This window comes from Oryzias latipes, chromosome 11, assembly GCF_053564925.1.
Source record: "Oryzias latipes strain Hd-rR chromosome 11, Olatipes_Hd-rR_3.1".
Lineage (NCBI taxonomy): Eukaryota > Metazoa > Chordata > Actinopteri > Beloniformes > Adrianichthyidae > Oryzias > Oryzias latipes.
The window spans coordinates 6923889-6993850 of record NC_136247.1 but is presented as its reverse complement, the minus strand read 5'-3'; the positions used below and the strand labels follow the sequence as shown (position 1 = coordinate 6993850).

The 69962-nt window shown below is 40.2% G+C and overlaps 5 protein-coding genes across 20 annotated transcripts; 3 read left to right on the top strand and 2 right to left on the bottom strand.

Annotated features, from left to right (window-relative positions):
- Nucleotides 1–3087: 3087 nt before the first annotated feature.
- On the top strand, nucleotides 3088–18815 carry LOC101159450 (zinc finger protein 385D). 6 transcript variants are annotated; one of them, XM_011481239.4, is made up of 8 exons: nucleotides 3088–3225; nucleotides 5214–5329; nucleotides 10713–10778; nucleotides 11247–11391; nucleotides 14078–14308; nucleotides 14385–14566; nucleotides 16771–16872; nucleotides 17128–18815. In XM_011481239.4, the coding sequence occupies exons 1-8, from the start codon at nucleotides 3216–3218 to the stop codon at nucleotides 17362–17364; spliced, it is 1089 nt and encodes a 362-aa protein (XP_011479541.1). In that variant the 5' UTR covers nucleotides 3088–3215; the 3' UTR covers nucleotides 17365–18815. The 6 variants fall into 6 exon arrangements, with proteins under 6 accessions (XP_011479541.1, XP_004074415.1, XP_011479543.1 ...); XM_004074367.5 differs by having other exon boundaries at nucleotides 10713–10820; XM_011481241.4 differs by lacking the exon at nucleotides 5214–5329 and having other exon boundaries at nucleotides 3090–3225.
- A 10863-nt stretch (nucleotides 18816–29678) lies between these two features.
- Nucleotides 29679–34904, top strand: sgo1 (shugoshin 1). Of its 5 annotated transcripts, none has more exons than XM_011480967.3 (9): nucleotides 29679–30229; nucleotides 30301–30509; nucleotides 30598–30650; nucleotides 30721–30785; nucleotides 31697–32548; nucleotides 32667–32798; nucleotides 33116–33283; nucleotides 33506–33626; nucleotides 34561–34904. In XM_011480967.3, the coding sequence occupies exons 1-9, from the start codon at nucleotides 30094–30096 to the stop codon at nucleotides 34718–34720; spliced, it is 1896 nt and encodes a 631-aa protein (XP_011479269.1). In that variant the 5' UTR covers nucleotides 29679–30093; the 3' UTR covers nucleotides 34721–34904.
- Nucleotides 34905–34957: 53 nt separating this feature from the next.
- On the bottom strand, nucleotides 34958–45435 carry kat2b (K(lysine) acetyltransferase 2B). 2 transcript variants are annotated; one of them, XM_011481242.3, is made up of 18 exons: nucleotides 45108–45435; nucleotides 42823–42949; nucleotides 42602–42747; nucleotides 42436–42522; nucleotides 42169–42350; nucleotides 41322–41513; nucleotides 40841–40944; nucleotides 40617–40742; nucleotides 40351–40490; nucleotides 40072–40280; nucleotides 39854–39980; nucleotides 39670–39780; nucleotides 39310–39453; nucleotides 39115–39229; nucleotides 39006–39036; nucleotides 38845–38908; nucleotides 38686–38770; nucleotides 34958–36722 (listed from the first exon to the last, which is right to left on the bottom strand). In XM_011481242.3, exons 1-18 carry the CDS (start codon nucleotides 45306–45308, stop codon nucleotides 36529–36531), a joined length of 2385 nt encoding a protein of 794 aa, XP_011479544.2. In that variant the 5' UTR covers nucleotides 45309–45435; the 3' UTR covers nucleotides 34958–36528. The 2 variants fall into 2 exon arrangements, with proteins under 2 accessions (XP_011479544.2, XP_023815920.1); XM_023960152.2 differs by lacking the exon at nucleotides 45108–45435 and adding an exon at nucleotides 43024–44238.
- Nucleotides 45436–45655: 220 nt separating this feature from the next.
- Nucleotides 45656–55827, bottom strand: rab5aa (RAB5A, member RAS oncogene family, a). Of its 5 annotated transcripts, none has more exons than XM_011481244.3 (6): nucleotides 55688–55827; nucleotides 49066–49287; nucleotides 48765–48916; nucleotides 48272–48394; nucleotides 48059–48152; nucleotides 45656–47713 (listed from the first exon to the last, which is right to left on the bottom strand). In XM_011481244.3, the coding sequence occupies exons 2-6, from the start codon at nucleotides 49229–49231 to the stop codon at nucleotides 47598–47600; spliced, it is 651 nt and encodes a 216-aa protein (XP_011479546.1). In that variant the 5' UTR covers nucleotides 49232–49287; nucleotides 55688–55827; the 3' UTR covers nucleotides 45656–47597. The 5 variants fall into 5 exon arrangements, with proteins under 5 accessions (XP_011479546.1, XP_020562983.1, XP_020562984.1 ...); XM_020707324.2 differs by lacking the exon at nucleotides 55688–55827 and adding an exon at nucleotides 53330–53589; XM_020707325.3 differs by lacking the exon at nucleotides 55688–55827 and adding an exon at nucleotides 53334–53584.
- A 48-nt stretch (nucleotides 55828–55875) lies between these two features.
- Nucleotides 55876–59295, top strand: otud6b (OTU deubiquitinase 6B). 2 transcript variants are annotated; one of them, XM_004074200.3, is made up of 8 exons: nucleotides 55876–56016; nucleotides 57186–57334; nucleotides 57618–57716; nucleotides 57902–58102; nucleotides 58192–58312; nucleotides 58403–58464; nucleotides 58547–58653; nucleotides 58756–59295. In XM_004074200.3, the coding sequence occupies exons 1-8, from the start codon at nucleotides 55947–55949 to the stop codon at nucleotides 58838–58840; spliced, it is 894 nt and encodes a 297-aa protein (XP_004074248.1). In that variant the 5' UTR covers nucleotides 55876–55946; the 3' UTR covers nucleotides 58841–59295. The 2 variants fall into 2 exon arrangements, with proteins under 2 accessions (XP_004074248.1, XP_078810725.1); XM_078954599.1 differs by having other exon boundaries at nucleotides 57575–57716.
- The last annotated feature ends 10667 nt before the right edge of the window (nucleotides 59296–69962 follow it).

The following is a 69962-nucleotide window of genomic DNA, read 5'->3' as shown; positions in this document are numbered from 1 at the left end:
AGTGATTCAAAAAAGGACGTATGAAAAGAAAAAAAAGGTTTTAAACTAAAGGTAAAGCAAATTATTCAACAATAAGACATAATTTGATGATCAACTGTGCTTTATATCATAAATAATAGATCATGTCATTGTTCAAAATAGATTGTTTTAACATATTTTTATGCAAGAACCATTAACTTTTAATGCAGAATGTCAGAAAAAGACAGAGAAAGATTTAAAAGTCCTGTATTTGTAAGATTGTGAAGATGAATGGTGGAAAAAAAGTCTTTTTTTTGTTACTGAAACCCTGTTTTGAGAATCCTTAAGTGACTCATTTGGGGAAAAAAAGAACAAGTTAAAGTTTTTATCCCCAGAGCCCTTGAGGACATACCGGTTGCTCGAGTGGGTCCTGTTGCGCACAGGTGAGGCTGAGATTGTGCGCCCCGACACAAGAGTCAGAGCCACTGCAGAGCAGCAGCCATCTGTCAGTGCATGACAGCAAAGAACAGATTTGAAATTTCCATGTCAGCGCAGAGTCATGAATAGAATCCAAGTCAAAGCTCTCTGATTGCCATGGTGATGTTGCTATAGTGACCAATCAAAGGAGAGGTGAGCTGATGGGTATCTGCGTTGTTACTTTATATTAGAAAAAAAAAGCATACAAGGAAAAGAGCAAAAAAACAAAACAAAACATGACAAGTGGAGTTTAGACTAAAAAGTGTTTTTGAAGCTGAGGCGTATTCCAGCTTGACTTAATATTCACTTTGTTGAAGTAATAGCCAGATTCCTCCTAACAAAGTGAAGTCTATTAACTCTGATGAAACCGTCTAACTTTACAGTGCAGAACGGCACTCGGCTGTTCATGCACAGAACCGCCGCCGGGTCACGGGGCTCTCAGTTGGTTTATAATCACACAGGTCAAAGGATTTTGGGATCACCTTGCTTAGCATGAAATTACATACCTGTGTTGCCATGACAGCGGCAGCAGTAGCTTCCAAGTAACCTAAACGCTGCAGGTGTTAAGTGATGCATTTAACTGTTTTTGGAAAAAATGTGACTTCCAGCTGCAACCTGCAGCAACATTTTAAAATGACAGGAACGTTTTGGGACAGAAATAATTTATGGACTGAAAGAACGAGATCACAAATTTAAAAAGATGACCACTTTTTAAGGCTTTTAGGAACAACTTTTTATTTCTAAAACATGAAATGACTAAAGTTGAGTTTCTTTATTGGCTGCCAACTGGGGATGCCGCAATTATAGGTTTAAAACCAAGCCAATAAGCTAAATTGTGGGGAATGTGAATCGTTCCATCCTTACTGTCAATCGGTATACAACATAAAAGGAATAAAAATAGGGAGAAAAGCATTGACAAATAAGATTTTTAAGACATTTCAGGTAGACACTCAGGTAGGCTGTGGTGTTGTAACCATACTCAGTTGGTACTAGCCCAAAGTGCGCCAAGAAAATATCCCCTAAACCATTACACCACCAGCAGCCTGAACCGTTAAAACAAGGCAGGATGAATCCATGCTTTCATGTTGTTGATGCCAAATTCTGACCCGACCATCAGAATGTTGTGGCAGAAATGAAGATTCATCAGACCAGACAACGTGATTTCCATGTTCTGTTGTCTAGTTTTGGTGAGTTTTGGTGAGTTTTTGTGAATCGTAGCCTCAGTTTCCTGTTCTTAGCTGACAGGAGTGGCACCCGGTGTGGTCTTCTGCTGCATTAGTCCATCTGCCTCAGGTTGGACGTGTTGTGCATTCAGAGATGCTCTTTGGTTGGAACCAGTGCTTATTTGAGATACTGTTGTCTTTCTATCAGCTGGAACCAGTCTGGCCATTCTCCTCTGACCTCTGGCTTCAGCAAGGCGTTTCTATCCACAGAACTGCCACTCACCGCATACTTTCTCTTTTTCGGACCATTCTCTGTAAACCCTAGAGAGGGTTGTGGGTGAAAATCCCAGTAGATCAGCAGTTTCAGAAATCCTCAGACCAGCCCGTCAGGTACCAACAGCCATCCCATGTTCAATCACCTTTCTTCCCCATTCTGAGGCTCGGATTGAACTGCAGCAGATTGTCTTCTCTGTGTCTACATGCGTGAATACATTGGGTTGCTGCCACGTGATTGGCTGATAAGAACTTTGCGCTAATGAGAACTGGATGTGCCTAATGAAGTGTGTATTTCTCTCTGGAACACCTTGTTTCACCTGCAGCACAGAGATAGAAATGGCTCTACAGAATCTCCCAGCTGTGTGTCCCCATACCCACCCATGAAGCTGAGGAGGAAACCCTTCAGCTTCCAGAGGAAGGAAAATACCACGCAGCCATGACGCCGCGCTCTGCTTTGCTTCAACAAAAAAACGTCTGGAAACACATGAAGTGACAAAAGAGCAAACCAAACGCATGAGCAAACATTTCCACGTGTTTCAGCTTTTGAGGTTCAATAACAAATGATTGTGCAGCAGATAACTGCCCAAAACATTTGCAGTCGCTCTAAATCAGCAAGTCGGCTGTGTGGAAACAGCAGCTGTTTCATTCGACAGCCTCCCGAGAGTTTTAGACTGTGGGAAAACACACCATTGGTCACTTTTTCCCACAGAAAGGAATTCTGTTTGGGCTACAGCAGACCTGAAAGTTGAAGTGAGGTCACTGCCACCTCAAAACACGGCATTGTGCGTTGATTGAGACTGCAGAGATGGCAGCACACACGTGTCGCTGTGGAGTTTCCTCTCTGCATCAGGATGCTTCTATTAATACAGTGGATCCCAGAGGAAAGAAAGAAAAAAAGGAGGATGGGAAAGCGTTTAGTGAGCGGACGGTTTCACTGATTTCCAAATAAAGCCGCCCAGGAGGGAAGCCAGCAAACTCACATGTCCTCCCACTTTGTTTTATGCAGCTAATTTGACTTTTACAGCTTCTTTTAGCACATGTTCTGCTGTGAAACCCACATGCTCTTTCTTGGTGGTAGTGCACACTCATTAAGGATCATTTCCGTCTTTTTAAGCTGAATTCGGACCAGATTTTAAAGAAGATGGAGCGAGGAAGAGCTGTGCGGTAAAGCAAGAGGAGGAGGAGGAGGAGGGTGCTCATAGAGGAGAAGGAGGTCCAGATTGGAAGGAGCAGGCTCCGCTGCAGAGAGGAGGAGGACCACGAGAGAGAAAGGGCAGCCTTGTGTGTGCGATGAAAAACGCAGAGTAATGGGATTTTTTTTTCCTCTACGCCGGTGCAGTCATGTATTTTGGTACGTAAACGCAGCATGTTGCATTTGGTGTCATCGTTTGTTTCTGTTTTTCCCTGTTAAATTCACTGGAGTCACCTGTTGCTGTTATAGCACTTTGAAACTTTGTGATACGAGTCAACTGCATGCTGGAAATTTGGATTAAGGAGCACAACGGTTTTTATTTACTCTAACATAAAAGATTAGATGCAGATTTACTGCCAAAAAAAACAAAACAAAAACTAGGAAATGTTGGCAGAAACACAGATTTCTCCCAGGACTTTGAATTCAGGGGGGAAAAAAAGATTTTCTAAAGGCAATCAGCCCCTAATTGCGAAGCGGATGGGCGTGATGAAATTATCTGATGAAATTTAAACTGTGACAAGGCTGCACACTCTACATAAACCCATTCTAAGAGTCATGAAACATTGGTTTTGGAGAATGTTCCTTTGAGATGACTCACCTGAAGAAATGGGCTGTTTTCATGTAAACAGGTCAATCATAATGTGACACAGGTCTGAGAGTTGTATTTTACACATTTAACAGAGAGTAACTTTTAGGATTTGACTGTCTGCTGTGTATTAATTAGAAATATTGATTAATAGCAGAGATGGTCAGGATATCAAAACATTTCACGAGTTAGAGTACTCTTCAAGAGGTACTACTACAGTTTATTTTATTAAATACACTTGAGCACAAATATAGCAAGAATACTATACACCACATGCGCGTAGTGTAGGAAGTATAATAACTACTCCAGATGAAATTAGAATATTTTAGGTTTACAATGTTTACAATTTTTATTTATAGATTTTTAACATGATGTAATTGTATTACAAAGAATTAATTATAAAAAAAACCTTCTTTCAATACAGCAGGCAGTCATTTTAAAATGTATAAAAATAGATGAGTTAATCACATGTTATAGTTTAAAAAAATTAGCTAAACCTTTTGCCGCCAAAGGTGTTTTTGAGATTTCACGGAGGCAGCCATTTTGAAATGAGCAGAAAAAGCCCTTCTACTGCCCCTAGTGGAATGATGATGAACTACAGGGCAGAAAACATGAACAAAGTTCCATTCAATGGATTTTTAAGGAACGTTTTAAATATGCTAATGAGATGGAGGTCTTAGAAATGCGTGTATCAAATATAATACAAATATAGGGTTAAATATGTAAATTTGTAAGTTAGTAATAGTAGATTGTTATTTTGATTTGTTTAATTTTATACTACAGTTACAGCCACAATTAAATAGCATCAACATACAACAGATGTATGGTGGCTTATTAATAGCTCCCACTTCATTACACAAAAGATAGAACATTTCTAAGGATACACAATAGGTATAATGCTACGTACACACCAGAAATGTGACGTGCGTTCAAGAACACGCTACGCTGACATACTTGAACGCTCTGTTAAGATGTGCTGTTCTCACAGGTTGTTGCTCCCCAATACGAGCTCATGTACTCACAGTTGGAAGAGGCTTATTGTGAAGTGTCGAAGCGGTGCAAATCTCACAAATCTTGCTCCAGGCTTTTTCTTTCACAGCTCGATTCTGATATTTGGAAGACGATTCCAGCTGTTTTCAAACGGTCAATCCTTCCATGTTTTGACCCATTCGTCACCACCGAATCCAAGTCCACGAGTTTTAAACGAAAAAGCCCATAGTGTTAATAAACGCAAGTTTACATAGACCTTCATTGGAAATGACCACTTGAACGTGCTTTTCTTAACGTACATCAGGGATGGGCAACTTCAAGCCTTGAAGGACGCATTCCTGCATACCCTGCTCTGGCATGTTCTATTTGGCTGGATAAACCTGAATAAAGCAATCAGTCGTGAGAAGGGCTTGGATATCTAGAAAACATGCAAACACGCCAACCTTTGAGGCCTGGAGTTAAAGTAACCTCTGAATCTTGTCACTGTGGCTCATTAATAACTCCTTTCAAAACACCTCCTTCCTGTCAGTTCCATTCGTTCATCTGCCTGTCTGCTTGTCTTGTCTCTCAGGTCACATGTGTCACGGTTCCCTGCCAGCACCGGCTCGTCCCGTGCCGGGCAGGACCCAGCCCTCCCCAGAGCTGAAAGCCCTCCTCCCCTTCCACCTGCTGCCTGGTTTCCATGATGTGAGCTCTGCCACACATCATAGCTGCCATAGCAACTGAGATTTCTCTATTTTCCTATTTATCAAAACTCATATTATTTATTTTATCACACTTTTTTTATAGCAGTCAATTTTGCTGGACTGCATCCATGCCCAGATTAGACGTTCAATACCCAGCTGGGTGTATGAGCCCTCTGCCTACACCTTTCCAAATATATCACCTGTGATGCAGGAAGCAGTGACATTTCCACACATCCTGGGGGGTAGAGCTGATTCCTTGGTGCTCTTCATGCAGATGGAGCTTTTCTTAGACGTTCCCGCCCTTTGTGAGAGGTGATGATAGACGGAGCCAAGTGCTGGCCAACTCCAGGCACAGAGAAGACACGTGTGAGGCAGGCAGGGCTGAGTGCTGATGAGTTGCTTCCTGAGCAACCCCACCTTATCTTCAGCACAATCTTTCATCTATAATGTATGGAGTATTTTTTACAGCGTAAATTCCACGGACACACTTTGGCAAAAGTGTTCCAAGTCTTTACACATAACACATATTTCATTTACAACGTTTTTCTCTAAACGAGAAGTTAAATCTCATCAATTTATCTAAACTTTGATTTTACGGTCCTCTTTCCCTTTTTCTGTTGTCCTCTTTGCCTAAAAAGGCTTGTTAATCTGTTTTAAGGCTTTCCAATCTAATGCACACCCGCAATTTTTGTGATGCTTCAGAGACCCACTCCGATCAGTTTTTGATCCCAGTGGTCTTTTGATTATGATTATGCCGTTTTTAGACCTGTGTTGTATTCTGGGACATAGTCTCTGTAGAGCATTAGTAGTTCATTGTTAGTTGAGGGCAGGATCACTGGCATGGAGCAACCCCACCCCCCTTTCCCCTCCCTGTTGCTGAGAGCTTGGAACAGAGAGCTTGTGGCCCGCCGTATTTTCGATGTCAGAAATGTGCTCTTTATCAAACTGAATTTTTTCATCTGCTCCTGATTCACAATGATTTGAATAAAGAATTACTCAGCAATGTAATGTAATGTAAGCTTAATTTTCTTTTTATATGTCGTCCATCATCAGAAAAAGGCCACAAGAAGATGTTAAAAACACCAAAAACACAATTTTCATCAGAGTGGCTCTTTAAGTAACTAATCTTACTATCCAAAAACTATCTTTACTAAGGTCAGGTGCGTTGTGATTAAATATCCTGACTAATAAAACTAACCTTGTTACCACACAAAAAAGTAATTTTTTGTAAGATTACTACTCAAAGGTGTCCTAAATGTCCTATGAACACAGAAACACTGATGGGCGTGGGGTAAATTGTGAACAGACAGAACTACAAGGGCTACTAATTGTTCAGAAGTTTAAAAAGATAACATTCGTTATGCATATTCGTTCCCTACATCATGTTTTCCCTACATGCTATTTGTTGTTAATTCAGATCATGCTGACGACTTTTCTTCCAGCAAATTTAAAACATTTTAAGAATTGTGGAAAACTCAGCTATAGCACAACAGCACAGATCATCATAAATCTTCACAGATGCATCATTGTCTATAAAAAACAAACTGCATCCACTGCTGCATAGGAAAAATGTTCCTGGGGGGGGGGGGGGGGGGGACTTCACCAGTCCTTCCCAGCTAAGAACAAACTTGATGGTCAACTTAATAAAAGCTTAAGGTTGTTATTTTACATTTTCCAATCAACGTATTGTGGAGGGGATGTGACAACGAAACCTGCTGTGTTTTGAAGTATCACCCACTAAAGTTGACTTATCACAGTCAGAACATTGACCAAGAGGGAGATCCAAACATTCAAATGTTGTAATGGCAAATTCAGAAACCCAAGCAAACAGTTGTTTTTTTGCAAATAAACAGCTCCGTAGCAGAAATATCTAATAAAAAGCAGAACCAAATAGTTTTCTTTAATGACTCTATGACTTTATTTCAATCTTGCATTTTGTTTTTTCCCCTTTTTTGAAGACATTCCAACTTGCTTTTTTTTCACTCCATTATTCATCTTCAAACATCAGAATCAAAACAAAACTTTTTCAAAAATGTTGGCGTGTTTCACCTTAAGGCTTTTCCCCCTCTCTTCTCTCCCTGGATGACCTTAACGTGCACTGAAATACTGCTTAAAATAAAACAAATACATAAAAATCACATCTCTCTCTACTGTGTAAAATCATTTCCAAGCTTTCCTTTTTTTATTTTATTTTATTACATCTCCAACAATTCTCTCATTCTGGAGCCACAGGAATATTGGCAGAACTATAAAACGCCTTTGAAGTGTTTGCTTTTGCTTTGTGCATGCATTTTTTGGAGACCAACAATATTAACTCTTTTTTATCAAACTGTTTGCATGTGCTCCTTCTTTTTAAAACCTCTTTTTTTAATCATAACTGTGACATCAACAATACCAGGACAGTAATTTACTTACAAATGAGATCTCACAAACATTTAAAAAAATCCTCTCAGTATCACAAAGTTAAACTAAAACATTTAGCTAAAGAAAGAAATCAATAGTTACTTGAAGAATAAAGTAAGAAGTTTGCATGCTGTTCTTGGTGGGTCTCTCCGTCATGCCGGCTTTAAACTGTCAGAGGCTGACAGACTTGAACTTGTGGGTGTGAAGGAAGTGGGCCCACAGATGAACTCTGACAGTTTGTTGTGTGTGTCTCTGCTGTTTTAAAACCTGCTGTCTCCTTTTCACTGCAGATAGATTGTGCGTTGGCCCTTGGACAGAGTTTGTTTTTCATGCCCACGTGTGTTGTCATGGTTACGTGCCCACCAACGTGTGCGGTGATGTTTATCGTGATTGGTGTTCTTTTTTTAAAAGTATACTAATGGATACAAGGAGGTGAAATTTTTTTTGTAATAAAGCAGCAGCAGTCCATGAATCAGAAAAATGACTTGGCTCCTGAATTCATGCAGGTACATTCTGATGTCTTTGGTTGTTTTCCAGCCAAAGGTCTGCTTAGCTTCACTAGTCGCGTGTTTCAGCCATAACGCCACTGAAGCGGATCATATCTGACGTGTCTCCACCCCGTCTGTGTTGAAGTTTCCAAAAGAACTGATGCTTTGTGGTGGACGTGATGTCTATATTATATAAAGCGGGGATTTTACTTCTTTTTCCTGCAGCTGACACAGTTTCTGTGTGTCTCAAAGGGAAGGAAATGAGTGGAATAACGGGGGGCTGCTTTTTGGCACAGGTGCTTGTGGATTGTAAAGTGGGAGAAAAGTGAGTCTGTGGGGAATCAGGAAGGTGACTTTGATCATTCAGAGACTAAGGGAGAGGCTGAAAGTTCAGAAACGAGCAGATGGAGGGCTGGAGTGGAGAAGGTCAAAAGAGGCTCAGTAGGGTGGAGGAGGAAGGATGGAAGGAAACAAAAGGCATCCATCTCTTCACATCTAGCAAGCCGAAAAGCTTATAAATTTGTATGTTCTGCTGTACGTCCTGTTTGTTATTCATGCCAGAAACGCTGCTGAGAGTGTTTGTTGGGGTTTCATTTGCACAAATATCTACTGGGAGGAAACACATTCTAGTGCAGCCGTCTGGCAGGATCCCACATATACATTCAGGATTGGTTGTTTGGGGAGGAATTCACTCAAGAAACAGGCAAAGTCTTCAACCCCTGTAAAAGGACCTGCTCACCCATGAATAAACATTTCTCACAGTTTGCTGAGTCTTAGGAAGCCTGCATTGTTGTGCCGCTGCACCTTTTTGGCCTACAGCTCATTCAAGATGCAGAAATGTCCCATATTTGTTTGACATAACCGACCTTCTGTAAGATACTTACTTTCTGTCTTCATTTCTTTAGCACCTTTACATTTTTTTTAATACTGTCCAGACTTTTACTGTCATCGTAATGCACTTTGAGTTCCCTTCTACGTTCAAAACGGTTATGTTTCACAGATGTTTTGGGGTGTATCGTGCTTTAAAAAAAAGAATTTACCGTACTCTATTCTGTGTCCTGATTGGCTGTTGAGTGTGTCAACCAATCTCCTCCATGTTGTTACTCCCATACAAACGTGCAGTTTGCCAGAGTTACATGAATCTTTGATCTCGATCAGAGCTTTGTTTTATTTTCTATAATACTGGATTTATTTTCTACAGAAGTTTGAACTTTGAGAGTTTAAACAAGAGAGAATACAGTGTGGAAATGTTTGCAGATTTTCACCCATCGTGGGCTATTTTTCGAACAAAACTCTTGTGATAACCGAGGGAACACTGTTTGAGAGCTGGACCGAGCCATGGAAATATGCTAACTTCTGGCTGAAACAAGATGAAGTAAATTTAGTTGCCATTTTTTCACGCCACGTTGGAACCAGAAATCATCAGTAATCAGTATGTGGTCCGAGTTGGTCTGAGCCAACATTTGTATGGCAACCACTCTCGCCAATCGGGAGTGAGCTTGTTAGAAGGCCACACCCCTTTCATTTGAAAGCAGTTACACGAAATCTGCCAATCAAATGTACGACGTGAGACCACATACTTTAATTAATGAGAAAAAAATTAGAATAGAATAGAATAATTCATTCTAATCATCCACTTCTGAGGATTAGTTTGGAAGTGAAGCTAGCTGCCAATCATCAAGGTAAACTTTTAAAAGACAAGGGGAAAAGCTAGTCATCAAAAATAGAAAAGCACTCAAATATCAAATTCAAAAGTTCATATGAGAAAATAAAAAAGAATGATTCTATCTTCTTGACTATTATAATTTTTCCTAATCATAAATCGACATGTGGGAACTTATCCATTCATTACACACACATATGTCACACTGAATCCAGTAAACATAATAATTGTCAAAGAGTTTGATTGAAAATAAGTGGGAAAAAGTGAATTTCTACAATCTAACTGCTATTATGATTTACTAAACTTTTTCATTTAGTTGTTGTTGTTTTTTTTTGTTTTTTTTACATTTGTAACACCCAGAGCTTTAATTAAAAAACATGTTTAATTTAAAAACAAAAGCAAAAAATAGATAAAATAAAAGTTTTTCAAAGAGAAAAAATATTGCGAAGATTAGAATCGACTTGCTAAATAATGAGGATTCTAATTCCCAACCAAAGAATCACATTTTCTGTCAAACAGCATTGCATTTTTATCCTGTTTTATTGGAAAAAACCTCTGCGATCTTCCGCAATCATTCTCCCTTGCAGGGGTTTTCCCAGCAGGATTTAAACATGGCTGTAAAAAGTTAGTTGTTTGGTAATGATGGTTACCAGAAGCTGTGGTCAAGCGCAGCTTCACGGTGGTCCAAACCCTGAGATATTGTAAAGTTGTGAAACTGCACGCATCACGATGCTCTCGTGGTGTAGATGTTCAAGACATTTTTGCACGGCTTCTGTCAAACAATCCAGAGCATTCAGTGGTCAAAGCTTTGCATTTTTCCTCCACTGCAGATGGATCGCATCAACAAATCCTTGAGTAGCTCAGGCCTGGGGCTAAGTTCACCTCTGAGGAGGAAGGTCAGTTCCTGCAGTGCCTGCCGACTGAGATTCAACTCTGTGGTGGGTTGTGTTTTGTGGAAAACTCACACTGTGGGTTCTCTTCTCCACACATTTTCTGACCCAGTATTTGACTTGCTGAGAATGAATTTCTGTGTCTTTCAGAGGCGTTTTTGCCAATGTTGTCTGCATGAAATGCAAAGATGTCCCTTTATTCTTGTCTTGATTGGTTTGTTGCAAAGCTCTACCTTTTCTCCAGTCAGTAAAAAAACATTTAACAAGTTTACACATTAAACTGATGTTATCATGCATTTACATAAAAAACTCCAAATGTGACCCATTTAAAGCCCAGTGGCTGCTGGAGAAAAACAACATCCTGCTTATGTGCTTCATGTGTAGCGGGAAAACATATTCATATTTATCTGCAGCTGCTCTGGACTATTTTATTTATTTATTCATTTTTCTGTTTGTTTTCCACTGGGCACCCAGGCTCAAGCGTCTGCCCATTATAGCGGCACCAGGCATGCAAAGAGGATGAAAGCTCTGGATGCCCCAGATTCTAAGATCAGGACCTCTGAACCAGTCACCAAGGAAACCGCATCGCAACACCCCAGCTCTGACGCCACATCAGAAGGTGTGTGTCTCTGCGGGCATGCAGACCTTCCCCTCTGTGTTTCTTGTGTGTGTGTGTTAGACATATGAACATTCGGCTCAAACCCTCTCCTCCTAGTCACGACTTTAACTCTTTGATGTGCTGGCCCTCCTCCTGCCGCTTTGGGTTTCACAGAGAGGAGATTAAAGGTTATGCATTATCTTCTGCTCCTTCACTGTGTCTACATTTTCTGACTTCATTCAGAGTCTCCCCCAGGATCAAAAATGCTTTGAAAATGATCTTTGGGTGACTGTGTTTAAGCACCTGCAGCATCTGTGACTGTAGGCATGTCTGCATTAGAGTGAAAACGGGTCAAAGCACAGGCTTCTTTGCAGCATGTGTGCATGAGTTCATCCGTTAATGATGTGTGGGTATTCAAAAGTTTAAAAAATAAGAACGAAGACTTGCATTTTACCAGAGTTTGTTTACTTCAGGGAAAGACGGGCTGACCGTGTTGAGCTTGGAGTTTCTTTCGGAGGAAGATGAGAGCTCTCTGAAGATCACTTCAAAGCACAAACGGGGAATCGGCGGAAACAAACAGACACCCACTCAGCTTTGCAGAACTAATCACTCTTATTAGCAAAGAGTGAATCCTGAAATCTGCATGTATTCCTCCAGGAGTTCGTCCGCCTCACGAAAGATAACAGGCCCCCAAATCGTCTTTACACAAAACTGCCAGTCAAAGTTCCAGTGGGAAGATCTCCGGGGAAATTACTGATTACTAGTGTGTTAAATAAGTTGATAAAGCTTATAATCAGCCACAGCTTTGCTATGTTTTGTTTTTTCCTCAGGAAAATCTGGTAAGGTTGGGTTTTCTCTCAGCTGGAGGAGCTGAGGTATTTTATAGAGCAGTGGAAAAATGTTTCCCTTAAATCTGAGGAGCTTTTGGATGGATTTGTGAGTGATGGACTCCCTACGTCAGCAACCCTGTTCATAAATATATCTGCAGTTTGTTAGTAAAGCCAAGACGGGGAGGCAGTAACGTTTGCCGTCTTTAGATGACATTTTTGGTTCTTTGCAGATTTTGTTCTGTTTGTCCTACAGTCCCATTGCTAATTATTTGTGACAAACTGACCGCTTCTAACTAGTTAAAATGATAAATTACTCATAGCTTGTCAAGAAAAAATGTGTTGTTGTGAATTATAGAGTTTATTGTGGCCTATCTTCATAGGTTTTTGTACTAACGTCTGCTGAATAACCCCTTGGTTTTCCTATAAACAATCAATTTTAATTACAAACCACGACAAGGCAGTAAATGGATGGATTCAGGATTGATTCCTGTCCTAGAATTGAGATTTTTTCTTTTTAGTTTTAGCTCTAACAGAATAGCAGTGTGTAGTTTAGAGGAGTATTTTGCCATGCAAAGCTCATAGCAGAAAAAAGGCTAAAGTCAAAAGTTTCATTGTCATTATCTAGGGTCAAACACGAACTGTAATGCTTGGAAGGTGGCTGAACTGTTTTGCTGAGGATGCCTGCTGGATGGCCTGAGGCACAGACCTGCATGCGCTCACTAAACAGTTTTTGCTCCTTCTGGAGTTATGACTCCATTGAGCAGAGCTTACAAGATCCCAAATCTACTCAGAATGCTAAGTGCCATACTGAGGGGGACCTGGCTGCAGACAAGAGGGCGGACATCATTAGCCAGAAGCAGAGGTTCTACAAGATTTCAGAATTGTAGCACCTTTTATCAAAACTTTTTAATGTGAATAAACTGTGCGCAAGATGTGCTTAAAATGGGGCAAAAAAAAGGTAATAATTTTATTCTTTTCAGAATTCAAAAAGAGTTCAAAATTGCAAAACTGTGAACCCCTTTTCACTGACTATTTAGCTCCAGTGTTTGCATTCCTTCCATTGCTGTAACTTTTCAGCGTTTAATGCGATCAACGTGAATCAGCTTGTTATGTTGTGGAAAAAAGCGACTTTGTGCCGGTATGCAACACTTTATGTTAGTAATGCAATGCATATCGGTGAAAAGCAACTTTAAAGTGTTGCATACCGCTTTTCTCTGTAGATCAGCTGATTCCCGTTGATAGCGTAAGGAGTTACACTAAATCAAAGGGCACGGTAGGTTTGACTGAGAAATCTCTGTTAAAGATTTAAAGCTTAAAACAGAAAAAAACACAACTGTCAGAGTCGTCAGTTAAATCAGGCATTTACAACCCAAAAACAAAAAGTATTTTACAACCATACTGGGTGGGGGAGGAACGGGACATGAACCTCAGATTCTGGACATCCGGTTCTGGCTAAAGACGTCCGGGCGCCGTTCGTCCTCTTTTTATTTTGAAACGTTGGCAAATTTGACCCACCCAAAAAATACCCTCTTTCTTTTCCCTTTTCTGGGAAAACTTCCTGTCGACTTGATTCTGCTGATGTACACTGATGGAATTTTAGCTGCTTCAAAATAAAAGCCACCTTTATCACAACCACACAGTGCTGCTTCGGAGATGCTTCGCAAATGTGAAGATACAAAAAGGAGTGTATATTGACTCAAATGGGTTCGATTTACAGCTGCTTAATTTCGGCCCAAGAACTTACACATAAGATAAACTGTGCGTTCTTATAAACTAACTTAAATACTTCCTATTTTTGTTCTAGCATTTTATTGTCATTTTTTTTCTATAGTATAATCTCTTCCTCCTTTATTTTGACATCTTGTTGGATCCCTTAGGTCCAAATCCTTCTTCACAGTCAACACCCTTGAGCAGCTGTCCCTTTGAAGGGACCTCTGACCAATCGCTGCCCCTCAGCCCGAGCACCTCAGAAAATCACGGGCACAAAGACGCAGAGGCAGACGCTCCAGACGGAGAGACAGAAGAAGAGAAAGCGTTGCGGCTTCTCTACTGCTCGCTCTGCAAAGTGGCTGTCAACTCAGCCTCCCAGCTCCAGGCCCACAAAAGTGGTGAGAAACAGTCGGCGTTTGATCAAAGCGAGCTGCGATTGATTCGCTTTTAAAGAGCCCTTTTGGTTGTGTTCAGGTACCAAGCACAAGACAATGATGGAAGCCAGAAATGGCGACGGAGCCATCAAGTCATTCCCGAGGAGCGGCGTTAAAGCCAAGATGTCTGCTCCGCCAGAGTCATCAACCGGCCTGCAGAACAAAACCTTCCATTGTGAGATCTGTGATGTGCATGTCAACTCAGAGACTCAGCTCAAACAGGTCAGCACAGACAGAGACCAATCCAAAAAAAGGATCAGATTTTCTTTTTTTTTAAATAATCTTTCCCCCCCCCCACTGTTTTTGTTAAAAACTCATAACAGTGACTAAATGTTCTTCTTTTGGGGTCTTTTCCTGTACCTATTTTTAAACTTTGAACATAAAAGCAACAGGTCAACAGTTCTGCCATTAAAACCCTGAACACAGCCATCATCATCTTTTATAAACGAGCTGTGCGTATTTTATTTCCAAACTGAACTTGCACCCATCGCAGCAGGTGAGCTAACATCACAGATCCCTCAGATGATGAGCCAAAAGCTCTACAGCCCCCTTTTTTATGTCTCAGTGAGCTTTTGGATTTGCTGTCAGCCTCTCATGTTCGTGATATGAATGCATAGCGTTGGTCCTCATACCTGACTGTTTAAAGTTAACTGTATCCAGGTGCTCATGCATATTCAGCAGATCACCGCAGATCGCCGGCCGCAGCCATCTGTTGATGCCCGGTCAGTCAAATCACAAAGCTGCCGCTCCTGAATGTTTGTGCCCAAACATCTGCAAGCTTTCAACCTTTTTCCATTCCCGATTAAGCTTGCTTGTAGCGGCTACACGTCTGTTCCTTTTAAACCTGTTCTGCTGTGACCAAACATGGGATATTTGCCATTGATGATGTACATGAGTAACACTAGGTTTTGATGATGACTTATTTAAAGACCTAATCAAAGGAAAATTATGTTTTTAACATGTTCTTGTGGTATTTTTCTCATGTTGGAGTACATATGTAAAAAGAAATACAATTAAAGTTGTATTGCTTTATGAAAATCATTGTGAATCAGGAGCAGATGAAAAAAATGCATATGGAAAAACAATCAAAAGCTAAATAGCATATACTTATTCAGCGCTTCACTACCTCCTTAAAAGGCCCAAAGCATTTTACAGTCACAGTCCCATGCAAACACACATTCACACACTGATGGCTCTGTCGCCGAACACTGGCGCCAACCTATAACCATCAGGAGTAATGTGGGGTTGGGTGTCTTGCCCAAGGACACTTTGAGACATAGGCGTGCAGAGCGGGAACCTGCGCCTGGAAGTGACTTATTATTACGCTATTGAAGCCTCCTGAGGAGCTGATGGGTTCAGTTTAATGTCTGACACGCTTCGCTCTTATAAAATGTGCCACAGTCCATTCCATTGTTTATGTTCATATACTGAAATAAATCAGAGGGAGAAATTAAGTTGACTTTGTAAGAATCGAGAAACATTATTAATCATCGGGGGAAATAGGAACTCTGAGGTGCAAATATAAGGAAAAAAATAGCAGTTAGCATAAAATAAAAAGCCCAAGCTCTCCTCTCCTCTCCTCCTCCATCCAGAGTATAGGTGAGCGAGTGCTTCTCTACCTTTCACCCAGGTGTCGCCAATTAAAAAATAAAAAAAGGCGAAAATTGCAAAACTACAAAGTAAACAAAGAAATGTTGGAAGAAACCTTATCTTGGCTTTTGCACAGCTATCTTCTAATCAGAGGTCGGCCTCTCTACCTCTGCACCGTGGCCACCTCAGCTTGTAGCTGGGATTCAGGTGCTTCAGTCGACAGGCCACAAGCTCCCTGCTCCACTCCATTCTTATGCATCCACTTGTAGACAAATATATCAACGTACGTCTTTGCTTTCCCCATCTGAGCTGGCAAAACTGTGCGGCTGGATAGCTCCAATATTGTTCGCCATTTTTGTTGAACCAGTAATGTTACGTTGGGGTTAGAGGAGGGGCTGTAAGCTAGAAGGAGAGCGTGTAAACAAGGGGATGATGGGAAATGGGGGTGGGTTTACCCTGCGCCAACAATTCTGACCACAACGGCATAATTATAATAAAAAAGAACACTGGGAACGCTACTACAATAGATCAAAAGATGAACAGACTGGAACTTTAAGTGCATTTGTTATGCTCATTTGTTTTCATTGACATTAGTATTGATGCAAAAGTCTATTAGAAAGCATTGTTGATAGTGGTAAACAAAAGCTGTGCATCCCTGGCCCACTGCACAAAACAAAGTGACACGCCCATTGCAGTAGTGTAAAAAGGAAATCACTTGCCTTTAAAAGAGCTGACATTTACAGTTTTGGCACCCACATTGCAAACCACGCCGTCTTACTCGTTTGAGCTGCTACCCGTGTTTTCCTGGATTACGTTTGTTTTTCTGTGTGTTTCAGCACATTAGCAGCAGGCGACACAAAGACCGAGCAGCGGGCAAACCAGCCAAGCCCAAGTTCAGCCCTTACTCTTCCACCCAACGTCACCAGAGTCTTCAGGCAGTAAGTTCTCTGCCCTCATCATTGCATTTGTGTACACAAGTGGATTCTCAGGAGCCCCTTCCAGGAAACTCCCTACTGGCAGGGAGACAAACTGTTGGTGATAAGGGCTCAAGAATAATGTTTTTGTTGCTTTACTTGATGATGATCTACAGGGCAAAGGCACATAATGGATGAAACCTAATTACTTTGTAATAAATTCCAAAACTTGTGCAGGTCTCCAGAAAAAGTCTACTTCTGTTTGTCTTTGATCTTCAGATAAGGCTGGCTCTTGGAAAACACCACGACGTGAGCAAACCCCTGGCGCCTTGTCTTCTGCAGAGACAAATCTCCGTTGCTGCTGCAATGGCATCATTGCCCACATTTCCCCTCCAGCCTGCCACAAACTCCAGCCCCGCTCTGTTTCCCAGCCAGGCCCTTCCCCAGGCTCTACTTCACCCGGCCTCTGGGCCCATTTGTCCAACACACACTTCAGTGCTGTTTTCCCCCTTCTGACTCCAACAGTGATGAACCTCAGCGAGAAAGAGACCTACAAATGTGATAGAAAACAGCACACGGCAAGGATGTTTGCCAGGATTGAGAGAACAAACTGAAACACAACAACAAAAAACAACTAATTAGTATTTTCAGATGAAAGTGTGCAGTGCAAACACAGATGCAGCCGTCACACACGCTCAGTAATCTCTGTTTAGATGTAGTTTGAACAGAGATGCAGAATGGTGCTCTGCAATGATGGCTATACCTGTGTGAGTGTTTTTCCAGACTTGTATGCACAGTGACAGAAAAAGGGTTTGGACACGCTTGTATGCAGTTTTACTTAGGCAATCCTTCTATACTGCAAAGGACCCTCTTCTTTCTCTTTTGACAGATTTAAAATACATTTTAAAAAGTAGTTTGAACGCTTAACTCGTGTGCCAGTTGCACTTTAGTGCTACAGATCGAGTAGCGACAGACAACAAGATGGCACCCGAATATTATTAGCCGGAACTGGAAATTCAAGTTCTTCCCCCCATTTCGGTCGGGAAAAATAAAAAGACAAATTTAACCGGCAGTTTGGCGACCCTAACAGCCACGTCTTTTTTTCTATTTTAAGCTTCAAACCTTTAACACCGTAGTTGTCTCTGCCAAAACGTTGACAAAACTCCTTATGCGATGAACGGGAAAAGAGAAAAAAGTGGCTTTGCAGCGATAAGTAACACTTTAAAGCGACTTTTCCGTGATATGCAACACATTACTAATATAAAGTTTTGCATATCGGCGCAAAGCAACAGAATAAACTGATTCACACTGATCGCATTAAGGGTTGAATGTTATGCTATTTGAAGGAATGCAAACACTGGAGCTTAAACTCCGACTTATTAGGGTTTACAAATCTGAACACATTTTTTTATATCAATTTTAAAAGAAAGAAAACAATTGCCATTTTTGCAACATTTTGAGCTCTTCTTGCGCGCTAAAACTTTATTTTGTACTGAAAAGCGGCTAAAGTTGTGGAATTTCCGCTTCAGGCTAATGATGGGCGCCATCTTTTCTGCAGCCAGGTCCTCCTCATAATTTGTTTTACATGTTCATGATTCAATTCATTTTACCATTTGTTATTATTCACCCAAAACTAAAGATTTTCATGTAATTTATGGTTTAAAGTAAACAAAAATGAAATTATTTTGTAAAATTATAAATTCTCATGTCAAATATGTAACAGAAACTTGATGCAAGCACTATGGAGGGGAGGAATAAATTGATTAATTACTTTTATTTTTTATCTTTTAACCCAGCTCTAACAAAAGAGGTTTGTGTTGAGGATGTCCAAGCATTTGTACTGTACATTGGAATGAAAGTTGAAGCATGCTTGATTATTTTTATAGTAAAAAATTCACTGTGGACACTTATTGTGATCAAAAACAGTTCCTTTGTGTTTTATATAATAAAGTTTTCTTATAAGATCACCTCATGCATTGGATCCTCCAAAAAAAGCATTTTTTGAACAAACTTGATTGCTGTTGAGCTGAATTGATTCTCTTTATAAAAAGACTTATGGCAGAACGTTACTTTTCTTTTGTCATCTGATATTTGTTTAACTAACCATCCGAACAGCAAATGCAAAAGTTGTAGTCAGACATCACCTCCCCCTGAAACATCTAAATCATTGCATTCTGACTGACTTATACCCAGTTTATCCCCTTTCATTACAAACCGGCACGCAAAAGTCTCCTGCCCTTGGTCATCGTTCAGGTATGTTCCTTCAAAATAAAATCAAAATGATACATCCAAAGCTGGGAGACTTTGAAGGCTCCCCTACACACCCTTAAGACTTAATTCCTCGCCGTGAATCAATACAGGAATGTTCTTACTGACGTTATTGCCTTTTTCTCTGATGAAATTTACAACAATGTAGCCCCGAGCAGCATGGTCAAAGTGGGGAACTTGTGTTTTTTAGAAAGGTAACACTCACAGATGTGTGCCACGAGTGGGTCGTGCGCACATGCAAACGTAACCTTGTGAAAGGTGTGCAAAAAAGCCTGATGAATGCATTCCTTTGCTGAATATAATAATTTGAAAGAGGTCATACTCGGTTTAGTTTTCGCGACCTGTTCCTGGGCAAAGAAATGGTCAGGTGAAGATGTCTGGATCTGCCGCCCCGAAACCTTTCTGCTCATTCTTAAATTCTGACATAGACTAACAATATCTTTATATAGGGTTCAGTTTCTCAACAGTACTGAGATGGTGTTTATTTTTAAATGCACGAAAATAAAATAGTCTGTTTCAACTCTAGGCCTAAACAACCTTCATTATGGTTGCTTCCAACCACTCCTGGGTTTGCAGCTTTTGACTGCTAAACACACCTGAGTCGGGTAACCAGCAGTGACTAGAGCAAGGATATGTGAAAAAAAGGAGGAGTTATTTATCCCTGATGGTATTAAGTATGGAACAGAAGGACAAGGCAGTTTGTTTGCCTATTTTGTGTTATAGAAGGACTGGCTTTGGTCCTGACCAGGACTCTGTGGAGGTCTAAGTGGAGGAGGATGCCCTTTTATGAGGTTTGGGTAGTTTTTGGGCTAGACTCTAAAGATGGCCATAGAAAGGCATTGTCACACAGCGACTATGTACATTTTGAACATTTTTAACATGTATTTTCAGTCTTTCATGATACATGTGTGATATATGTAATTCTTAAGTGTTTCTTGTGTTCGTCCTTCATCGATGTGCGCAGATAGTTTTTGGCCCACAGGTCTTTACATGAATCCGGTTTTGAGCTGTTCCAAATTTTTGGTCTGTTGAGAATTACGCATTATATGCGTATTTTACATAGTTTATACGCAATTATTAGGTAAATCTTAGGCAACTGTGCGTGATTTTTGTGAGATGCTGTCAGAAGTCAAAACTCGGTCTCCCCAGAGTTCTAACCACACTACATCTCCCAGCAACCCTAGCGCACACTTCCTGGATGCCACACACCTCACTCAATCAACCTCAGCATACTTAACCCTTGTGCCATCCTAGGCACTTTAACGTTGTGAGTTGGGTCATCTAGACCCACCAGATAATGTGCTGAACCTTTTTTCTTCAATGTTTTGTGATCTTCACTGGTGTCCATGGATTACATGAAATCTTTCCACCTTTATCCGCCTTTGTCATGTTAGACATAACACGTCAATGTATGGGTGGGGTCATCTAGGGTAGCACAAGGGTTAAACACTGCACTGAGTTGGGCTCAATGCGAAGTAATGTTTGTGCCACTCTGCATTCCTTACTGAGGTTTGTATTTGGACCTGATCTTCTGATTCCATTTGCCTGGCGCCTGCCCTGACTCTCACCAGGATCCCGACTACCCCGTCTCTTCTCTGATGCTCTCATGCCTGTTATTGACCCCTGTCTGCCTGACCCTGATTTAGCAATGTGGACTTTTAGCTGAGGTACTATACAGCAAGGGGAACCAACTTTCTGCCTGTTCTTGTGACAGATGCATACGCTAATTTGAGGCTTTCCACGTATGTTAAACAGACTTTGCACACATGAATCACCAATGTATAACTTTTAGATCCCACTTATCCTGTTAAAACTACGTACCTCACGTATGAATCACTAATGCATATAAACAGCGCACTGTTAATGTTTCATGTTGATTAATTTGTTCTTTGCGTGGTTAATCATCTTTCGTACTTCTTCTGTGGTCTTAATGTGGTTCATCTGTGATACATCTTTGAAGATTCCACAAAAAGACCACCATTTATCTAACTTGTTCCATGTATATTCACGTTTGACCAGTTTTCCTCTCTGCAATATGCACAACAATGCACATTGTGGCTGTGCGACATGACCTTAAAGGAAAGGGCACCAAGTGAGCCTCCACAAGATCAAGGCAAAAATTGTTGACCTGACTTGTGTTTCCAAACCCTGTCCATCTCAATTTAGTCTTTGTAGCTACATGCTGAAGTGAAATTGGAATAATTATCCTGATATTTACTGTTCCTGACTTCTGTGTCATTCCAAATGAAATAACTCCAGTTCAAAACTAAAGTCACTCACAGCTCTCTTATTCTGCCAGTTGTCAGAGAGATCATTATCATTATGATTATTAACTGTTTGTGTTGATGATTGTGAACATCTGTGGACTCAACTCTCTACAGGCTCCAGGAATCCAGACCTCCTCTGGCCCCTCCAACTCCCCTGGCTCCTTCACGCGCCAGCTTTCACTCCCTTTCTTCTTTCCCTTACTTTTTTTAAATATATATATATATATTTTTTTTCCACAAAAAGTTTTACTTTCTCTACTATATGCACACATAAACATGCAGCAGCATGGCAAAACTTGGAATGGGGGAGTTCTTCAACCAGCAGAAACCTAAAAGGTAAACCTGAGCTGCTTTGAGGGCAGCTTTGCAGGATGATGCCACATTTGGACGTTTTGTGAGTCCATGCTCTGTAAAAAAAAATTAAAGGAAAACTTAACGTAAGGGCAAAAGCAAAACTTTCCATTTTTAAAGTCTGCATCATAATAAAAGCATTACTTCAAATTTACAAAAAAAAAAAAAATTATAGATGCTTTTATTGAAGCAATAAATCTATCAAATTAGCCAAAGAAGGAATATACACATGTATTTGCTGGCTAAGGCTGTGTAGTAAATGAGAAACTCGTCTCGGTTGAGATATTTTATTCTCAGGGGAAATAAATATTCTGGCGTGCAATCATTTGGGCACCCCTGGTCAAAATTTCTGTTATTAGCCACATTTCAGTGAATAAACTTATTACAGCAAGAAAAAAAGATAACAGAAACTAATATCTTTTATATTTTACTTATTCTGTTTTATTTTATTTCATATCAGTAATAGAAAAAACTTCGGGCACCCGGTGACCCACTTAGTTGTGATAGTTTTGGAAAAGTTTGGGATCTATTTACAGACTATTGGGTTGTGGGATTGTGAAGGGAATGGCACGACAAGTGTGTAGTACTGTGCTGTAACTGCAGAAGTATTATACTGTTGCAGGAGCAATTCTTTTGGAACCTAAAAGGATTAATTTCATTCTCTTCCAGCGTTTTATCTAGAATCTGCTATGGTCGTATTTTGATTAAATTGTGATGTTTTTGTCATTTTTTTAAATAAATGTCTTTGCTTAACCTTTACAAGCAGAACATTGTATGTTTTCCATTGGAAATGAGTGAATGAATAATGGACACAATGTAAGCACTTTGAGTGACTTGAAAAGCGCAGATAAATCCAATCCATAACAATTATTACTATTATTAAAATAAAGATAGTGAGTGACATGTTTTTGAGTTGGGGTTGTAGTAATGTCAGAAAGGAACATATCCTAATGCCATTATTCAGAACAAACTGTAATAGTAACATATTAAAATTGGGCCCCGTAAATTCTGTGCTAAAAACTATTTATGCTAATCTACATCTGCACTTTATTTAATAAAAAGGGATGTAAGGCTTTTTTCTTTTGGTGAATCAATTTTGTCTGTTGCCAGGTGCAAAGCGGCTGAAAGTCTTTCAAAAGCTTTGGACCTTTCCTGCATGTACGCTCCTTCTCCAGCTTTTGGAAAGAGCAGTGTCACGATCACCATCTGTGCCGGTCAGCTCGCTTCCAGATCTGTCCAAGTTAATTCAATATGCAACTGACAAATGCACTTTTTGGGCAAAGCTGCATTTTGTTGCTTTTGCAGCACAACAAGGATTAGCCAATTTTCTGGTCCTGTGGGAGGTGGTGCGCTGAGAGTAGCTTGGAGCCAAAGAGCAGTGGATGAAGAGGAAGTTAGCTGGGAAGTGGAGCAGCCAGCAGGGCAGTCAGGAAGGTGTAATGACCCAGCTGCAGGCCACCGAAATACATCTATAGTGCTGCTGTCAGTCGGCCTGCAACAGATTTGTCAGCAAAGCAGCACAACCGTAAGATGTCATATTTGGAATAAATGTAAACTCACGGTTTTTTTACTTAGACACATGCATCAAAAAAGCAATGTTTTTTTTTTTTTTTTTTTGCTGAACCCAAAGTCTTATGCTACTTGACACGTTTTAAACACTGGACGGTCGCTACCCGATGCTAGTGCGTGCATCTACAAACAGTTGGAAGAGGCTTCGTGTGAAATGTCAAAGCGGTGCAAATCTTGTGTATCTTACTCCAGGCTTTTTATATATATAAAAAAACGCCCCTCCCACCCTCCGCGGATGGTTTCTCCTCCAAGCTCGGGTCCTCTACCAGAGGCTTGGGAGCTTGAGGGTCCTGCGCAGTATCTTAGCTGTTCCTAGCACTGCCCTTTTCTGGACTGAGAGGTCTGAGGTCTTTCCAGGTATCTGTTGTAGCCACTCCTCCAGCTTGGGGGTTACTGCCCCGAGTGCTCCAATTACCACAGGCACCACTGTCACCTTCACTTTCCATGCTTTCTCCAGTTCTTCTCTGAGTCCCTGGTATTTCTCCAGTTTCTCGTGTTCCTTCTTCCTGATGTTCCCATCGCTTGGCACTGCCACATCCACCACAACAGCTTTCCTCTGTTTTTTATCCACCACTACAATGTCTGGTTGGTTCGTCATTACCATCCTATCAGTCTGGATCTGGAAGTCCCACAGGATCTTTGCCCTCTCATTCTCTACCCCCTTCGGAGGTGTTTCCCATTTTGACCTTGGGGTTTCCAGTTCATATTCTGCACACATGTTCCTGTATATTATTCCAGCTACTTGATTGTGGCGCTCCATGTATGCTTTACCTGCCAGCATCTTACATCCTGCAGTTATGTGCTGGATTGTTTCAGGCGCCTCTTTGCACAGCCTACACCTTGGGTCTTGTCTGGTGTGGTAGATCTGAGCCTCTATCGCTCTGGTGCTCAGGGCTTGTTCCTGAGCTATATTATATATATATATATATATATATATATATATATATATATATATATATATATATATATATATATATATATATATATATATATATATATATATATATATATATATATATATATATATACATATACATATATATATATATATATATATATATATATATATATATATATATATATATATATATATATATATATATATATACATTTTGGCCTGTCTCTTATTGACCCAGGTCTCCAATAGCAGCCATGTCTAACAGGTGATTGTTACTGTTAGACGCTGGCCCCTGATAGTGGCCGGGCTCCTTTAAGATCAGCCCATCTTCCCCAGGTCATGCACAGATGTGCAGACGCCGGGTGTCTGTGGCATTTGTGTTGTGAGACAGTGTGGCGATGGCCAAGAAACGCTCATTCCATTTAGCCTGTGACCCTTGTGCTATCCTAGGTCCTTTAACGTTGGAAGTTGGGTCATCTAGACCCACTAGACAGTGCTCTGATCCTTTTTTCTTCAGTGATTTGTGATCTTCACTGGTGTCCATGGATTACATGAAATCTTTCCACCTTTATCCACCTTTGTCATGGTAGGGAGAACACGTCAATGCAGGGGGGGGGGGGTCATCTAAGATAGCACAAGGGTTAAATTCTGTGCGGTAGCCTATGGCAAAGAACATTCTGGTGAGGAATCTGCACGACATTTGAGGTGGAACCTAAATGTATCTGAGAATGGTGCAAGCAGATGGGTGGTACTGAGAAGACAGAAACAAGCAAATGATTGCCTGGCGGAGTTGCAAAGATAGCGAGCGACGAATTAGAAGAGCTGGTTTGAACATGGATTACTGAGCAAAGACGGAAAGGTGCGCGTGTCTCCTGGAAAAAGTATTCTCATGAAAGCGAAGAGGACTTTTGATACAGAGGTTGATGCTTCCAAGACAAAAAGAAACATTCGTAGCCAGTGCTAATCATAGCAAAATAATATCTTCTCATCATTTCAATGAATCCTGAAATAATCATCTGATGTTGTCTGCATTTCTTGACCGAATTGAAAAAATGAACCCATTGTGCATCACCATTCCGTCTGTGATGAAATAAAAGTCTGTCTCCAGCTGATGCCTGTCTCTGATAAATACCTGGCCGGCTGCAACATTTTTTGAATTAACACCCGGGCTACTAAAGGCTTGGTGCCATCGAAAAAGGTCAGAAACAAAGCGCAATTATTAATTTCTCCTTCATGATCAAATTTCAAATGGCTGGCACGTCTATGTATTAAAAAGGACACTACCATACATGTATAACAAATCAGAGTCCCTGATTGTTTAAAGGTCAACTGATTTAACTTTTTAACGTGTGTTCAATGGCTGCACTTTTTGTATGTAGAGCTCGAAAACAGACTTCAAAACTGAATGCGAGAGTTATGAACAAGAAATGCTAATCTACGTGTGTTCACTTGGACTTTTCTTTGGAAGTGGTGACTTGAACGCGTGTCGCCGCGTGAATTTTGCATTCCATGAAACCCTGATCATTTTTCTCAATACTGTCTGTGATCATGCATTTGACATTTTCTCTATTGTTTTTAAGTACATTTATAAATTTATAAGAGCAACGTAGGTGACTACCTAGACAAGGAAAATTCCTTAAAAAAAAAGAAACAGGCTACAATTTTTTTCCCTGGATTTCTTCTGTCTCTACAGCGTGTGTTCACGAGTTGATTACACGGTCTCTGTTATGATTCCATTACCGCAAATTGTAAATATGTCATCATAAGCATGCTTTCCATATTAAGATGAAACTGGGTGTATTTCTGGCCCCGGCTATGGGGAGTACACAGATTAGAGCTAATTCTTTTCATCTGGTAGAGGAGCAAATGATCATTGTCTTGGCCAGTCAGACTGTCTGGTTAGGGTGCATGAGCTGCAAATCTGATAGGACAGTGCAAATATGCGTCCTAAATGCTGATATGATTGCATCACAACACATTGTCAACACAGCTGCACTAAATACGGCAACGTCTTGATTTTTTTGATAGTACATGCGAGAGTCTGCGTTTCCATTTTCCGTTGACGATCACTTTATTCTTGTTTTAATGAGCTCCTCCTTTTCATGTACCAGTGATAATAAGTTTCTCTCCAGGCAGCTGGCATGTTAGGAGGTGGCAGTGAAGTGACAGTGTGATTGATCTCTCCATTAAAGCAAGCTGAGCAAAAACCTGTGGAGTCCCTCTGGCTGTCTGTCTGACATTATACATTTTCATGCTTCCCTCTCATGTCTTTTTTCTTATAATAGAAAAAACATCCCTTGCACTCACTAAATTATTGGTCTATTTTACTGCTGAGAGGACCTGAGCGTAGCCTCTGTTTGCTTTGGGGAGCAGTTTTACCAACAGTCCATCATTACAGGTTTGATTGTGGCACTTTCTGTTTTTGAAATGATTTCTTCCACAAGGCAAGATGCAAAAATGGCACATCTTTTTTTAATGTCATACACACAGGGCTAATCCATCAAACCAAATATTGCTAATGATTTGAGATTCATGAAGCAATTGAAACCTACCCTTAGCGTTAGACTCTTCGGTCTTGTCATTGCACTCAATCTGTAGTGATGTTTTGTCAAAATCCAGTGGCTTTAAAAAAAGCACTCATCATTACACTTACACCACCATGCTTGACTGCTATAAATTTTACTGTTTGTGTGGTATTTACCACGAGCCTCATGTGTGCAACAGATGTCCATCTGGTGTCCAACATGACATTGCACCTAAACTCCTCAGTTTTAAAGAAAACGATTGTGCTGGCATCCCAGCAAACCATACTTGACCCTGTAAGCATCACAGAATTGATTGGAAATTCAACTTTTTTTGTATGATAATTTTTAAGCTCTTTGATGATATCCACAAAAGAATTGTGCAAAATATATATTTTTATGAGATAGAGATTTTATCATTTATGATACATTGACTGATTTGGTAAGTTATTGCTCTCAACAATGTCAAGATGTAAAAATATTTACATAAGTGTTCAGGAAAAAAAGCAACTTATTTACTCAATGTTTCAATTTTCATAAATACAGTTTTAACGTGTTGAATCATAAATAATTCATTATCAACAACTTTTGCATCTATTTAAACAGAAAGTAGTTATTTAAGAAATGAACAACATTAGATGAGTTATTCTCACCATAGAGTTTTGAACATTTGTTAAACCTTTTCCCACCAAAAGTGTTTTTGAGATTTCAGGGAAGCAGCCATTTTGAAATGAGCAGGGAAAGCCCTTCTACTGCCCCTAGTGGACTGATAATGCACTGCAGGGCAGAAAATAAAGACAGTTATGTACATTAGGTTTATAATGTGTGAATGTTTTGAATCATACTAATTGGATAGGGGTCTTAGAAATGTGTGTTTCAAATATGACACAACTAATCATAAAAGGCTGTTTAAAAACAAGAACAAAAAAGGAACAGTCCATTGAGTCCATTGTTGACAATTTTTGACAACGACAAGGCATTCATTACAGTGTCAATTTTTTGTTGTCACACATTTTGTGTTGATTGTAAAAATAATAGGAATTATTGTTCATACAATCATACTGGGATTTAATTCTGTAGATTCTTTGATCTATTAAAGGGTTTGAATAATCTAATTTCAATCGAAGTAATCAGAGCTCCCTCTGTGTGATCTGATTACAATTCCTGAATTTGTTTGTGTAATCTGTTTACGTTATGTGTCTTAAATGAATCGGTTAGTTCAAAAGGGGCCCAAGTCCAAGAGGTTTGTTTTTCCAGGAAATGAATTTAATTGCATAGCTTAAAGGGAGGCTACACCAAACGATTAATACTTTATCCAGATTCAGCACCAGTTCATAGCTTACAAATGCTATAATATGAAGCACCTCACTTTTATCATATCAGATGACTAGCAAACTAAAGTGTCTGGACTTGGGCCCTTCTTTAATTAAAGAGGGTCGCTGCCATATTGGATAATTAGTGCTGCCATATGGGATAAAGCAAAACCCATGCAAGAGAGGCCCAAGTCCATGAATTTTGCACTTAATGCATTTTAAATGACAAGCAAAGTCAATACATTACAACGGACTTGGGACTTTTTGTGCACATAATTAGATAGTTTTTCCCTTGAAGACCATAGAACATATAATATCTCCATTTTGATAAATTGTGGACTTGGGCCCCTTTTGAACTAACCAATTCAAATGCTTTTAGATGTTACGGTACCATTACAGAACCATCACTGATAGAGTAAAAAAAAAACTGCTTTATCCCCAGCAGCTTCCAGGAATTGTGCAATTGGCTTTTTTTGTTCCCCATTAAACAAGACATGTTCACTTTGACTTTTGAACCATATGAAGTCATGAGTCATCTTGTACAATCAAGTAATCCAATGTTTGCAGGGCAATTATTAAGCGTACCTACAAACAGGGAAAGATAAATCTCAGAAGCAGGAGGCTTTGAGCCCGGACACTTGGGAGGAGAGCCAAAAGACCAACTCACGCAATTAAAAATTAGCCTCCACCTGATAATTGATTAAGTTGCCTTGTAATCTGAGTTTGAATAAGCCTTGAGAGAGTAAGAAAAATACATCAAGGAGCACGACTCAAATGCAGCCTGTCAGAAGCTCTGAGATTAACACAGTTATCACCACCAAGCATATGCAGCTTTGCACTTTACAGAGCAAAGCCCTTATCGACAGCAGCCAATTACAAATGTTCATTTTGATAGTATTTAATGATGATGACGATGATAATGAATACTAATCCAATTAACTTTTTTTCAGAACTTTAATCTTCCGTGGAATTATCAAAACTTTGAATTTATTAAGTAATCTTCTCCCAGTAGCTCCAAAGTCTCCCATGTAATTTGTTTACTTTAATTGACAGGCAGGAATGGAGCTAAAGGGATTTGTGGAAATACTGAAAGGCATAATCACATAATTCCAGGGCTGGGTGACTGTCTGCTGTTCACTCCCAGTGGAGCAGATGTGGGCAAGTTAACATTCTTTTTTTCTGGAACATACATCGATTACATGAAAAACATATGTAGAACTGAATCGAGACTTTAATTTAAAAAAAGAAATTAACATAAAATAAAAACATTCTTGGTATAATAAACGCAATCATAAAAAAAATCTGTAAATATTTAAATTAGACTAATGTACCAAACCAATTATTTAAATTATAATTTTCAATTTTGGTTGCTTAAATGTGATGGTGTTAGAGAGTTGTTGTTTTTTTTAATTAAAGTAATGATATTACATTAAATATGGCTTACTAGTTAAAAATAAGGATACGCCAAATTTTTGTTGTTGTTGTGTGGAAATAAAAATGCTTTAGATGACTAATATGTATAAATAAAGTTATTTTAAAAGCTATTTAAGTGTCAGGGTTAAACACGTTAAAGAACAGCTCCAAAGTGATTTCTTCATTTTGTTTCCGACAGCGCCATCCATCCGACATCTGGTTGCACTTAGCGGAAGTGACGTCAACTTAAATTTCCACCAATGAGTAGTCGCGACTCTCGATTTAAACATCAACTTTCGAGTTATGTATGGACAGCCTGCGATCAAATTGATTATTTTGGTTCCTTAATTTTTTTTCTTTCGTTTTCCTATTTTGGAAATAGATGTAATTTTTTGTAGGAACATTTTTCTCGTATATTGTAGTTAAATTGACTTCGTTTCATATGTTCAAGGGCAGTTTTTAAAAATCGCTTTGACAAACGGAAACAGTTTGCTAGTCTGCTAACTTAGCTTCAAAGCAGCTAGCAGCACGTAAACTACGAACTGGAGCTTTTTTTTTGTTTTTAGTATTTTAAATATGCTTTAATGGTTTGCATGTATTAAAACACGAACTGCATTTTTGGTAAGAAAAGAAAGCCTTTAGATATGGCGAAAGAACGGCCCCAAAAGAAATCCTTTGAAAGGAGTTTGGAGGATATTAAGGAGAGAATGAAGGAAAAAAGGAATAAACGGCTGGCGAGTGTGTCTTCCAATATGGGACGCTCCAGAAACAAAAACAGCGGTAAGTGCTGGACTTTTTATTTTATTTGTACACAATGATCGATGTCACAACAGCGTTATGTTTTTGTCCAGGGCCCATCTCCACTCATCGCACCGCCATCCTGAAAGGCGTTCAGCTGAACAACAAGGCGCTGGCGGTGGCTCTGGAAGCGGAGAAGGAGAAGGTACGACAGGCCAGTGCCGTCATCCTGCAGCTGAAGCGGGAGCAGCAAGCCTTGTTCCTGCACCTGATTCTGCTCAAGAGGAAGCTAAAGGAACAGGAAGGGCTGGCCGCTTCAGAGGTACAAAGTCTGCTTTTGTTAGGATTGTTTTCATGACAGCATTTTAAAATGCCAACTTTTTAAAATATGTCTTCATGTTTGCATCTAGTTTGAAGCTGCAGATGTTCCTGCTGAGCCACACCCACATCTGGTTTCACCCAGGTAAGTCTCTGAAATTTAATATCACAGATTTTCTTTAGTTTCCTCTATTAATCATCTTCTTAATTGCCAGAAACAAGCGGACCGTCCACAAATCCTATGAGCACACTTTGGGTGAATCTTCACCAGATTGTGCAGGTACATGCTTATTTTGACTGTATTTTTTTTCTTTTTTTTCCGGATAGTGTGAGCAGAATATCTCCTGTTCTCTTTGTTAGGACAGTGGTCTGCTACTTTTAAGACCAAACCAGAGCCACTCGAGTCGATTTCTCACTGACAACAACCCAAAGTCTTATTTAACCCTTTAGTGAGAAAAAAAACTGATTTGTATTTAGGTTAATTTCACTACTATACTAAGTGGAAAGGCACTGCTTTTTTATATAAATAAAACATAAAGATGAAAATAGCCTTTTTTTTCCAAAATATGAAAAAGTTTAACTTCTGACAGAGATCTGCATGACTTCATTTCAAAATAACACTCTGTACCACATATAAACTGTTTATTTTACTGTTTGTGGGTGCATCTCAGCCCAAGATGTGTACATCTAATAATTTAAATAAAATAATAAACTAATAATAAGCAGAACTAATTAAGTAACACTAATCATATTTTTTGAACCATAATGTGCTTCTAAATTCCTTGAATTTATTCAAAACTAAACAGTTTGCCTTATAATTCAGCGTGCCTGAATTCTGCTTCTGTTTTATTGACGTTTTTTTTCTTTAACCAGAAAGACACAATAGATGGGTAAAAGAGCCACGTGTGGGTCCGGAGACTGATGCTGACAGCATGTATAACACTGATTATATGACTGCTCGTGCTTTTGAGAGATTTGGATTTTTGGGTCCATGTTTCAGCTGAAAATAACATTTTCTTTTCTAAAAACATCCAATTTAGAAATAGTTTCAAAAACTATTATGTCTGTAGGTAACTCTTCAGAAAAACCAATAACTGGTTGTAGAACGATAACCTGTGACTTTATTGTTCCATGGCTGGTAGTTTATCACACTTTAAGTTATTAGTTTAATACTTTTTCTTTGTATTGTAGGTTCCACGCCAGGGAAAAAGACCAGACAATTGAATGTGGAGAAAGAGGTAGTGTTGCCTTCCACGGTGGGCGTGCGGCGTCAACGTGCAGACAGGAGAAGCAGGCGGAGGTCCGGGTGTGTGCACAAAGCCGTTCTAACGGAGATGGACTTAGAAGTTGGCTTTGAGGCGGCGCCGAGTCCCATCCACAGCGACATGAGAAGCCCAGATCAAAAGCAACAGCAAGCACTAAAAGGGGTTGGTGATCTGTGCCGCTCCGAGGTGTTGCAGCACTCCACCCCAGAACCTCCGCCTGCCAAGAGGAGGCAACAGCCTAACAGGAAACAGGCCCAACAGCAGCCGCCGCCTCGCTCTAAGCCAGAACCGGCTTCTCAGAAACAAGAGCGAGGCCGCAAACCGGAGCGCGCGCCGTTAAAGAAACCCTGGGAGAATCCTAAACCCAGAGCTCGCTCCAAAAGCCGTGACCGATCAGCAGTGAGAGCCAAAGCAGGACACCCGCCGCAGAGCGGCAAGCTCAACGCGTCTCTGGGGTTTGACGACACGTTCGACTTTGACTGCAAAGAGGAAGACCACATGACGCCGTTTAAGGCCAAGGCGGAAGGCAGCCAGCCGGCCACACCAACCGGGGAAGCGCCTCAAGCTGAAGCTTCACCCGTCGACTCGGAGCAGAACACAACCAGCTCTTCATCATCGCCATCCTCCGAGTCAGACGACAGCCTGTATGTTCCACAGAAGACTGTGCAGACGCAAAGCACGCCCCCTGACAGGAAGAAGACCATCACCACGCGTAGAGGCCGGCTCTCAAAGGTCTTCAGACAGAAAGAAAACATCCCTTCAAAACAGGAATTCTCAGGCAAGCATCTACATTGTTTTTGCTTTTCTTGACCAATTTCATTTGCATTTGTTCTTTATTTAATGTTTTCAGTTATCATTTTCTTTCTTTCTTGTCTTTTCAAAAAAAAAAAATATAGTATTTAAAGATGAAGAGTCCACCCCCAGAGCTGCAGAAGCTAAAAGCTGCGAGGACAATCCTCCTCCTTTACCACAGTCGGACTTCTCAAAGGGTCCTAGTGATCTGAAGCTACAACAGGAAAGTTGTCAAAGTGAGTAAAACTGTCATGGATTGTTTCAAACGGGGCCAATTTTCTAAACTTCTACCTCAAAGCTTCAGGCAGAACCTGCAATGGAATAAAAAGTGATCAAAGATTATTAGCAAGAAGCATAAACACACATAATTCAAGAATCAACACACTATGGTATGGTTAAAAAAAATGCTTCTTTTTTGGGTAAAATAGTTATTTTTCTCTTTTTTTACTTGGGTTCTTTCTTCATTCCTTCGTCCTTCCTTTTTCTGGTTTTCCTTGTTTGGCTTCTTCGTCTGTATTCTGTTTCAGCTAAAACCACCTGATGTTTGTTTCAGAGCCTGAAAGGGAGGCGATGGCGGACAGTTTGCTTTCCGTCAGTCCTCTGGTTAAGGTGGAATTGACGAGAATAGACCACATCCTGAACAACTATGGAGATGGCTCTTGTGAAGCCTCTCCATCCTCAGCTCCCCAAATGCTGAAAGGACTCAAACCCTGCGAGAATCGTGAGTTTTTACCTTTCTAGAAATAACTGTTTTTCCTCTTCCTTCACTTTTTCACTGACTTCTCAGAACACAGTTTTATTTCACCTCTTTCCTTCTTCTTTTTTTTTGTTTTTGTTTTTCTCACACGTCACGTCTTTCCTCACATTTCCACAGGCGGGGCTGGTGTCAGGACAGCGGGGCGGGGCTTGAGTCTGTGTGATGTGACCAATCTGTCCCCTGCAGCCCGCCGCAAGTTCTCCTGCAGCGGCTCACGCCCTTCGGAGGCCCGTTGCTCCACGCCGGTTCCAGGGCGCAAGCGACGCTGCACCCTGACGGTCGACTACAAGGAGCCTTCGTTAAACGCGTACGTTTTCCCTTGAGGACCACGCCAGTTGCTTCCTGCCGACGTAAATTCTGGCGTGCATGCCCTTGCATTTTAGCACTTCCTTCATTCGACCGGCTCTGTCAGAATGAAGGAAATGCTAAAATGCACGAAGGTGATCCTTTGGGGTACTGGGAACTAAAATTCCAATACATCAGATTAGAATCTTTTATAATGCAGTTTCAGAAGTCAGAGTGTCGGCTGATCCTGGTTTTGAACCCACATCCCTCCCTGCTTTTCCTGCTGCCCAGACAGGTCTAGCCTCTTAGCTAAACAAGCCCCAACTGTTATTTATTCCCTTCTTTATCCACGGCTTATTCCAGAACTCTTTTCATAAGGGAAGGACTAATCTGTCACAGGGTCATAAACGCATCCATTTCTAAAAGGATATTCAAAGTTAAGAGTTGCCCTACTCCAGCCTTTATTTCTGTTGAGAATGCTTTAAGACCCACTCTGATTAAAAACTGTTTTTTTAACATGTTAAATTATTAGTCTTACTTTATTCAAATGATTGTGAATTAGGAAAAGGAGAAGAAATGCCGTTGGAAAGTGTGTAGATGTGACGTAAGAGCTACAATCAGTGGGCTCCGCTTCATTCTGATGCATCCACTTGCAGACATATAGATCCATGCACGTCTTTGTTTTCCTCGTCTGAGGTGGAATCTGGATCAAAACTGTACGGCTGGATAGCTCAAATGTTGGTCACCATTTCTGTTGGACCGCTAAAGTAAGGCTGGGAGTGTGAGGGGCTGTAAGCTAGCAGGAGAGTGTGTGAACAGAGAGGTGTCAGTCCAGTATATTTTAAAATCCTCAAGTGCAACTGTCTGATTCTATTTCAATAGCTATCACACACACACAGACTCCCTATTAGCACGAATCCTCTTCTAATGTTCTCATCCTGACCTTGATTTTTCAGGAAACTTCGCCGTGGGGACAAACACACAGACGTGCAGTTCCTGCGCTCTCCTATTTTCAAACAGAAGTCTGGGAGAAAATCCGTGCGGATGTCGAGGACGACCAGCAACAGCCAGCAAGCCTTCGAGAAATACAACGAATCTTTTGTTGGATGTCGGTAAACGACATTTAATTTTTTATTGAATTGTTTTTCAGGTGTGTACTTTGTGCTTTGTATTTTTCGATTTTTGTTGCAAAAATGCTCCAAATTCTGTAGTTTTGATGCTTAATATTAAAAATGCATCTGTGTGGCGCTATACGTTTACTTCTGTCTGAGATATTAAACTCCATCTGTATCTACAAAAATGATCATCTTTTAAAAATTCTTGAAACGTCTCCAAAGAACACAAAACACAAAGTTAGCATCATATTCATTTATTTAGTCTGTAAAATAAGCTACTTCAATGTTATTAAAACCAATTGTACAAAGAGAATTATTTTCTTTTTTTCTAGACATTAAAAAAAGTTTTGAAAAGTACAAACTGCTTCTTTACAAAACAAAACAAAAAACATTGTATTGCACCTTTTCCATCATCTCTAAAGTATAAAGTTTTTCATCTTTGTATTTCAAAAATAAGAAAATAAATTAAGACATTGTCTTAAGCGCAATAATTTTTTTCTCTAAATTAAAGCACATAAATAAGAATAAACTAAGATAATTAAAGTAGTCCTTTAGATTACTGTCATTTTTATGTCCAGACAAAGCTTAAAGTATATGAACTAATACTTGGAAAAAAATAAAACCAAAAAGTGCTTTCTGATAGTCAAACTGCCTTTTTGTGGCTTGCTGGAAAAAATAGTTCTGGAAAAGAAAATATACTGTATTTATATATATATTTAAAATATACAGATGGCATAAGTGCTTACAATTCATTACAATCTGTACATCTTCAGTTATGATTTCCTGTAATTGGCAAAATGAACTCGTAGATTTTGACCTTAGTGCTGCTGTACATCAACTTTACTTCACGGTTAAACACTTTGACCGCCGTTTCCACACAGAAAAAAGGTCCTTCACGTGACTGCTTTACCTGAGTCAAGTGAGTGTAATAGGCAGTGTAAAAAAAACAATATTTTAGTCATTTTCTGCTGCCTTTTTAGTGTCAAATATGGACGACAACAGCACTTCTCTGTTAAGGTGGTGTCACAGCCACTACGTACATTTAGCGCATATTGCATGGATGAAAAATGGTCATACGTGAGTAAATGTGCAAGTAGTGGTCTTTATGTGAAATGTTCACAGATGTATCAAGAATGAACCACGTTAAAACCACGAAAGAAGTACGAATAAACCACGCAAAGAACACATAAATCAGCGCAAAAGCCAAAGCTGGCCCAAAATTTGTGCGTCAGTTACATAATTTTAACGTGATATATGTGCTGTATACGCAATTTAAAAGTCACACATCGTGGTTCATGTGAAAAGTCCGTTAGACATACGTGGAACGTTTTGTGGAAAGCTACAAATATGCATGTGCATCTTGCAAAAATCACACACAATTGTGTACGGTTTATGTAATGCGTATGAACGCAAATCACACAAACTGCTTAATTCTAAACCGACCAAAAGTTTTGAACGGCTCAACACCAAATTCGCGTGAAACCCTCGACCGGCTGCGCACATGAATGAAAAACACAAGAAACACTTGTGAATGACTATATCACGCATGTATCACGAAAGACCAAAATTTCATACAGGGAAAATTCGCAAAATGTACGTAGAGGCTGTGTTACAAGACCTTTAAATAAGTCCTATTTGTTCATCCAAACACAAAAAAGACTTAATACCTTTAAGAGTATTTCTTTGCCTTTCAAAATAAAGGTACTTATCAAGGATTTGCTGATTGGAGATCACGAGATGTTCCTCAGTAGTTCTACCTTTTTGGGACGTCCCCCACCCTTCTCAAAGGGGAAGCAGCTTCCCCGTCATCTACTTCTCAATGAGACCTGCTTCCTTGATCTTGCCGTAGAAGAATTTCTCCAGTAGGTTAGCGCACTTGTAGTACTCGCTTTCCGGTGGGTTGTATTCCCGGCAGTTGGTGAAGATGCGCTGCATGTCGGCCATGAACAGCTTGCGCGTGGTGTAGTACCTGCTCTTCAGGCGCTCGCTCATGGTTTTCAGGTCTGGCAGAGAAAAAAAAGAGTTTTTCATAGAAACTGGGACAACTAAAATGACATAGCATCTCTACTGGGAACACCACAACAGATCAAAAGATGATCGGAGCAGAATGTTAACGTGAATATTTTGATAATTACTTTGAGACAAAAAGCAATCGGCACTAAATGGAACGAGTCAGATGATTGTGCTTGGAAACAAAATTTAGGTGAATTGTTAAATATTGTTAGCTATTTACCAACTAAATTACACCATCAACTGTGCAAAACCTTTCTCGTGCTATTGGAGACTTGGAGATGGATCAGCATCTTTTTCTTTTTAACTCTTCTTCACCATCAATGAATGCTAGTAAATGGTAAATTGCGTATGCTTATATAGCGCTTTTCTACCTTTTTCAAGGCCCAAATCACTTTACAGTCACAGTCCCATTCGCACACACATTCACACAATTGTGGCGGCTCCCTCCCACATCCCACAACCCTCCCAGCTAATGCTCCGTATACACCAGGCATGTGACACGCATTCGAGAACACACAAAAAGGGCTTTCTGAAACGCACGTGTAGTGTATGGTCTGTCGCCACACAATACTAGCGCATGGACCTATAGTTGGAAGAGTGTTTGTTCGAAATGTTGTCAAATCTGGTGAATCTTGCTCCAGGAATTTTCTATCACAGTTCTATTCCCATGTAACCCTTGTGCTATCCTATGACCATTGATGTGTTCTCCCTACCATGACAAAGGTGGATAAAGGTGGAAAAGATTTCATGTAATCCATGGACACCAGTGAAGATCACAAATCATTGAAGAAAAAAGTTCAGCGCACTGTCTAGTGGGGTCTAGATCAGCGGTCCCCAAACCCGGGCCGTGGACCGGCAGCGGTCCATGGGTCATTTGGTACCGGGCCGCACAGAAAGAATAAATAACTTACATTACTTCCGTTTTATTAATTTCAGAATCTAAAAGATGTTTTATTTTTAAAAATTGCCCGATTCTCTGTTACATCTGTCTATGTCACTCTTGACGCAGGCCAAGGCGCTCTTCTCGGTCACGTGATAGGTTACCGCTAAAATAAAACCAAGGAGCTAGCAAAATGAATAAAAAACAAAAGTCTTTGGAAAGTTTCTTTGCCAAGGGGAAAACGCTCAGCCTGGAGACAAAAGAGGAGCCTTCGACTTCCAAAAAAAGAAAGCTACATTTAATAGACAGTACTTCTTTTTTGCACTATGAGTGTGGGAAGAGAAGAGGAGGATGACACCTGTGCGATGTACAATGTTGTGCGTGTCAAAATAAAAGCTCGGGTTTTGTGTTGTCCCGTCTCTTCCTTCTTCGTAGTATTGCTACTAAAATCACCTGCCTAAATTCGAATGACCGGTCCGTGACAATTTGTGTGACGTCATACCGCTCCGTGGCGTCAAAAAGGTTGGGAACCACTGGTCTAGATGACCCAACTCCCTATGTCAAAGTGCCTAGGATAGCACAAGATATATGAAAGACTTGGTGTCAGAATTCGATCTGGGAACAAACTGCGATTATTAATTTCTCCTTCAAGATCAATTTTAAAACGGTTGGCCAAAAAGCATGCCATCCATAAGTCACCAACAAATCCGAGTCCCTGATTGGTCAAAGTTGAACTGGTTTAACTTTCAACGCGCGTTCAATGGCTGTGTAATTTGTACTTGTGTGAACATGAGCGTTTTACATGTGGAAGCCAAAAATGTGGGCTTACATTCATTTTTCAGTGTTCATTTTTGAGTGCATGTTGCAGAGGCCGATGTGAATGTAGGATGAGACTATGAATCAGAACCAAAGACCTGCAGTGCTCCCTCAGCCCTGACACCAGCAGCAGGAAATTTGATTCCGGTAATCTTATTTTAATTTTAAGGCCTTGATCACTTATATTGTGACACTTGCTTCATATCAAACTCAACAAGCTGACATGAGTCGGTTCCTCATTAGTACTCAGTACGTACCCATGGGAAAGCGAATGACTTGGTAGTAACCCGGTGCCTCTGTTTTCTTCACGGGTTCCATGAAGGGCCAGGCGTTTTGGTGGCTCTGAAACATGCAGATTTGAGTTTAAAAAACATAAACAGATGTGGCGTGCATGTTTTTACGGGTTTGTCCTTCACCTTCACATGCTGGAGGATGGACTTCAGAGTGGTGTACAGTTGCTCTGGATCCTTCAGTTCCTTCCTGAAATAGAAATAGAAAAGCAGAAATTGTAACAATAATGTTTTATTTTTTTTTGTAAAAATGAGGCGTCCTTCGAGGCAGATGCTTATGACCTTACCCTTTACCTGCAGGCTTCCATCCAGTTTCGCCTGTGGAAAAGACCGTCTAAAATGAGATCCCATTGGGGAGGAAAGCGTTTCGTACAGCGAGCAGTGAACGTAACATACGTATGCCAGGAATGCTCTCGATGGGAATCTGCCGGACTCCGTCCTTAAAACAGGACAGTCCTGGGTAGACCTTTCTGATCTGAGCCTGCTTCCTTTCGATCAGCTTCTTAATGATCTGAGCAGGAAGAGGGACACCGGGTTGAGTGGGGCTACAGGAAGGAAGCAGCGAGGACATGGACCCAACTCAATACGTACCTCCTTCTGCTTTTTGATGATCACCGAGAACTCGGTGTACGGGATGCTGGGATTGAGTTCACAGCCCATGAGCGTGGCTCCTTCGTAGTCCTTGATGTAGCCCACATACTTCGACTTGGGAACTTTGATGTCCTTTGAAAAACCCTGAAGGAAAATAGGAGCAATTTAGCATCAAACAAAGCAAGATAAAGATTACTGTATTCATTACTACTATTATTAGCACCTACTGGAACAACATCACATTTCAAACACAATGGCTTGAAATGATACTCTCCTGTAAGGAAGCCAATGTGACTGGGTGTCCAGAAAGTCCCTGAAAAGTTGCACAACATCTCTCTACGTCTAGAAACAACAGTATACCTGTTTCTTAAAGTACCCGATGGCGTACTCGTCGGCATACGTGAGGAAGTTGAGAATTTCATGCTTAATGTGGTATTCCTTCAGGTGGTTCATCAGGTGGGTTCCGTAGCCCTGCAGCCAAACAGCGACAGGTAAAAAGTGCATCCAAGCACAAGCAGAGCTGGGAAACCGAGTGTCTTCTCACTTTAACTTGTTCGTTAGATGTGACCGCACAAAAGACGATCTCTGTGAAACCCTGCGACGGAAACATCCGGAAGCAGATTCCTCCAATCACACGCCCGTCCTTGATTAATGACAGCGTCTTGTGCTTCCTGCGGGACCAAAACGTTTCAAATGGCTGTTATTTAATTCACTCAGAAGGGTCTTGCAGCAGTTCGGAGTCGAGAACAGACGTGGACTCACGGGTCAAACACCAGCCGTGTGATGTACTCTTTGGGCATGCGGGGCAGCTGGTGCGAGAACACATTCTGAAGCCCCACCAGCCACATCAAGATCCTTTTGTTGGGCTTTTGGTTCAGCGAGTTCCCGATGACGTGGAACTCAATCACTCCTCGCCGCTCCTCAAGGCGCGCAGCTTCGTCACGAGCCGAATGAGCAGACAGTAGACTTGTCTGAAAGAAAAAAAAAAAGCATAAAGCAGTGGAAATGGTTGAATTGATATTACACATCCTTCAAAGCTACCTCTGGAATGGTGGCAGGGTCGGTGATGGTCGCCATGACTTCGTTGATGAGATCCATGGGGATGTCACCCATCACCCGTGGTCTTTTGTTTTCTTCGTGGTGAAGGGGTTCAGAGGCTTTGCGTTTTTCTCCCACTACGACTAAATCCAGACAATGCAAGAAGGTATTTTAGTCACATAGTGCAAATCAAGCATATAAAATGAACCTGTCGAAAATGGACCCTGAGCTGCCTTTCCAATTTCTTTGCACAAATCCTGGGTTCCCACCTGGGTTCGACTCCAAAGTAGGGTTGGGTTTCCTGGCAGGACTGACGCTTCCGCATGTGGATGGCTCCACCGAAACCGGACTGGCGCTGTAGTACAGTGACCTCGTCACTGGGGGTGCGCTGATCACTGGGGAAGATAGACGGAAATAGAAAAGGATTCAACCACAGGAGCTTGGAATACCAAAAACTAGGAAAAAATCGTTGGGTATAGGTAGTTTTTTCTACCAGTCTGAACGGGAATCTGCCCGCCTGTAGTTCCTGCCAAAAACTCCAGACTCCAGATAGGAGAGCTGTGACTGTACACCTCCTCCTCCAACATCGACAAGAACCTAGAAGAAGAAATCAAGCGTGACTTAAACATGTAACTGCATTATTTATCAATAAAGCCAGGATTTTATCATCGGTTTTTGTGCGTCTGTGACGCACATAACGCTATAAGTTAGTTTTGCAATGAAAGTTTGAAATTGATTCAATCTTATGAAAATGTAATAATCACTCTGTGACTTTGAGTGGAATGGGTTCATAAGAATGTGTTTTTTATATTTCTAAAATATTCCTGGTCCCTGTTGTGAGTTATTTTCAAATTCTAGTTCCTTTAGTTTTAGTTTATTAGCTGGAATTTGAATTACTGTGATTTTTAACAGACAGTTCTTAATAGTTTCTTTGAAAACTTGTTCAGTTTGTCTGAATGCGGCTGCTGTCTTACTTTGGAAAGTGTGTCAGAATGAGCGTGCGCTTCTCTGGGGGCAGCTTGTCCTTCTCCTGCCTGGCCTGCTCCAGCAGCTGCTTCCTCATGATGGTGAACACAGAACGCAACAGCGTCCGACCGAAGATCTGGGTGGTTTCGTACCGCGGCAGGCTGTCGCAGAACTGGGGCACATTGCAGTAGCACAGCCACCTGAGAAAGGGGGACCCCTTACTTTTTGGATCTCTGTGGTTTGACCATTGACTGTATCAAAGAACTGGACTGAGTGACACCCCCCTCCCCGTGTTCCAAACAGGAAGTACTCACTGGCTCCAAGAAAACATAATCCCATAGACTCCTATTGAGAAAAAAAAAGCTGTTACTCATTCTATTTGTCAGAATAACCATTCTTGCTCGGCTACTTTTTATAAACATTTTATAAACACTTTCTCGTTCTCATTTTTTTCACATTGTTTCTGTTAGGAAAGTTATTCAAGTTATGAACAGATTGATTGTTCTTTGCGTGTTTTTTTTTTGTACTTCTTCCACGGTTTTAACGTGGTTCATTCTTGATAGATCTGTGAACATTTTGCGTAAAGACCACTACTTTTCTCCCCTTTTCCACACATATTCATATATGACCAATTTTCACATGTGTAATAAGCGTCACACGGCCTTTACCAACGTCGTCTGGGTCCAACATGGCAATGTCCGTATTGCGACTGAATGATGACAGAATTCACTGCATTTGGTTGGAGCCAGAACTCATTTTTTATGGGTGACATCACACTCACTCGGTCCAGTTCTCGTATACATTCAGTGGGTTTGACTGAAACCTGCGCGGGACAGATGGGTTCATGGTCGGTACCTGGTGTAGTTGACTTTGTATCCCGCCGTTTCCTCGTTCGGAACCCTCTGGCGCCTTTGAGACGGTGTTTCCAGCTGCCAGTAGTTGATTTGGTTAAGAAACATCTTCGCCAGCTCCATGATGGTTTGACGCTCTTTTGATGGTAGATGGCTAAATTTGTACTGGACAAAGTTGTTCACTCCCTATTGAATTAAAATTTAAAATAAAAAAAGAAATGAATCTTACAATTTAGTTAAAAAAAACCCCACCAGGATTTCTTTAATTCACCTGTTCAATGCTGGGTTTTTCAAAAGGAGGACTCTCTTGTGCTTCCAACATCGGTTTACCCATCTGCAAGATGGATTTCCTTAAAAGCTGAAAGGCAAGCCGCCGTTGGTGAGTGAGGTAACAGTGTTTATGAAAAAAGAAAAAAATGGTGACGCTAGAAATGTACCTTAAACAGTGAAAAGTAGACTTGTTTAGTGTCAGCATCCTCCTCTTTGTGGACACACGTGTACAGGTATTCCACGTCCAGGACGACACCTAGGAGTCGGTTCATTTCCTCTTCCGATATATTTTCTAGATGGCTCACGTGATCGCCTGTGAGGTGACAGAGGCTGGAATCTTCCAAGATCTGAAGGAGGATTATTGCAGGCAACTGGAAATACAACATACCCAGAGTGTGGGAGCAGCTGCGGCAGGGCTCCTGTAGGTTCACTGTGTTGGTCTGCTGGTCGGTTTGGGGGGGTGTGGGAGGGGGGTTCTGGCTTTTCCAGCCATTACATTTACAGGGCCCCTCAGCCTATAAGGAAAAACATTAAAATTGTTATATCTTTTTTATTTCATTTTTAAATATACAATCATAAACAAAGTTACCTATTTTATTTAGTTTTGATGATACCAATAATGAGCTATGTATGCTTTAGGTAAAGACTAGAAGATGGGACATTCCAAAAGAGGGCCTACCACCGCAACTGTTGGCGACCCCGTCTTCTGTCTTTAATCAACACTTTTTCCAAAACGGCTTTGTAATTTTGCCAGAATGATTAAATCGATACAATTGCCAATGTTCATCTCCTCCTCCCATTGGAATTATTTGAAGACCAACTCCGATTATTTTTGATAAATTATAAAAGCGTTCCCAGTTACGATTTTAGGCAAAATTTTAAAAAACGGGTCATTTTCTAGGCAGAAAACATTGGCGTGTAGCAACCCCACCTCCCTTCCCCTCCCCTTTGTTGAGAGTTCTCCGTTTACACTGTCTCCCACTAGCTCACAGCCCCTCACAACCCAGAGTTAACGTTAACAGTGCAACAAAAATGTCAAGCAATATCAGAACTATCCTTCTGAAGAGTTTTGTGCCAGACGCTAGCTCGGATAAAGAAAACGAAGATGTACAAGTCGTCTACAAATGGATGCATCAGAATGGGGGGGAGATCACGGAGCATTTCGCCCGCACAGTGTAATTTCTACATCCCAACTAAAACCTTTTTCAGACTGCATTCTTTCGTCTGCTCTTGATTCACAATGATTTGAATAAAGACTTAGAAATGCAATTTCTAACTTAATTTTCTTTATGTTTGTCTTTTTTTCATGAAAAATGTCTGGAGAACATATTAGAAAGACAAAAAATACATATTTTCATCGCGTGGTTCTTCCTAAATTCAGTTCCTGATCTCAACCTTTAGGGGGCAGTAGTCACAAACATTTTTTTGTATTAGCACGCGCCAAATAAGATTCCACTAAAATTATCTCCAGCAACAAATACGTCCCTATTTGTAAAATAAATAAACTTTTTTGCTTTTCTAATTTAATAAGTAGCATGGGTTTTGAATACTCTTTTTAGTCTCAATTGTATCAACGTTTTTTTGAGCCACAATTCAAAGTGATATGCAATTCTCAATTAAAAATTCAATTTGCAATATGATTATACGATTTAACCCTTGTGCTATATTAGATGACCCCACCCTTACATTGACGTGTTCTTCCTACCATGACAAAGGTGGATAAAGGTGGAAAGATTTCATGTAATCCATGGACACCAGTGAAGATCACAAATCATTGAAGAAAAAAGGTTCAGAGCACTGTCTAGTGGGTCTAGATGACCCAACTCCCAACGTTACAGTGCCTAGGATAGCACAAGGGTTACAAATGCATTTTTTCAATATTTTATTTTTAAAATTGTCATATTGAAATATAAATTTAGATATTGAATCCTAATTTTCAAAATGTGTTTTCGTTTTCCAAGCCTGAAATGTCAATTCACAATTAAATTTTACTCTAATCATGACTTAAAATGCCTCCATACAATTGAGACAGATTTCCGGAGGCGACATTTTGGGGGAGGAGCAGGACTGACACCGCTGTCAGTTGGCTACGCTGTTCTGCGCACGCGCTTGGAACTACAACAAACTCCGCCCACCGCAGCAGCTGTCACCCTGTCAAAACAAAGACCCCTTCCCTCTCTGCGGATCACCCGCCGCACAAGCCCAATAACCTGCTCCGTGCTTCCCCCCGCGCTCCGTTAAACGCCTCGGGCAAGCGTGGAAAAATTCCTGTAGTGGCATAAGCGCGCACGTGACCACAAACAGAAATTTTTTTTTTTATTATTTTTACCTCCGTTAGCTTGTTACTCCTAAACAGCGCGAGGCGACCCCCTCTTTGACACACAGTCACACTATAAACGCTTTCCGGGGGGAAGGCACTACTTTAAGAGTCCTAGTGTGAACTAAAACAAGCGTCACGCGCGCCGCAGTTTTAAAGACTCCCCTCTCGGTTGTGTACGGAGGACAAAAATGAAGAGGGGAGAAAAAGTGGGGCAATGGCTTCCTCTGCTGGGTTTGCATATGATAATGCGATACTGAACTATTGCAACCTAACCTCAGAGGAAAATCCTCCAAGACCAACGCGCACTACAAACTTCACTGTTCCGGCAGTCCGTCCACTGCGGGAGTGCATACTTTGCATGACGAATAAATTCCGAGTTTTTCCAGTTTCTTCGGCCGAGGCGAGGAGCGGAGTTGCGCCTTCTTCGCGACGATACGTGCGGATCCTCCAGCGGCGCCGGAGCCTTCCGTTCCCCCGGCACCGGGGGCGGCTGGGACAAGGCCGGCGGCTCCGATGGCCGGCGAGCCTTGTTGAATTCCAGCGCTGTCGGCCATTATCCCCCACAAAAAACCCAGAAGGCCCGGGGAAAGCTCGCAGCGCCGTCCGCTCTATTCCACAAGCAGAGAATCAGACATGGCGCTCATCCTTATTTTCAATTTCTCGCTGTGGGGCCGATTTCCTCCACTAGGGGGCGCAGCGCTGATCCTCTGACTTGCACACATTTCAGAGAGGTCACAAAATGCAGGCAAAGAATTTCAAGGTCATTTGTCCATAATTTTAGCACATTTTCAGACAATAAAGCAATGAAGCATAAATAAAAGTAAAAAAACACCGAAAAAATAAAAAAAATGTCAAAGTAAAGTGACATGAGGTGTATATACACAAAAAAGTCGTACCACAATGACAAATGATCACATTTATTTCAGTATTGATTTGGTCATTACATAACAGTGCTGTCAAACACTTGCATTTTAGACTATCCTTTAATGCAAATAAGTATTTTCACACAAAAAAATGCCATCTTTAAGTGGTTTTGGAATAAAATAACATTTAAAAAAATCCAGTATGGTCACAAATCGCTCCAGGCCAGTGGATTTTCATCCTTCTGAATGTGATATCTGATTGTGGTGCGTATCGAAATTCCTCTCTACACACAGGGAAAAGAACAAGGCATCATTGTCTCTGTACACACACACACGCTCACACAACACACGCAACACACAAAAGTTCAGATAAACATTTTTTTATTTGGAGAAATGGATTCTAAATAAATGCTATTTTTTTGTTAATATCACTACATACATAAAGACCACCACTGTTTATTATGCATCCTTGTGTGTGGGAAAAAAAAAGGTCCAAACTGAGAATGTAGCCATTTTTTTTAAACTACACTTTTTGTCTTCTCCTTGATTATCTAAACAACTCCCTAGCAAGCAGTAGTTGGTAAAATGAAAAGAAAAAGGGTAGACTACACTGCAACATGATATTTACAGTAAATTATTTATATATTTATATTATGTATATATTTATAATCACACCTGAAATTAGAGAAATTTTATGAGAATCATTAGTGCAAGACGTGAATAAAACCGATCTGTAACAAAAAAAAAAACAACAAAAAAAGACTGAAGTCTTAATGCCGCGGGTGTTTATGTGACAATGTGTAGGAAACGGACCAATAAGGTGTAACAGACAGAATATGAGCTGATCTAGAGCAGAAAAGAGCTCGGCGGAGAAAGTGAATCTGTTTTTGTTTTTATTGTGCAAATGTGAGTTCCAACGTGCACACACACACACACAAACGAGTGTGTTGTTTCATCTCCTTCTGAAATTCGTCACCGTTTCAGGCCCAGATTGCGGATAATGACACTAGTGTGTCTAAAGCACTTTTTTAAGATGTCAAATAATTATGATTCCAACATAATTACGAAGAATTCATACATATTGCAAAGCTCCGATCATCACTCTTTTTAACAAAAACCCTGCAACAACTGCGACAAATCCGTCAGACGATCCTGGACTTAAATCCCCCGTCTGAGCGCATGAGGGTCTATGATAAGACATAACACATCAGGTGTGGGTGAGTGAGGAAGGGGTTCCGCTGTGCAGCGCTGGTCCTGGCAGACGCTCACCTCAAGAGTAAATACTGCAAAACATTGCACAATGCCGCTATGGACAGGCTACAGGCAGGCACAGAGCCATGATGGAGCCCAGAGGTGTGGAGAGGGGAGAAGAAAAAAATAAATAGAGTGAATTTAGTGGAAGTGAAGGATACGGACAGGGTCAGTGAAGGGAATCAGATTTTAAAAAAGCCTTTTGTTTCTATCCGTTAAAGTAAAAAGGGTCGAGAGGGAGCACAGAGTTCCACCACCTCCCCTCTCAGATTCAGAATTCTTCTCCAACAGACTTTGTTAGAACACATTTGTCTCTTTTGACTTACCCAGATGGGAATTCATCATTTCCACAAATCTAAACAATGATTAACGTATTAATAAAAACAAAACAGCAGTTAGGCTTTAAGCTATTCCAGTAAAAGGGATTCCTCCACCAACAACTCTCATCTGCTTAAGCAACAGGGACGCCTGCTTCTGTTCTCAATCCATCAATTCTACTTGATGGACGAGTTGGTGGCATAAAAGTAAGACAAAGTGGTTAGGAGGCTTCATCGGGTCACGGTACAGAAAAAGTCGAAGAGAAGGGGGGGGGCAGGATGGAGGGGTTAATTGGGCGCAGGATATCTTTTCTGGCTTCAAACAATGACTGACACATTGTTTTAGTAGCTTCGGTGGCACGAGCCACATCAGTAACTAGTATGCAGGTGTTGGAAAACTGTGTTCTTCCTGTTAGTTGGAGCAGCATGGAGCCTTGGCCGGCTGGGCGGCTTCTGTCAGGTCCACTCCACGGTTCCGCCCGCTGGTGGCTCCTGGAGCCTGAGGCTCACTCTTCGGCAATCTCTTTGCTAAAGAATAAAAAGTCACAAAAATGTGAAAAAAAAAATACTTCTTTTAAAAGTTGTTTACAAATAAACTATTTTATTTCATTAAAAAATAGTGACGTAGAACCAGCCGACATTGGATTATGCAGTGGATTATCTCCCTGCAGTGACTCATGTCTGGCGGATTTGATGAAGCCATGATATTCGTCAACGCTCTATTATTGCTCAATTGAAGAATTGACTTGTGATCACAAGTCTCAGTAACACACCCACTGTGCAAGCACTTCTATGCAAGAGAATACAAACATGCGATCGACCACAATGTCTCCTATTACAATAGAAAAACATGAATTCATTTGAATTACCCACCAATTGCCATAAATATCTCATTGACATTCATCGATGTCTTGGCTGAGGTCTCCATAAACAGCAAGCTGTTGTCGTCTGCGTAAGACTGGGCGTCCTGTTGAAACAACACGGAGAATCCACTGAAGCTAAACATCCAGCAAGCGTTCCGGCTGTCAATGTATTTAAGCATCCGTGGGATTTAAATAGAACTAAATATGGCGTGTTCTTGCTCACCTGAAATTCGACAGCTCTCTTGTTAGCCAAGTCCGCCTTGTTGCCCGCCAGAGCGATGACTATATTGGGGCTAGCTTGTCTCTGTAGCTCCTTCACCCAGTTCTTTGCTCGTGCGAAGGACTCCTACGAAAAGGCATGTTAGCTAAACTTTCACTTGGGCCAATTCTTGAGGGGAAAATAAACATGAACCTGAAGCTAACATTACACTCTCTTTGAAGTACCGTAACTCTACGATCATTTTTCTCCTCATCAGAAACCTTTTTTTTATGTTAACTACGTCAATCAAGACTTACTACTGTAAAGAGTGCTTTTCTCCTCGTCCCAATCAGTTGGTTTACGTTATTTATTTCAAAACGTCACTACTGTAAAGTTCCAGAATCCGTTCATTTATGTTAATTGCGTAAACAGTTGAATAGTTACGGGAAGTCAAAGAAGGCCAACACTGGAGCTAAAGCTCCATAGTTCCAGCGCTTTCTGCGCGACATGAACGTGCCTCGTTTGTGATGTCGTAGACCACAATGGCTGCTTGTGCTCCTCTGTAATACATGGGTGCCAAACTGTGGTATCGCTCCTGACCAGCTGTGTCCCAGATTTCAAATTTCACCGTCGTGTCATCTAAACAGACTGTCTGGGTGAGGAAGGCCGCTGGCGATGGAAATGAGGCGAGTGGGTTAGTCAAAAACCACAGGCTTAGCACAAACTGTCATCCTATTGTAAACAGGACTCAAATGCAGTTAAAAGTACCGGATCACAACAATCAAAGTCCTAAACTGAACATACAGCATGCAGCTCACCTCCTATCGTGCTTTCCTGGAATTCATGGAACTGTCCTTTGACAAAACGAAGCACCAAACTGGACTTCCCCACAGCAGACTCCCCCAGCAGCACCAGCTTGAACTGGCAGATCTTGTTGCCTGCGTTGGGTCCATTGGGTCTTGTAGCTCCTCCTCGATTGGCCATGACCTGATCAGATCCTCTGGACTCCTGAGCGCCAAACTTCACCCTCTTGACTTCAGCTGAAAGAAAGAAAAAAAAGTAGAGCAAAAAACAAAGCAAAAAAACAAAACAAAAACATAATATTTCCCAAACATATTTACGACTAAACAAAACCAGTTGATATTAGTGCGGCCATCACTGAATACCAAAGTGAGACCGGAGCGCCATCTTTTGAGGAACAACTCATTGATTTGTTGGCTTTCTAGTTTATGTTTAAACTGACAGAATCTTCCCTGATATGACAGACCTTAATATGAGAGCGTCTGAATAACTGTGTTTTAAGTTTACACTCCATAAAAAGGCTTACATTCGAGTCAAAAACAGGACAAAACCACTGATTTGTTCCAGAGATGTTGCTGACAAGTTTCTTTCTTAAGGTAGTGAAAGCAAGTAAGCAAGAAAAAAAAAAGGTTAAAAAGCCAGGATTTCTGGATTCAAATCATTAAATTATAATAAAAACGAAACATTGGACCAAAAAATATTTTTAGAGAATGCTTTCCTTACTTGATCACTGGTTATTCAGTGGGTCTGTGGGTTAGTGTCACTAAAGCAGAAGCTGCTGAACAACCACATACCATGCATTGCTCTCAAAGTTATTTAGGGCTAAATAGTTTTTTTTCCTCTAGGAGATAATGACTTTGTTTATGTGACATTACATGGAAGAATGTCGTCCACAGCATAGTTTGGAGAATAATATACACTAAGCTGCATAAAAACTCAATTATGTGTGTCATTTCTAAAAGTCTGGTGATGATACCCACACCGAGAAGAATTAAGGTGGAGTACAAAAAAACTACACTAGTTGTGTTTCATTCGCGTCATATTCCTCCACACACAGGACCACAAGCAGAAGGACAATTATTTTCACTTTAATTCTGGTCAAAACTGCACAATTTGCAACAAAATGTAAACATTTCTGTCTGTGAAAAACAAACAAAAAACAACAGTTGTTGCTGCTGGTTTAAGGATAAGGATAAATGTACGCCTGAGGGGGCACTCAAGCAAGAACTAAGAGGAGAAGCCAAAAACAACAACAACAACAACCATTACGGTAACTTAAAAACAGCTTCATACCACCCAAAAACATCTCTCTGGGAAAATACACAACTGATTAATAAAGTATATCAATAAAATTATTCAAAATAAATCGTAAAAACTCAATATATTGAACAAACAAGGTTTAAACAACCATGAAAAAAGGTTGTAAAAATGTGTTACTATAGTGTCACAATAGAGAAGCAACAGCTGAATCTAGAAAGGCCGATAAGGAGATTTTCAATCAAGCATTTACCAACAGTCATTTCCTCAGAAACGGGCAGCCCTGCAATTACAGGCAATTCTGATAGAAATGTTAAAGTAAAACGCTGCCTCTCCATCTTCACAGAACTGTTCTTTCAAGATGTTTTATGTTCGATACATAAAAACAACAAGATTTTGGACATAGCAGGCTTGTTTGTCAAAACTCCAGTTTGTTCCATGAATTCAGGCGGCATGATTCACTCGAAAGCCCAGCAGTGGATAAAGCAGAAATGATGCAGGGATGTGGACTGCTTTGTCATAAGCACCGTCAAGTCACAGAGTTGCCTCAAATCTGTTTTGTTTACCAAAACAAACAAACATGCCCAAAAAGCTGAACTTTGGATAGATACAGCATTGTATCGCAAGTCATTTAACCTTCTTGACCCATTTAGAATAAGATTTATTCCTATTTTCTCCTATGTCATCCCACAATATAGGTGAATTTAGAATATTGGAATGGTAAAAATATAATTATTTTTGGCTGAAAAAGGTTCAAACTGTTACAAATGAGTATTTCCTGACTTATATTTTAGATATTTATGAAAAAGGTTTACTTACGTTAGCACAGCAAAAATTCAAACCATCTAAGAATATTATTTCCACCATATGTTAAAAACGTTGCTGACATGTATTGATATATGTGTAAGAATGTTAAAACAATTAAGGATTAAATTTGATTGGAACTGATTCTAACATTTAAAAACCACTAAAGCTGCTTCACTGAGTAAAAGAATGTGATACAAAACCTTCTCAGAGCAGAAAATGTTAAATAACAATAAGAATATAAAAGCAAAACTTCCAACTACAAAGTAATAGTTAGTGTTAAAAACAGACAGGTAGAGCATCGGTGAAATGAACTAAAAAATGTGTGGCCAGTCTACAGTGCGATATATTAAAAAGGGCAGCCTCCCTCATAGCCAACAGTTTTAACATGAGAATCGATAGGAAAATAACCTTTCAGATATATTCAAACAAAACACGGTTTGGACTAAGCTAGTTGGTTGACGGCTCTACTTACAGCAACTTAAAAGTTTCATTAATATCCGCCGATGAATCTTTCAGAGCTTCATAAGATCAGGCTTTTTGCCAAGAATTCTAAAACAACTAACCGACTGGCAAGTGATCTGCCTCCTGAGTCTAATCTGTCAGTTCAAGGATATGTGCCAACATGGTAAATAGGCTCTTCCTTAATGAGATTAGACGAAAACAAAGCTTACAATCAAATAAATTCATAGTCAATAACCAGATATGAATGCAGAAATGCAATTAAGAAGGCTTCCACAAGGGACAAAATAGCAACAATAAAAAAATATATATACAGCTTTTTAACCTGAAATTATCAAGCCTGGTTATTTTTCATTACGTTACAAGTTTAAACAATAACCTGTTTTAAATGGAAATCTAATAAACTAGACTAAATAAACCCACATTAGCTGTGTTTACACTCACTATCATCACATAGAAATCCATAATACAGTCAAAATGTGCCAGGCACCCAGAACACCATTGAAAGTCTTAAATCTAGACATCTAAAAAAGGACTCTACGGAATTGGTTTTGTAGACCAACTTTCAGCAAGAATATTCTCCGTTTACCCACATTTGAGGATTAGTGTCAACAAACACGCCATGCATACAGTGCGCTAAATTTGGGTTTAGACGTCATCTGTCAACTATAAACATACTGTAAATGCTTGCAGCTAGCTTGGACGCATTTTAACTTAAATTCTTGTGTAATGTAGCTTGATGTACCACTAACCACATATGTTTTCAAGATCAAAATCTATTATTTGACCACTTTTAAAGAGCACACAACTTCAAGAACAACATCCAAACAATGCATACTTCCAATTATCTTATCTAAATGTTTACTGACAACAGTTTTAAGATGTAGAGGAGTTGCTTAATTTACCTAGGTTAGCTTAGCACAGCTAGCAACTCACCCACCCACCCATTTAGCTAGCAGCTTAAAACGATTAGCCGTACTTGCTACTAACCCCGTTGGTTTATATTATTCTCATCATTCCCCTAATCAACTAAATTTGAAAGCTGTACTCAACGGGAGTGTTTCAGCTGTGTTCCCGCAGGCGTCAAACATAGCATCATTAGCCAGAACTAGCTAGCGTCAGCGCTGGCTAAGGAGTCCCAAACAGATGAAGAAACGTTAGCCGTCCAAACAACGGCGCGCTACCTGAGAGCCAGACGACGCACGGAACTTTTATTGGCACCGCTGAAGTTTTTTTCACACGCCGACCGTCAGGCACCAGAACGGTAAGTTGGTTGGGAGGGGGGGGGGCAACAAAAACAATTTAAAGAATCGCGTCACGTCTCCTCCTTTCTTTATTCTCGCAACTTCCTCTTAGAACCAAAACACTAACAAGCTCTTCCGGCCTCCGTGCCACGTCAGACATCACGTCGGCCCAGCGGCGTTTCCATGGTGATTACCGGAGAACTCAGAAGACGAATTAACCACGAACGCAATGTGATGATGGAAAGATGCAACTTTATTATTCAAATGCTATACCTAGGCCGAATCCGAATTCTTCCATGTAGCCATACATTTAGCCCTTTCAAACAGAGAATTGTAGAAAAATTGTGTTATTCGGACGCGACTCCCACTCGAATACGTCATCAATAGTCGCCGGTCAGCTAGCCTTTTGATGTTAAAATGGCCTGCCATAAGCGCGGAGCTGCCAGCGCTCGGAACGACATAACATTGGCTTTACAGCTTTTAAAAGGTCATGCTAAAACAAAAAACTCCTTACCTACATTTAAATGTAAACTTCTGTGCATCTGCCACCCACGAGAAGAAACGTATGGAGTTATTTCAGTCTCAATAATCAGAAATGCACACAACCTGTTTTACAAATGCACACGTGACGCTCCGATTCACAAATGTCATTTTATGCAAACGTGAAAAATAAATTCGGAAACGCGCTTCTCCTCCGCTGCACACAACACGACGCGGAACACCCTCACCGCGGTGGGCTCGGCATCCCTCCGCGGCGAGGGTTAGCCCTAAAGCAATTATTGCGGACAGCCCAACCCATCTATGCCCATGCAATTGATGGATTGGGGGAAGCCGTAAGGGTAGGGGGAGAATTCGGATTCGGCCTTATAACCTTTTTAATGGTGTATTTTGAAAAGTGGAAAATTTACATTTATCAAAAGCAAGTGTCTATTCGCACTTAATTTTCGGACCTAGACTAGAGGAAAAGTTCCTGAGCTGAGCTTTCTATGCAGCTCACCGCACTTTCACGGGATGGATCAAATGTGGAAGACACTTTTCACACAACTAGGAGCGTGGCAGTTAATGGGACTTAATGTTAAATATAAAAACGTGCGGCCAACAACAAAATGCAAAATTAGACGGTCTTACAAATGTGGGAGCAATGCAATAATGTGCATTTTGGTTACACATCATCCATTTATTAGCTTCTTTTTCTGTGCTGAAAACATTAGCCTTAGAAAAATCAACTGCATTATCATGAGGAAGTGCCTATTCGCACATAACATTCAAAATAACTACGGCCAGACCTGAACTTCTATTATTATTATTAATATTATTATTGGTGTTAATGTATGTCAGCCAGTGTAAAGACTGTTTTTACTACTACTACTACTACTACTACTACTGGAGGTTTGGAGGTGGAGAGGTGGAGGTTTGCTCTGGAAAGAAGAGGCATGAAGGTCAGTCGTAGTAAGACAGAATACATGTGTCTGAACGAGAGGGATCAAGGTAGAAGCGTTAGGTTACAGGGGGCTGAGGTGAAGAAGGTGCAGGAGTTTAAGTACTTGGGGTCAACAGTTCAGTGTGATGGGGATTGTGGAAAAGAGGTGAAGAGGCGAGTGCAGGCAGGTTGGAGCGGGTGGAGGAAAGTGTCAGGAGTGTTGTGTGACAGAAGAGTGCCAGCAAGACTCAAAGGAAAGGTGTACAAGACAGTGGTGAGACCAGCTCTGCTCTATGGGTTAGAGACGGTAGCAGTGAGACAGAGACAAGAGGCTGAGATGGAGGTAGCAGAGATGAAGATGCTGAGGTTCTCCTTAGGAGTGACCAGGTTAGACAGGATAAGGAACGAGTACATCAGAGGGACGGCTCATGTTGCCTGTGTTAGCGACAAAGTCAGAGAAGCCAGACTGAGATGGTTTGGACATGTTCAGAGGAGGGATAGTGGATACATTGGTAGAAGGATGTTGGAGATGGAGCTACCTGGCCGGAGGGCAAGAGGACGGCCAAAGAGGAGATATATGGATGTCTTAACAGAGGACATGAAGTTGGCTAATGTTAGGATAGAAGATGTTCATGATAGAGTGAGGTGGAAAAGGATGATTCGCTGTGGCGACCCCTGATGGGAAAAGCCGAAAGAGAAAGAAGACTACTACTACTACTACTACTACTACTACTACTACTACTACTACTACTACTATTACAGCAATGAAATACTGATGAAAATAAACAATAATTTTAAGTTATTAAAACGCATAATAATAATAGTGTAAAGGCAATTTATTCGAAGTCTTTATTCCCATGAGATCTAGAATTGTTCAATATTTTTTTATTTTTTTTCCATATTTTTTTCTTAATTATGTCTGGATGCAGGAAAAAGCCAAGGGATGCGCTAAAAAGTAAAATATTTCCCAACGAAATATTAAATTGCAGTAAAAAGACAAAATTTCAGTAAAAAGACAAAAATAATTTCCTATAGCAAACAAATTAATAGTTTTAATTTTTATTTGGCCTTATAACTTCCAGGTTTTTTTAACTAAAAGGGTTTTCAGACCTACTGGAGATGCAAATGAACATTTCCATGCATTTCTAAAAGCCTTTCTTGCATCCAGGCTTTCTGATTAAAGGATTTTAAACATGAGCATTAATGAAGAAGAATGTGGTAGGAACAAGTTGACTGTGCAATCTAACAGTTTTAATATTCAATGCTGCAGTCAGACAATACTTATTGGATCTTTTGTTTTGTTCTTTGTTATTTTCTTTCTTGTGAACAATTTAACAGTTAAATGTGAAACTTTTTATGAATACGATAAAAGTAAAGAAATAGCACTGGGAGCCCCAAATAGTCCTACTTTTATGTTTTTTATTTGTGTTGAAGGGGGAAAGGTTGTCCTACCACGACTGCGCCAGCAGGTGTCACTGTAGCTCCACGTCCCGCCTTTAAGCTCAAACGAATAAGAATCTGCAGCATTTGCTCGAATGTAGCTTCCGGAGGGCTTTTACGATTGCTTTCATCGACAGTCAACTTTCTTTTTTTTTTTACTACTTAATGTTTACGCTGTTGGTACAGTAATGTGCCGGGGTGCAGGAGTATCTCCAGGTGGATTCCTGTAGGATAAAGAGACTCGAGGATCAGGAAAAACCAGCAGCGAACGATGGCGGAGGTGGAGACGCCAGAGGAGCTCCTGATCAAGCAGCACCGGAAGGAGAAGAAGGACCTGCAGGGTAGCTGACATGACCTGCTTTCACGTGTTTGCAAAGCTTTAGCTTCACTTCTCCTCTCAAGTTCAGGTTTATTGTGATTTAAGCGTATTTTCCTGTATAGCAGCACGTGCAGATATTTTGTATACTTTACTCCATCACAGAAAGTTAGAAAGGGCTCCTATTCTATTTTTTTATTTAACATTTCAATGATTTTACTATTAAGTATTAAAAAAATAGTCAAAAATTCAAATAATCTGATTATTTTTATTGAACATTTGCAGAGTATAACAATAAGAAAAATCATCATTTATAAAAATACAATATAAGAATACAACACAGTTCTAAATACAGAATAAAATTGTTTTAACCTTATGAAATTCATATAATCTGATTGTAAAGTCACAGTGGTTCAGGTTGACATCACAATAATGGACTAAACACATTAGGAGAATTAATTTATTTATAAATACTCCTATTTATTTTTAAATTATCTTGTCACACATTTGAGATCAAAGACAAAAAAGTTAAGAAGTATTTAAGTCATGAAAATTTTCAAACACATTTCATAAAAAGGTGAGAATGAAATGCGAAATACAAAATATCAAGTTAAAAAAGAAAAACAAACGATCAGATCAAAAAGAGTTTATTTTTCTGGTAGGAGCTTCTGGTGCTGTTGGAACTCAGAGCAGAGACAATCGTTAGTAAAATCGATTCAACACCCACACACTCGATTCAGTACGAAAATGCATACTCAGACGGATTCAAAGTTTAAAAATAACCAAATAAAGATGCTGCTGACTTTGCCCTTTAATAGTCAAATAGTGGTTGGTATAAAACTCCATGTAGCTCACTTTGATCTGAAGGTGCAAAGCAACTAATAAAATAAACTAACCATGAATGAGGAACTTTCTCAGAGCTTGGCAAAGTAAAGGCAGATAGAATAGACAACAGACTTTTATTATGAAATTTGATGCACTTTGTGAGCTCTTAATGCACCTATCATGATTCGGTCCCAAAACAATTCTGTTTGGCAGCCAACAGAAGTCATAGTTCTAAACAAAACAATCCTCTTGAGCCTCTATTTCTAACTGCCTGAGAGCTGTGATCTGCTATTTGTGTTATGTTCTTAACCTGTCTTCTTCTCTGCTTGATTTTATTCATCTATTCATTTTGTTTTTATTTTTCTTTAGCAAAGATCCAAAGTATGAAAAATGCCGTCCCCAAAAACGACAAGAAAAGACGGAAACAGCTGACAGAAGACATCGCAAAGCTGGAGGCGGACCTGAGTCAGAGACACGAGGATGAACTCCAGCAACTTAAATCTGCACCGGACAAAGATGTAGGAGCTGGTTTACTTTAATTTGGTACATTTGAACACATTTTTATGCTTTTTTTTTTAAACTGTATTTTTGCTAATTAAGTGTATAGTTTGATCTTTTTTTTGTATGTTTTTCCTTTTTATAAAGGTAAAGATTTTGTCATGGGATTTTTTTTTCCTCCTTTGAAGCAGAGAAAATGCTTTGCATTTATTGAACATGTCATAATTTTGGCTTTTGGTTCATAAACTGTACGGCGGCAGCCTTCAGCTTCATGACCGCTGCTGCTCTTCCTTGATCTTGAAGGTGGAGGAGGCTGCAAATGGGGTGGAGACTTTAAAAGTAGAAGCTGGAGAACAAGAGGAGGTCAAACAGCCTCGAGTTACAAAAGCACAGAAAAGAAGGGTGAGTGATGACCTGAAGTTTGTATAGGATTGTTACCGCATATGAATAATGGGGGTAAATTGTCCCTGTTTGCAGCCCTTTTTAGATATTTTTTGAATTCTCCAAGTTTGAGAAAGCCATCTGACTGATCTATATGTCTGTTTCTTGTCATTTGAATGGATCGACTTTATTGAAACACCCTCCAGGACAAGAAAGCAGCTCAGGAGAAGGAGAGGGATAGCAGGATCGCAGAGGCCGAAGTGCAGAATCTCCAGGGTGTGAGGCACCAGGAGGGCGTGAAGCTGGCTCAGAAACTGGCTGAGAAAACCCTTCAAATCAAGGAGATTTCCTCCGACGGCCACTGCATGTACCGCGCTGTGGAGGATCAGCTGACGCAGAGGTCCAAGGTGCATGTTTTCCGTCGGCGTGATGCTTTTATCGGAAACGCCCCGTTTGTCAGCAAAGGGATCATTTTGATTTTTTGGGTCTTTCCTAGCCAGGGTTGAACGTTACTTTTAAAGAGCTGAGGTCCCGCACTGCTGAGCACATGAGGAACAATCCGGAGAACTTCCTGCCCTTCCTCAGCAACCCCACCACCGGGGACACGATCACGACAGGCAAGTCGCCGTCTGCTGTGCTTCACAGAACAAAGTAAACCTGTCATCCCGCTGTAAGTATGCAGATCTGAACTGTTTCTGTCCCTCCAGATGAATTTGAGAAGTACTGCAGTGAGGTGGAGCACACAGCAGCTTGGGGAGGGCAGCTGGAGGTGATGGTGCTCCTTATCTGGAGGTGTCGACGTTTAACTGCCCTTTTCACTCATCTGATCTTTTGTTTTTTTTTCTTTGAAGCTCCGGGCTTTGACCCACGTTCTCCGCTTGCCCATCGAAGTGATTCAGGCCGACTCCCCCACTCTAAAAATCGGGGAGGAATACGACGCCGAACCCATCACTTTAGTGTAAGCCGATCTGCTTTATAATAATCTCACATCCATCACACAAACCTATCAAAATGCCTATAAACCTTAATTGAAATCACGTGTCTTCCTGATTGTTTGCAGGTACATGCATCATGCCTACGGCCTGGGAGAGCATTACAACAGCGTGGAGCCTCTGAAGAATCCGGCCAATGCAGAGGAGAGCTGAGAGCCAGCGGAGGTTTTCTGTGTCACAGCTCAAAGGACTGATGAGGATCTTGAAAACATGGAGCTCCTTTTCTGGGAAGATTAATAAACACAGCAGGATTTTGATGTTAAATATTAGGCAGAAGGAAATTATTTTGGCAGTAACAGCATGGAGGCTAGTGTTCTGCACAAACATAATGTGGTTCTTCCAGGTCTCAAACTCACGGCCCCTCTAACTAGTAGAGTGGGTCGCAGCTCTTTTATAGGCTAAATCCTATTATGGGGTGTAAACGCCACCTTTTAAGGTGTCAATAGAGCTCACAAAGTCACAATAAAGACCTGAGAAATGTCGGTTGCTGCTTTAAGAACAAATTTAAGATAAAAGAAAACGAGGCCCCTGTATTTTCCAAGCTCCACAAAAAGTTGGGAATTTGTCAGTGGTTTGCTGTTAAAACACATTAAATGGATCCAAAAACACTTGTTTGAGTTAATCTTTTAAATAGTTTTATTTCTTGGTCAAAGTCCATGTGCCTATTTCAAAATTGAGCTTTTATAGAACGCAGAACTCTGTCTGTCCTGTTTCTCTCTCTCATTTATCTATACAGTATATATAGATACATATTTCTGTATCACTCTATATATATATGTATGCAATATAATACCAAAATTATTGACTCACCTGCCTTGACCTACATAAGAACTGGAGTGTCATCCCATTGAGTTCAATATGATGTCGGTCCACCTTTTGCAGCTATTTCAGCTTCAACGCTTCTGGGACGGCTGTCCACAAGGTTGATGAGTGTGTTTATAGGAATTTTGGACCATTCTTCCAAAAGTGCATTGGTGTGGCCACACACTGATGTTGGTGGAGAAGGCCTGACTCGATCTCTGCTCTAATTTACCCCAAAGGTGTTCTATTGAGTTCAGGTCAGGACTCTGTGCAGGCCTGTCAAGTTCATCCACACCAGACTCTGTCAGCCATTTCTTTATGAACCTTGCTTTGTGCACTGGTGCAGTAATGTTGGAAGAGGAAGAGGCCGCTCCAAACTGTTCCCACAATGTTGGGAGTGTGGAACTGTCTATTATTGTTTCATCTTTAGTCAATTTCAAATTAATTAGGAGCTTAAAACATTTTCCTTATAAATTGTTTCTTTTATTTTCTAAATCCCACAAAACCCAATTTAATTTGAAAGTGACACAGTACTTAGGATAATAAGATTGTTAAAAATATATTTTTCAAATGACATCTTTACCTGATTCATCACAATCTGAAAAGATAAATTCAGTCTTAACTTCAATTTTCTTTAAACGTGTCCTCCGACCTCCGTCATCAGAAAAATGCTACAGGAACCTGTAAAAAAAAAAAGCACCGTTTTCATTGGAGTGTGTCTCTACATGGCCTGTGTGACTTAAAGAAAGCGCCATGAATTTGAATAAAAGCTCAGAAAGCTTGTTTTTTTCTTCTGTTTTTTCATAGCATATTTTAAAACCAGAGGTAGCAGGTTTGCTTCCAGAACAACAACCCTGGCCATCCTCCACTGAGCAGCAACTCCATCAACCCTCCCCGCCGAGCTCCTCCTTTAACAACAGTTGAAGCCGTTTCTGTATATTTCCCTCTCAGCTTGACTGTTTGTTGGAAAATTGCCACGACAGTCCTTGAACTGTTTTACTCATCACACAGATTTGTGATTAAATGGGTTGCTTTGCTGCCTCACGCTTTGCCTGCAAATGGTTGAACTGATTTGGGGGGGGGGGGAATAATGACCTGAAGGAGTTTCCAACTGTTCGGTGCCATCTGGAGTCCTTCAAAAACTTTAGCTGCTGAACGACTGGAGGGCCACCTGATGCGACAGGTACTGTAAGACACGACTTTAGCATAATCACTATCATCTCCCCTCTGAAATCTACATTTATAAAGGTTTTCATGCATCTATAATACAAGACTATTTTTATTATTACCCCAAAATGAAAAAAACAAAAAAACAAAATCAGACCTGATTAATTCCATGATGTGATCCAGTGATGCTTTCTTGCAGTAATTGTGACAAAAAGGTGTGAGTGATGGCAAGATGAAGACTGATGGATTCTCCAACTGTTAACAAGAGATAAAATTAATTTTTTGTTTTATTTACAACAATTTTAAGCATAAAATGAAAGTCACCAAAACCTCCTATAAGGACGAAAAAAAAAAAGGAAAAACACTTAAAGGAAGTGATTTAACACTTGTGCTATCTTAAAAGACCCCACCTTTACATTGACGTGTTCTTCCTACCATGACAAAGGTGGATAAAGGTGGAAAGATTTCATGTAATCCATGGACACCAGTGAAGATCACAAATCATTGAAGAAAAAAGGTTCAGAGCACTGTCTAGTGGATCTAGATGACCCAACTCCCAATGTTAAAGTGCCTAGGATAGCACAAGAGTTAAATTCACTAAAGCTCAATTTTTGAATGAAACTCAAAACAAAATCTTTGTGGTTCTTTCTGAGAATTTATCATAAGGCTAATTTAGCACAAGTGTGCAATAATGTTTTAAAAATTCAACTCTGCTTCTGTTTCCACTTTGCCGTTTTTTCTGGAATGTTGCTCAAAAGACTGAAGTGCCAAACTTGAAAGGGAAATGAAAATTAAAGCACAAAACACAAAGACATTTCTTTGCATCTCAATAGAATATCTTTTGTCGTCCCCCTCGTCTCAACTTGCTGCGTGGTTTAATACAACACAAAGGTTAAGGCAAAAGCACAGCTTTTATTTTGACTTCATTAAATGCATTTTCTTTTCAATTTAAATAGAAACATAATGAACAATCCCCAAGACACAGTATTTTATGGAGCCATGGACATTAAAAAATCATAAATTATGCACTCAATTTGTAATTTTGTGCAAACAAGTTAGAATTTTGTGTCCACAAGCTAGTATTTTGTAAGCCAAAATAATCCAAAAATTATTAAAAATTTGAACATATTTCTTTACATAAGCAAAAAAATCAGTCAGTGGAGTAAGACAAATGGTCTTTTCTAGAATTCTTAATTTAAGAAAAAAATTGCAGTCATTAAGAATAAGATTATTTTGCTACTTATAATCTGTGTTGATAATATTCTTTTTCCTGCAAGACAAAAAATATTTTTTTCTTTCTTGAAACAAGGATCTTTTGACTTTTTACAACGGAACAACGGAATATCTTTAGATATTAACATTGGTTGAATCCTCATGGACACTGATCAGTCGGCGCCAGTTCATTAAAGCATGGTGGTGGCAGTATTATGTTATGGAGGCCACTAAATTGAAATGACACAAAATAGTAACAGCCTACTGAAACCTGCAAGGAAAACGGAGAGTCATCTGCAAAAAAACACACGTTTTTACTGTAATAGTGATACACCACAAACACTAATGACAAACATTTCGATAACAATACTTGTATAAACTTAGAAAGACAAAATTGTGTTAAAAAAAAGCTTTAAGATAAAAGGAGAACTAATTTGTACCTGACAAATCCGTCTGATTTAGCAGGTAAATGTGTTTTTGTCATTTCTGAAGGCTTATTTTGATTTATCCTCACGCCTGATCATCAATTTGATAACACAGTTTTGCTGTTTGGAATCTTTATAACCATCACAATGTTTGATTTTCCTATGATTTATCTGTTTCTCAGCAGATTTGACGAGCTTTCCGTTCTTGTAATTCCAATTATCTTTACTTCCAATTGGCTGTATCAGTCAAAATATATAAAATAACTCATTTAGTTGTCATTCATTTCTTCAACAACAGTCAGTAATTATTCATTCACGTTAACAGGAGATTTTTGGAACTGAAGTTGGACACGTTATTAAACATTTGTGCAGCAAAGCTCCAGTTTCTGAGCTTTGGTTTACTTTTCACATGTTACTTCACTCTGTGGCCTGTAGGTGGCAGCATCGGAACATGGATGTTTGGCCTATTTTAGGATTCGTGACAGTAAAAGACTTGAAAAGTGGGCCCTTTTTTTAAAGAAAAAAAACGATAATTTATTTTTAAATAGGTATTATTTAAGGACATTATGGCATGTTTTTTTCCCATTAAAACTCCAGGTAATCCCTAAAACCTTACGATATCAGGCAGACCAAGTGTTGGGGCTCTCAGAGAAACCCCTCTAGTGCAGACGGAGTAAATGACAGAAGATCTTGTCTCCTCAGTTGCCCCATCTCTATTTCCATCAGCAGCTAGCAGCATCTGTTTCAACCTTCTAGACAAGAGATAGATGAAGAGAGGGAAGGATGGAGAGAACTTCATTGCTTGCTTGAAATTAATTTCTCATCCGAGCCTCCAGAGCTTACCGGCTGACTCTGTAGCTGCTGCAGCCACTGCTGCGGCATGCGTCTACTGAGTCGGAGCTTCATGAATAATGCATCAGGTTTAATTGCAAACCCAGAAACTAATGACTTTGGACTGGTTAACAGCAGGGGAGCCATACATCTCGAGCAAACTGAATGAAAAATCAGCTCAGAGGAAAGAAAAAAGCAGCCTACCCCCTAATTGATGAATAATTGAAGCGGCAAGCTACAGGGCATAATTGTGACATTTTGTTTCAATCAATTTCCAAGTGGTGTGGGCGAAAGTGCACTTAAAGGGAAAAGGCAACAACAATGAACGAGAGGGAGAGATGGAGTGGATGGTGATGGAAATGGACGTCTTCAGTCACTTTGATGACATTTGGTGGAGTGAAGCTTTTTTTCTTTTTGCCTCTTTTCTACTCAAACTTCTTTTATAAAACAACAAAAAGCTTTTTAAATCCCATCCTAAGGTGCCATTGTTCATTTGCACTCATTTAACAAAAACATAAAGAAAATGACACAAGAACATAAGGTGAGGCTGGTTAAGTAGGGCTGTTTGTGTTTTTTTTTTAACCAATGTTTTTTCCTTATCGTACTGTTACAGTTCAACACTCCAAGAGTTTTCCTCAGACTTATGAGTGTGGATTGAGTTCCTCCAAACTCATCTGTTCTGCTAAAAAACATGAAACACACCTCAGTGCTGAAATAAAACAGAGGTCTGACTGAAACTTAGACTTTGCAGTATAAATTTAAAACTTTTCAGAAAAAAAAGAAAAATGAGCGTTCTCTCTGCTGCATTTCTGATATTTTAATGTTAAAAGTGGTTGCCATGGAGGCAGGAGTATGCAAAAAGGGTTCAAGCCAGAGTTGGAGCTATGGGGGGGGGGGGGGGGGGGGGCATTTGCTCCCAACATGAGTAAATATTAGTGTCAATATTGACAATGTCGCAAGAACAGGCAGACGTCTGAATCCAAATGCAGCGGTTTATTAGCCCAGCTAAAAGTCCATAAAGCGAAATCAGGGTCTGGCAGGTAGGAGTCATTAACAGGCACAAGATCATCAGAGAAGAGACAGGGTGGTCAGAGTCCAAGCAAGAGTCAGGGCAGGTGGACAGCAAACAGAGTCAGAAACAGGGTCAGGAGACAAAAGCTCAGGTCTGGATTTAACACTCATTAAAGAAGGCAGAATGTCTCAAACAATAGCTCGCACTGAGCGAGGCTCAGTGCAGTGCTTAAGTAGACTGTGAGTGATTGAGTGAATGAGAGTCAGGTGTGTGGCGTCCAGGAAGTGCACGCTGGGGTTGCTGGGAGATGAAGTGCTTTCAATGCTTTGGAGACTGCTCCTGCTGGTGACCAGAGGAGGAGACAGAGTTCTGACTTCTGACAGACAAAGATAAAAATATTAAAATAAAAAAAATCAACAATACAAGCTTCTTTAAGCATTGGAAAAACAACAAAAACAAGGTTTTTAAATAGCACCTCAGCTAAAAAAAAATAATCAAACTGTTGTAAAACTGTATTTTGGATCCCGGCATCCTTCCACTCTGCTGTTCTGCGAAGGAGAGTCTAAGGGCAGGGATGCCCAGTTTAGTTTAGTCTGTTTAGTTTAGCCATTAGCTATTGTATTTTATGACTTTATGTTCGTTTTGATTCATGTTTATTAAACAATTGCCAGTATGAAGCCCATCAAGATGATTATTATTGTAAATATTGAGCGATACAAATAAAACTGAATTGAATTGTTCTCATTCACCCCCATTCCAAAATCTTCTGTCCCCACTCTTGCTCCCCCTATATGGTCTAGCTCTGCATCTGATTCAAGCAATAAGGTTTTTCTGGACACAAATTTTTATGTTTTTTTTTGTTTTGTTTTTATAGCTTGTCTTAGTTAAGTGATGCTGTCAGTGGTTTCCTACACTTAAAAAAAACCCCACAGTCAAATGCATCAAACCATAGAGCTTTAAACAGCACTGAACTCTTCCAAACTGTGGCACATTATTTATCGCTTGTTCAAAAGTTACAGCATCCCGTACCTTACGAAGTTACTGTCTGCCTTACATCACTGCTATACCTTTTGGAACTAGCAGTGGAATTACAGTGATATAGTGATGAGATGATGATGATAAGAAGTAAAAAAGCTGTTGAAGCCCTACTTGAATGAAAATGGTGTTTTAGCATGTTCTTGTAACATTTTTCTCATGATGTAGGACTAATAGAAAGAAGAAAATAACTTTAAAAATGGATTTCTGAGTTTTCATTACTTAAAACGTTGTGATTTAGGAGAAGACAAAATATGCCTGCATTTGTTTCGTATAAGCTACCATCACTAAGCTAAAAACTCCCTGCTCTCCCCCATTCTGATGCATCCACTTGTAGACAAATAGGTCCATATACGTCTTTGTTTTCCTCGTCTGAGCTGGCATTTGGCTCTAAACTGTACGGCTGGAAAGCTCCAATATTGCTCGTCATTTTTGTTGCACCGGTAATGTCAGGTTGTGAGGGTCTGTAAGCTATTGGGAGAGATGTAAACAAAGGAATCATGGGAAATAAGCAGAAGCTTACTTCCACACCTACAGTCCTCCCACAAGTCAGAGGTGAATTTCTAAAGAATTCCTGATTTGATTTTGGCTAAAAATGACAGAACCATAATTAACAGACCACTGAGAAAACTTTTACAATAGATCAAAAGATGATTGGAGATGGACTTTAGCCTTACCAGTTATGTTTTTTTAGTCAAACATGATAAATTTACATAGCTTAAATTTAGCACCATAGGTTTACCGAATTCTTTTCCTTAACCCAAACAAATTACTGATGACCTACAAGATTCTTTAAAAAAAATAAAAATAAAAAAAGTAAACCAGTTCTCTGTCTTTGAATTTTTCGCTATTGTTTTGGAATTAGAGTCAGAATCTCTAAGAGATTCAGCAAAACTTTTTAAGTTAAGGTAAAAATTCTTTGCGGAAAAGAAATTATTTCAAAATTTGAGTCAGATATCGGATTTTTATATTTCGCATCTTTCTCGGTGGAATGTGCTGTTCTGACTCGAATTTCTGAATTCTGAGATGAAAGTACATTTTTTCTACTGAGACAAAAATAACTGTTATAGACATAGAAATACTGAATATTAGTTCAGAAAATGTAGTTCAGGCCCACAGATTTTGTTTAAAGTTGTGTGTCCCACGAGTATGTCTGTCCTTCTCTTGGCTGTCGGTGAGTTTCTTTCTTCCTGCAGCAGATGCTGGATCCTGCGGCGGGTTAGCTGCAGCAGCAGGACTGTACCACCTCACGGACTGGACCATTCGTTTTTTGGAGTCAAGGTTTATGAACCTTTGCCAACACAATAGCAGTAAAACTAAAGACACGTATTTCATCATAGATCCATTCTGATCTAATTTTTTTCATCATGCTATTTCAGTAAACACATCCCCGACCCCCCCCCCCCCCATACACCCACAGATGCACTTTTTTGTTATGATTGCCTCATTCAGAGTCTTTAAAAAGTTTTTTTTCTTTAAAAACCACACAAAAGTGATTGACATGTATGGAAATGAGGAAGTTGCATCCTCAAAGGAGACGCCATACGGATGGTACGACATGGGGGCATCCACAAACGGCGTCTGTAGATTCCTGACATGCCTAACGTATGTTAATGAGCCATTCTCTCCCTCTGATATAATTACTGTGAGGGGATATTGCCTTTGGTGAAAATATCTGTCTCCCATGCCGTGATCACCTCATGGGGGGAAAAAAGTAAAGAATGATAAAGTAGTGGGGGCATAAATTCTCATTTGGCATGTTTTCAGGTAAAGGGAGGTTGGAAAATTCACTGAGGATGATATATTGACAAAGAGGCACCTTCAGCTTGTTACATTTTCCCTATGTTAAAGCCCTTTTTGCAGTCCTGGATTGTGTGTTGTGGTGTGTTCATGTTGGCACTTTCAGCTGCATTTAATCCAGGATTCCCCCAGAGTTGTCTGGGGTTGAATCTGGATGCTGGAAGGGACGAAAACTGCAAGCTTTGGTTGAAGCGGTTACATCTCATTTTCATGCTTTTGACTGTAATCTTGTTGGTTTTTTATATCCGTCCACAGAGCTTCTGACTCTGGCTTCAAGGTTCCAAACATCAACATTTATCCTTGTCCTATCCTAGGCACTTTAACATTGGGAGTTGGGTCATCTAGACCCACTAGACAGTGCTCTGAACCTTTTTTCTTCAATGATTTGTGATCTTCACTGGTGTCCATGGATTACATGAAATCTTTCCACCTTTATCCACCTTTGTCATGGTAGGGAGAACACCTCAATGTAAGGGTGGGGTCATCTAAGATAGCACAAGGGTTATATGAAAAAAAATACTGCAGAAAACATAAAATATCATGTAAATATTTCCAACTTGACTGAGTTTTGTTATTGACAAAGATAAATGCATTTACAGGGCTTGGGACAGGCAGGACACTGCTTTGTACCTTGTTGAGGCTGCTTTTAATATTTTTTTTCTTTGTCAGTCCATTCATCTATTCTAACTTTTCTTTTTATCCCTTTTTGTTGTTTTTGTCTTTTTTCTTTTTTGCCATTTATTATTTATTTGGCTGAATGTGGATTTTTGCAGGCGATCACATTTTGAGGGGCAGTCACGGCATTTATGGGGGGCATTGCTGACGCAATTACCCGGCCCTGCTTTAGAATATGATCTTTAACATAGTGTTTTTAAAATAGTGTTTTTTTTTTCAATGAGGGGCTTCAAGACTGAAGTGAGGAAGACACAACCAACTGACAGGGGGAGTAGTAAGCGAGAGTGTGGATCAGCCCAATCGGTTGAATCTATGCCGCTGCCCCTGACAGATCCCAGTATCGAGCCACTGGCAGAGAACCAGAGTAACGTCTGGTCGCCAGCTGCAAAATCAATCCTCTTGGAAAAAGTTGCCGGGCACTAGGGGGCAGTGTGAGTCTCTGCTGGCCTTGGAACAGATGAGGGGCACTGATGCTCTGCAGCCTGAGTTCCTCCTGATGGATCCAAAAGATACTGAAGGACGAAACAATGAATCACTATTGGAATCAGAGCTGAAATCTAACAATCAGATAAAAAACACTGGAGGTTTACTTTAATAAATGCAGTTCGAGTTGAGGAAAAATAAAAATAAAAAACATTTGCACATCAGTGGGAAATGACACTTGGATTAGCAGCAGATTCACAACACAATACCTGTGTAATCTGCATCTAAATCAATGCAACAAAAGAGCCTCCTTCATCATAACACACGAAAGAATAAGCTTGACTTGAAGTGCACCAGACTATAAAATGATGAAAAAACACAAAACAAAGCCACCCACAGGTACAACCTAACCGCAAGAACGCTTTTTCTTTTTTCCCCCCTCTCTTCTTCACATCATTACACAAAACAGACTCAGTACAAGCAAGTAAAATGTCACTGTTTTTGAGGTTACAAAAGGAGATGCCATTATCAAACCATTCCTCATTACGAGAGTTCTAAGAGAGGAACCCAGCCATCAGACCGGCTTCCTCTCGCTGGCAGTTTTGGGTCATCATCAACCGCTGTGCAAAAACACCATTACCATTTGTTGCAGAAATTTGTCAAAAAGAAAACACGGCTGCAACTTCAAAAGAACAAATAAATCTTTAATCTTGGATGTCTTTGAAAGTCTTGGAAGATTTCCCCGGGTTTAGTAATGGGGAGAGAGGTTTGTGTTTGTTTGTGGTAGAGTGCCTACTCCTTTGTTTGGGGAACAAAACTGCAGAGAAAACTAAGCTAAAAGAGTCGTACCCTCAGAAATGCATGTTTGATGATCAAAACATCTCATTTTTACATGTCAGTTTTTTGAAATCTTTTTGTAATGAATTAAAGTCATAATCCAAAAACATGTTCCATTCCAGCTGTTTTTCCACCATCCAGATGACTGACAGCACACAATCTGCACAACAGTTTTGAGGTCAGATGATGGCAACTGGAGCATGCTCACTGTAGCCGAGAAGCAAGCGGGTGGGACACCAGGTAGCAGCATCTGGCCTGGGTTTTTCTAGAACACACATTGCCTGTGGCGCTGCAGAGCATCTGTCTGTGGTTTGCAGGCTGGCTGCACGGGCAGACCCACAACCCAGCCAACCAAATTAATGTCCCGCGCACATAAATGTCCTTCAGGAATATGTGGGTTAATGTCTCTGTTTGGTCGGTCCTGTCTGCTTGGTGATATCACGTTTCTGAAGCCGTGGAGATTATTGCAGCATCAAAATTGATGTTACCCGTTTTTACTTCTAGCATTGCACAACTCACATTTTTATCATTTTAGTTATCCTATTGTAAAATGTATTTATATATTTATATTGAATAAGTTCTGGAGAACAAATTTCTACATTTTACTTTTTCACATGATTTCTTTTGCTGCAGAGACAAAAGGAACACCTGGGTTAGCATAGTTATACAAATCTTTACTCAGTAGAGTATAAATCCAACTATAAAATAAAGGGAAAACTTTATTTCATTTTCTTCAAACGTTAACAACAAAAATGGTTAATAAATAAAGTTTTAGTCAGCTGGATTCCGTAGCAAACTGAGGCCAGTGGTTGTGTCCAAATTCCTTCACTCCTCACTACATAGTGTACCATTTAGTGCGTTCGCCATTTTCTAGTGCTGTCCGAATCTACAATTATAAAATCCAGTGCCCTAAAAATTTCCCAGAAGTCTCTGCGAAAAACCAGTGCTCATCGATGCTCACTAGGTTGGCAAATATAGACCACAATGCATTGTGTCTGAACAATTTCTACCAAAAAAATGTATTTAATTGTAGTTTTTTTTAAATAAACCATCAATG

Coding starts and splice junctions, on each gene's coding strand:
- rab5aa (XM_020707324.2), bottom strand. CDS start 53,357: ATGCACAGAAGTTTACATTTAAATGTAG. Junction 48,917..49,065: donor CCAGGAAAGCACGATAGGAG/GTGAGCTGCATG, acceptor TTCCATCGCCAG/CGGCCTTCCTCACCCAGACA. Junction 47,714..48,058: donor TGAGATATTTATGGCAATTG/GTGGGTAATTCA, acceptor TTTATTCTTTAG/CAAAGAGATTGCCGAAGAGT.
- sgo1 (XM_011480966.4), top strand. CDS start 30,094: ATGGCGAAAGAACGGCCCCAAAAGAAATCCTTTGAAAGGAGTTTGGAG. Junction 30,651..30,720: donor CCACATCTGGTTTCACCCAG/GTAAGTCTCTGA, acceptor CTTAATTGCCAG/AAACAAGCGGACCGTCCACA. Junction 33,284..33,436: donor ACTCAAACCCTGCGAGAATC/GTGAGTTTTTAC, acceptor ACATTTCCACAG/GCGGGGCTGGTGTCAGGACA.
- otud6b (XM_004074200.3), top strand. CDS start 55,947: ATGGCGGAGGTGGAGACGCCAGAGGAGCTCCTGATCAAGCAGCACCGG. Junction 56,017..57,185: donor GGAGAAGAAGGACCTGCAGG/GTAGCTGACATG, acceptor ATTTTTCTTTAG/CAAAGATCCAAAGTATGAAA. Junction 57,335..57,617: donor AATCTGCACCGGACAAAGAT/GTAGGAGCTGGT, acceptor TTGATCTTGAAG/GTGGAGGAGGCTGCAAATGG.
- LOC101159450 (XM_004074367.5), top strand. Junction 14,567..16,770: donor CAGAGACTCAGCTCAAACAG/GTCAGCACAGAC, acceptor TGTGTGTTTCAG/CACATTAGCAGCAGGCGACA. Junction 16,873..17,127: donor GTCACCAGAGTCTTCAGGCA/GTAAGTTCTCTG, acceptor TTTGATCTTCAG/ATAAGGCTGGCTCTTGGAAA.
- kat2b (XM_011481242.3), bottom strand. CDS start 45,308: ATGGCCGACAGCGCTGGAATTCAACAAGGCTCGCCGGCCATCGGAGCC. Junction 42,351..42,435: donor AAAAACCCAGCATTGAACAG/GTGAATTAAAGA, acceptor TTAATTCAATAG/GGAGTGAACAACTTTGTCCA. Junction 41,514..42,168: donor TACAAAGTCAACTACACCAG/GTACCGACCATG, acceptor CCCCTTTCTCAG/GTGGCTGTGCTACTGCAATG.